Source organism: Amblyomma americanum, chromosome 4 (genome assembly GCF_052857255.1).
Source record: "Amblyomma americanum isolate KBUSLIRL-KWMA chromosome 4, ASM5285725v1, whole genome shotgun sequence".
Taxonomy (NCBI): domain Eukaryota; kingdom Metazoa; phylum Arthropoda; class Arachnida; order Ixodida; family Ixodidae; genus Amblyomma; species Amblyomma americanum.
This window is the reverse complement of record NC_135500.1, coordinates 93,443,913-93,503,812: the sequence shown is the minus strand read 5'-3', so window position 1 is coordinate 93,503,812 and position 59,900 is coordinate 93,443,913. Positions and strand designations below refer to the sequence as shown.

Here is a 59,900-nt window from a genome sequence, read left to right as displayed (position 1 = left end):
AGCATCATTCCTTCTAAAATCCGCGTCTCCCTACCTCAGCGGGCGGCGCTCTATAGGTATACGCTGGACAAAATGTGGCGGTCGTGCCGGCGTTGCACCGACTGTCGCGGGACTTGTTGATGGTGGTAGAAGCATTTATTGCCACGCAATACAGAGGGGGACAAACCCCCTAACATGGCACGAGGCAACACTTAGGGGGCTGCCCTTACAGGGCAAAGGACAGCCCTTGGAGGGCTATCCACTTCAGGGCATCGGTAATTATCCGGCGCTGTTCAGCAGCTGTGGAGCTGGCCAGGAGAGTCTCTCAGTATGACTCCGCCGTGGTTTGGGATGGAGGGTGGGGGAAGGTAGGGCATGTGAGGAGGACGTGAAGAACGTCTCCCGGTTTCGCGCAGAGCTTACAAGAAGAAAGGAATTGATCGGGGTAGCGGGCATGACGGAGAATAGGGTAGGGAGCAGTTCGGGTCTGGAGTCGGCGCCAGTGGAGGCCTGGGTTAAGGTTAGGGAGGGAGCCGGTGGTGCGTAAATGCGCCGGGTATCTCGGTAGTAGGTAAGCATATCTTTGAACGTAAGCAGCCGCTCCTTGGATGGTGGAGGAGGTCAAACTCTCGCTTGGAAAGTGAAACCTCGGGCGAAGGACTGGACCTCTTCGTTACCCGGGAGGCCTGCGTGTGCGGGGGTCCAGATAAGGGTTACGGGGTGAGCGGGGTACCAGAAGCATAGAAGCCGAGCCGCGGTGCGGGATATCAGGCCTTTGGCGAAATTGCATAGGGCTGATTTTGAGTCGGAGAGAATTTTGGTGGCAGAGGTGGCGATGAGAGCGAGTGCAATGGCCGCTTCCTCTGCAATTTCCGATGAGTCTCTGGTGATGGATCCTGATACGATTAGTCGGGCCTGATTATAATCGACGGCGAGAACCATGCGGGAGCCCGACGAGTACGCTGCCGCGTTCACGTTACGCGACTGTGCCAAGTAAAGTTGCAGGTTCGCTTCGTCCAGCGTACGCGGGACGCAAACCTGTTGTCCGTTATGCTGATCTCTCTTATCGTACCGGTGATGTGTGTCGCAAGAGCTTTCCACTTATCTATATACGCTTCGACCAGCTCCTGAACTGCGGCTTAAATCGCAGTTTAAGAATTATACGCAGCGATAAATTTCACGAAGCACAGTTTAGGCTCCTTATTGCGGCGCTCGCTGCACCTTTCGCAGCATAAAGGTTCTGTATCAAGTAATTTCATTGTGACACCTCATGAGACTAATGTGAACGAACAAAAATACTCAATGAAAACAAAAATGAAAATTATTTTCCGAGGAAAGTAAATGGCGCATTAACTGTCTCACATATATCGATGGACACCAGAACCGCGCTGTAAGGGAAGGGATAAAGGAGGCAGTGAAAGTGGTGCCGTTGTGGAGGGTTCCGGAATAATTTTCACCAGCTGCGGATCTTTAACGTGCACTGACATCGCGCAGAACACGGGCGCCTTTTGCGCCGTTGTGGGGTTCGAACACGGGAACTCCGGATCAGTAGCCGAGCGCCTTAACCACTTAGCCACCGCGGCTTTTTTTGTCTTTATTGCCTGTTTCGACAGTTTACAACAGATCAAAAACATGTTCTGCGCTTCATTCTCAAACATCAAGAGCGAACATGCGTTTCACTCACGTTAGAAAATCAAAACTGTGTCAAAGAACAACTCTTCCATCAACTCGATAACTTATCTCCAAAACGTACCTCCTTGTGCACATCACGCAGTTTAAATATATTTTCTTTGAAGTAATCTCGGAGAGACCGTGCATCTTCATCGCAGTGTCGTACAGCCATCCTGTTTCGCTAAATGCTGTGCAGGCCACGAAGGAAAATTGCATCGTATTCATAAAGATCTGGCTCATCACGGCGGGTACTCGGTGACTGTATTTTTCGGAACTAGAACACCTGCTGAATTCCGTAGCCTCAGCCAGTACCTCCCATTTATTCCGTGGACTCGCCTCGTTGAATCCAGAATCTGACTCGCAGAAGCCGCCAAATGATCTGACATGTTTTCAGCTCATCCTTTGGTTCAGGACACTTCACGAAGAGTATGGGGGCGACCCATAAAGGGGGAAAGAAAACGAACGGAAACTCGACCGGGTGGCAAGAAAGGTTGCCTCTTGAATGCGCCCCTCGCAGTACGGACTGGGTGCGTCAGCATTCAGGATAGTAAAGAGCTATTTCTGGAGACGCACTATGCATTATGTTCGGAAAGAAAAACCAAACACGCGGATTTTCCGCTGCGTTACTTGCAGCAGACAGGAACAACGTGCGGATCTCAGAAGAATTCATTTTCGGTATTATCGACGTTTCATTCATAATAGTGTAGGCCCAGTTTTTGGCGAGCTAATCATTTGCGATTCGTGAAAATTCGTTTACATTAACTTTTAAATGAAGCTCTGAATAATGCTCTGCTCAGACGCAGAGGAGAGCAACACACACACACACACACACACACACACACACACACACACACACACACACACACACACACACACACACACACACACACACACACACACACACACACACACACACACACACACACACACACACACACACACACACACACACACACACACACACACACACACACACACACACACACGCACGCACGCACACACACACACACACACACACACACACACACACACACACACACACACACACACACACACACACACGCACGCACGCACGCACGCACGCACGCACGCGCGCGCGCACACACACACACACACACACACACACACACACACACACACACACACACACACACACACACACACACACACACACACACACACACACACACACACACACACACACACACACACACACACACACACACACACACACACACACACACACACACACACACACACACACACACAGCAACAATCAAATATGCCTGAGGAAGTGACCACTGCCTTAGTGGCACGGCTAGCAGTTGCTTCCGGTACATCTTTCGCGCCGCTTTATGCGCACAAGTCTGTTTTTGTGTCTGATGTGTAGTACGTGTTTGAGTAGCGAGCACACATGCAGAACTAATAAGCCGCTGTCTTAGAACTGCTTAAATTAAAGCTTTCTTCCTTTAAGTCCACATGTATGTTACACAGAACTAATGATGGATATAGGTGGGAAAACAGCGCGCAGAAAAACAAGGATGTTAAGTCATGCACCAACTGGCCCAAGCTTTATGACAGTATTTAAGGATGGATAGTTGGAAATGCGCTCGCTTAATCACGACACACGCATGGCTCTGCAGGCCTTGATCTTGCCCCAACACGCTCTTCTCCGAAGCGCTCGTTGTTGCCTAATTAGTAATATAGCATAGGCATGTTTCCTTTACTGCCGCAGAGGTACAACCAAGGCGTTCAACAAGCATCATTCCTCCCAGAATCCGCGTCTCCCTACCTCAGCGGGCTGCGCTCTATAGGTATACGCTGGAAAAAATGTGGCGGTCGTGCCGGCGTTGCACCGACTGTCGCGGGACTTGTTGATGGTGGTAGAAACATTTATTGCCACGCAATACAGAGGGGGACAAACCCCCTAACATGGCACGAGGCAACACTTAGGGGGCTGCCCTTACAGGGCAAAGGACAGCCCTTGGAGGGCTATCCACTTCAGGGCATCGGTAATTATCCGGCGCTGTTCAGCAGCTGTGGAGCTGGCCAGGAGAGTCTCTCAGTATGACTCCGCCGTGGTTTGGGATGGAGGGTGGGGGAAGGTAGGGCATGTGAGGAGGACGTGAAGAAAGTCTCCCGGTTTCGCGCAGAGCTTACAAGAAGAAAGGAATTGATCGGGGTAGCGGGCATGACGGAGAATAGGGTAGGGAGCAGTTCGGGTCTGGAGTCGGCGCCAGTGGAGGCCTGGGTTAAGGTTAGGGAGGGAGCCGGTGGTGCGTAAATGCGCCGGGAATCTCGGTAGTAGGTAAGAATATCTTTGAACGTAAGCAGCCGCTCCTTGGATGGTGGAGGAGGTCAAACTCCGGCTTGGAAAGTGAGACCTCGGGCGAAGGACTGGACCTCTTCGTTACCCGGGAGGCCTGCGTGTGCGGGGGTCCAGATAAGGGTTACGGGGTGGGCGGGGTGCCAGAAGCGTAGAAGCCGAGCCGCGGTGCGGGATATCAGGCCTTTGGCGAAATTGGATAGGGCTGATTTTGAGTCGGAGAGAATTTTGGTGGCAGAGGTGGCGATGAGAGCGAGTGCAATGGCCGCTTCCTCTGCAATTTCCGATGAGTCTCTGGTGATGCATCCTGATACGATTAGTCGGGCCTGATTATAATCGACGGCGAGAACCATGCGGGAGCCCGACGAGTACGCTGCCGCGTTCACGTAGGCTACCTCGGAACTGTTGCCGTAGCGCTTGTGCAGGGCTTTGGCGCGGGCAGCCCTGCGTTCTCCGTCGTGCTAGGGGTGCATGTTCCTAGGGATTGGAAGGATGATGAGATGGGAGCATAGGTGAGGAGGTAGGGGAACTCCCTCGGTGGGATGGGTGATCGGGGTGATGCCTAGCTGAAAGAGCAGAATGCGGCCTGCCGCGGTACCTGACAGGCGAGTCAGCTGTGCTGTTAGTGTGGCTTCTGCCAGCTCCTCAAACGTGTTGTGGGTACCGAGGTTGAGGAGCCGGGCAGTAGAGGTGCCGGGGGCTAGGCGGAGGGCGATCTTCGTGCAGCTCCTGAGGAGCGCGTTGATGCGGTTTCGCTCCTTCTTCTTTAGGGGGAGGTAGTGGAATGAGTACGCCGTGCGGCTTGTGATGTACGCTTGGGTGAGGCGGAGAGTGTTCCGCTCTCGCAGACCCGCGCGCCGTTCGCCACGCGCCGAATGAGATTTCTTGGCTTGGGTCTGGAGAGTGTGGATGGCGTTGCCATGCGCGCCGTGGGAGTGAAGGACGAGGCCCAGGATGCGAATCTTGGACACCAGGAGAATGGGGTTGTTCCATAGAGTGAGTGGGATGGGAGGGTTGGCGGGGTCGTGAACCTGGGGCGGTAGAAGAAGAGTTGGGATTTAGAAGGGGAGCAGGCTAGGCCGCACGCGCGATCGTATGCGACGATGATGCTGGGGGCCGACTGTAGGTTGTGTTCTATGACGGCATCACTACCTCGATTGGCCCAGACAGTGATGTCGTCAGCATAGATGCTGAAATCTATGTCGGGTATTTGGGCGAGTTGGTGGGGGAGTTGGAGAAGGGTTATGTTGAAGAGGATAGGAGGCAGTACAGTACCCTGAGGAGTTCCCCGGGCTCCCTCTGAGACACCGAACAGCCGGTGGTCGCCCGTGGTGAGTGTGGCTGTGCGTTCAGAGATGAAATCGCGGACGTAATTGTACATCCGCGGGCCTACGCCTAGGGCGTGGAGGCCTTCTAGGATGGCTGCGTGCTTAACGTCGAAAGCTTTTGTTAGGTCGACGCTGAGGATAGCCTAGGTGTCGCCCGCGGGGGAGTCAAGGATGTGGTGCTTGAGTTGTAGAAAGACGTCCTGGGTGGATAAGCCCGGGCGGAAATCAAACATGCACGAAGGCATAAGGTGGTAGGCGGTGAGTAGAGTGCGGGCTGCTCGAGAGGTGCGGAACGAGTCCCACTTCGTGATGGTAGCATCACGAGAGGGTCAACGTGTAGGCCTGCTTGTAGGAGAATGTCGCGGTACTTTCCATTTCCAAGGCCTTTAGTAGTGTGCCCAGACTTCCTACTTTTTGTAACTCCGTACCGCTAGCGCCATCTTATATCCGCCTGAGGAACGAGCGGTCTTGCCTGGAAACAGAGTTTCTTACTATTAACTAGAGGGGAAGCTGGCGGCACGGCGTCTTAGCCACCATGGGCGCTCGAAGCATCATGGGGCGATGAGCTACTTGGTGCGGGACATCGGTTTTTTCGGGAACACACAGAGTGGTGTTACTGAGATGTCTCATACCATATCCACGGCGCGCACCGCGCGCAGACGACTTCGGCGTAAACGTAGTGCGCAAAAGCCATAGTAGCGAAAACGGAACAGCATACGACGCCCATAAAAGATTTCTGTTTTTCGAAGTGCCATTGAAAGACCTCTCAATGTATCTAAGCGACAACATTTTTTAAAAAACACAACTCGTTTTAAAAGTGCGCCCGTTAAGCACGAAATATTCGATTTTGTGGTCTGCAATACTTGGCCAATAGGAGAGCAAGTATTGCAGAATACTTGCAAGCCATCGGTTATTTAGGGCAAATATTATTACATTTACATGATTTTCTGCTCGTTTGTTGCAATTTATGCTTTGTTGCAATTTATGCACAAGATTTTGAATGCTAGGACACTCTTGATCGTCGAACAACGTCTGTTTTGTAGCGTAAGCTACACTGGCTGAGGTCGAGCAGTTTCGCGTGGCTCCTGGAGAGCCGTGCTGCGCATGCGCGAGAAGCAGTGACGTCACACGGCGCACAAGCTGGCGCGCTGGAGCCGCCGCCGCCGCCGCGCGCGCCTCGCCGGTCTGCGCATTCTCTGGAAACCGCACCACGTGACAAACCACGTGACTGGTCACGTGACCAACCGCGTGACAAACCACGTGACCAGCCACGGCGCCGCGCCGCCGGCAGCTGCTCCGCATCACGTGACCGACCACGCGGCCAACCACGAAGAGCGTAGAGATGATTCTCAGGTGGTAGAAATGATTCCGGAGCCCTCCACTATGGAACCTCTTCCTTCCTTTCTTCTTTCACTCCCTGCTTTATCCCTTCCCTTACGGGCGCGGTTCGGGTGTCCACCAAGATATGTGATACAGTTACTGCGCCATTTTAATTCCTCAAAAACCAATTTTAATTTTTTTTTCATGCGGTAGAGCATCCGCCTCGAATTCGGGAGGTGTTGGGTTTGATCCCTAGCTTCACCCGGTTCCTATCGGTTTTCCAGTAAGTAGAAGATTTCCTGCGGCCTGGTGCTCGGCTCTCCTGCAGAGAAAGGCTTGGATAAAGGCCGATGGTCACCTCACTTTTCCTCGATGGAAAATCTATGCGCGAGGGACCGAAATCCGCCTTGTGCTGCGAAGCCCGTTGTGGCACCCCTTTTTCCCCCGAATAAATAGAAGGTGCACACTTAGCAAGTGGGTGGGTGGTCCAAAGAGTTGTACATGCATTTTCGAATACACGTGCATTCGAGAAGCGTGCAGGCAAAGCAACCCCTCCTGTGCACATATCTCGTAATAATAATAATAATAATAATAATAATAATAATAATAATAATAATAATAATAATAATAATAATAATAATAATAATAATAATAATAATAATAATTGGTTTTGGGGGAAAGGAAATGGCGCAGTATCTGTCTCATATACCGTTGGACACCTGAACCGCGCCGTAAGGGAAGGGTAAAGGAGGGAGTGAAAGAAGAAAGGAAGAGAGAGGTGCCGTAGTGGAGGGCTCCGGAATAATTTCGACCACCTGGGGATCTTTAACGTGCACTGACATCGCACAGCACACGGGCGCCTTAGCGTTTTTCCTCCATAAAAACGCAGCCGCCAAAATAGCTAAAATTCGTTGGGCCACTTTTCGAAATTGTAAAAACTGATATAGATATTCCTTACGATGAGTTACATGGCTCAGTAAATAAGGAGACTAATGTTATTAGTTAAAAAGATAACTATTCAATATCAGTTTACCAGCGCACCATTTAGCACGTTTGAGCTTTACTCTGATGCGCTACGCTGCGGATAATGCTGCGCCGAAAAAAGCGCCCTTCTAACTCAATACGCCCATGTTTTAAAATTGCTGAGCATCCTAGGTGAAATACCCGGTATTACACAGCCGCGAAAACCCAAACAGTCCAGTATTAAAACAAAAAATTCAGTGGAGTGGTTCTCAGGCTTCTTTAAATCCTCGTTTACAATTAGCCTTCTCTTCGGAGAGCAGTCGCAGAGATTGCATAACCTGTATTGTATTTCAACGAGAATAATTACAGAAATTTGGAAAGAAAACTTCTTCCTTTATCGAAAAGAGTTACACTGTGCCCTAAGTTTGCTGCTGCTTTCAACGAACCAACCTGAAGAATCCCAACAACAAATAGAAGAATGAGATTTTCTGGAGGCACAAGATTTGCATGAAAGATGGACAATAGTCGCGACGTAAAATGAATTTTTTTTTTCAGCAGGAACAAATAATTTCTAGTGTACAAGTTAAGCGTACATGTTCAATATGTGCTGGTACCTCTTGCGGCACCTCCAGTCTTTTCTGTCGTCCAGCAAGGCGGAAATTCTGTCGTCCGTGTGTGCGTATGGACACTATGCTGTGTCTAAGGCTTAGGTAGACAAGCGCAAGTCATAGAACTCATCTTTATACTAAGGGTCGGTAATGGCTGTACCTGCCAGCCTTCAATCTCAGGTTAAAAAAAAAGACCTTGCGTACCTTCCGACTGCGGTCCCTTAGTCTATTTAGTCTGGAGGCATTTACGTTATTATTTTCCGTCACTATATTTTAGAGCCTTTTGAATGTGACGCATGCTTTTCTTTGCCCGTGGTTTTCAGGTTCTCTGATGCTGTATTCTTGTTTTCTTTGTATTGAGTGATAAAGCGCTCCTGTTTCTCGCCTTTATTTTTCTTTCGTTTGCTTGCGCTTCAGCCTAATAATGAACGCACGCCAACTAGCCCATTTCACCCTCCTCGACCGTACAGCCCCAACGCGAAAGTAAGCCGTAAGAGCTATTTTATTAAACTTTTTTAATGCGTTATCATTAGAAGCCGCACCGTGGAGCTGAGTGCGCGGAATTGTACGGCGTGGCCTTGTGTGCACTTGCCACCACCTGTCACCTGCCACGGCTGGTACACAGAAGAGCCACCTGCCACCGTTGGCAGGTGACAAAATGGAGAGAGAAAAATCTCTCTGTCCATTAGTACGGAAGAGGAGAGAAAGGCCGGAAGCTAGCTGGCAAAGGAAGAACCCAGAGGGTTGCTACCGTGGACGCAGGGGGTTATGACGCGGGCGCAGAAATGCGCATGCGCAAGCTGGGGTATTTGAGACGAGAACAATCCGGCGGGTGGCTAACATGGAAGGCTGGGGGCCAATCAGCCAATACCAATCATCTTTGTATGATTAATGCGTTATGGCGGTAGCCTTAGACCATATTCCAAGAAGTACTAATGCTGACGCATTGTCTTCGCATAATGATAATTAAGCTCCCCCTATATTTTCCTGAACAACCACAGTACGGCACCACCAGCTTTCCGATACAAAATAACGCAGGCAGTTAATATATAACGCCAAAGCGCCACAATGCATATAACTCAAACACTGATCCTTTTGACTGAAAACTCAAACGCGAAACGATAGGCAGCAGACTAGAGGACACACAGTCATCACGTTGCTTCATTCATCTATTTAAATGCAGACTGGAAGAAATAGCTGGCTATGGAACAAAAAATAAGGAGTCAACCACATTCAGAGAACATAAATGCCAACATCACAATCGGTCAGAGAAGAAACAAAATACATTTCTACTGGTTCACAGCCTCCTTGCCTCTGGCTCATTTAATAAGGTAAAAAATTTTAAGATGTTAAACAACATAGAGACGAAAATTTTTATTCACAACTAATTCATGCATTGACGCGTGCAGCGCAGGAAACTAGAAGCTTTGTAGAATGACCTACTAGCCAAAAGAAGAACTAACCTCCCTGCTTTTCATCTTCCTCCTCCGCCTACTCCTCCTCCTGTCATATGAAGCGGTGCCAAATGCACAAAATTCTCCCCGCCGCACATCCAGTTCGATAAACACTTGGCTACTGAAACCTCTGCATTTTCACCACAACTAATTAAGGTGCAAAAGTATTGTCACATAGTATAATACAAAAGGTACAGTTAAAGATCCAGTTCACAAGTCGACCTGCTGCATGGGCTTCAAGTTTGGTGAAACCTGCGCAAAAAAAGAAAAAGAAGAGGCCAGTGCAGCAAACCTCAGCATAGGCTTTGCAAAACTGCCACAACTTTATAAATCTAGTGCTCTCCATTAAACAGACATTTACCTCAAACGGGCAGGCAGTGCTGCTGATAATGTCATCCACTGTGAGCCCATCTGCAATCTCAACCAGCGTGAGACCTTTCTTCTCGCACACCTCAAATACACACTGAAAAAGATTAACGCAATGCATCAATTGTGAGCCCTCAGCTACCGAATAGAACTGGCCATTTTTTCTCCCAAAGCTACAGCTGGAGAATTATAGAGAAAGCAGAAATTCTATTTGATATACTTAATTTAGCATCTCAACACAATGTATACCACTCCGATCCTAACACGTCATGGACATGTCAAAGGAAGCTCTCGAGCAGGAGAAGTTTCTGCTAGAAAGCATACTTCTTATAGAGAGAACCTCTTGACATGTCTACGACGTGCAGTAGCCTCTAGCAGAGATTTTCCTTTGGCAGCCGCTAGCTGGCTTATTGCAAATACCATTGGTTGATACCCTAGTCTGTTCCTTTGGTTACCATAAGCACACCAACCACGTGGGCTTGCATCAAACTGCCACCATAAGACGATGGCATGTGCGGCATACTTATACTGAGTATGCAACGGCTTAATCCCTGCACTGTCCCTCTTATTCAAGCTTCTGTGAGGTACAGGATGGAAGATAGCGTATGTCTTTCAGTTCCCAAGTGCTCATAAGATGTTGATGTCCTTCATATGCCAGTGTCCTTCAACGGAAATGTCTCTACTCCTTTAGCAACAGCTGCAATGCCCAGAACAAATGCTCAGGATTTTTTTTCGGTGATGTAAAAAAACCATAGGATCTCAGAATTATTTCAACAGCGGTTTTACGCGATAGCGTAACGCGTCCGTGTCGCAGGCAAGCTGGGGTTGGCGTCGTTTGTTCTGAGCGAAAAATCCGCAAAAAAATCCTCAGATAGGCAGCCTAGGTGGTGGGTGGGCCACCTAGGGCACGTGCTATCGTGAAGTTATCACAACCCACCGACCAGATTTGGACCAAACTACCTATCGTGGCAGGTTGGTCACCAGAGGTTTAACGATTTGTCGTGAGGGGTTGCCCGGGAGGAGCACCCTGTGTCACGCAAGCCCCATCGATGGCAGCACCTGCCATCGCAGGGAAGTGGCGCATCGCTTAACTGCTGCACCACTGCTCCAGTAATTGTACGGGGTCTCCCAGGGATCTATGAATGTAAAGTCGAGAAGGACCAATACCACATATATGAGCACTAACTCATCAATGCTGTCGCGTCCTACCCTTAAGTGTCCCCTCTAGATTTTCTTTCCTCACTGTAATTCGGATTTTCATTTATCTCCAATGCATATCAGGAAACACTGGGCCTCTAGAGGAGAGCGTTGAACTCGGTAGCACCAGGGAATCACTAGCACGAGGTCGGCAGAGGTGGATTCAGAAAGGGGGCCGCCGTTATTGTTCCTTCTTTCAACAAAATTTGCAAGCAAAAACACGATGTAGGCCTCTTCCTTTTATGATGGAATGCCTCACCCACACTCTTCACATACATGAATCATTTTCCTGTAATTTCTGTTTCGATTTTAGAGATGCTGTTTGCTTGTCAAGCACATGGCTCTAAAGTCCACAGCAAGCAGTCCTGAAAAAACATCTCAACAGGCACCTTTTCAGTGATAATGAGGTCGACGCAGCGTTCTCCAGTCAGAGGAAATGTGCACTCCTTCATGATCTTGGGCTTGCCATCCTTGGCCACATGCTCCATTGTGACCACAATTCTAGTCCCAGCTGCTTTGCTTGACACTAGGTCCATTGCACCTCCCATGCCCTTCACCATTTTACCCTGCAGTGGGCAAACGTTCAGAGCAATATACATGCAAGTGAACAAAATGGTAGGGAACTCACATCAAGAAACCGCACTGAGTTACATATTCTTTTATAGCACAGATGGGAACTTTTAGTAGTTGACTTCCTAAGCAGGTACCTAACCTAACTGACAGCAGCATTTTATTATGAAAGAGGTAGTACCATAAATATATGAGACTACAAGTATACAAATGAAAACACATTTACATCGCTCTGAACCTCAAGCTACTGCAGGTGTTTTACAGCACGAAAAGAAATGAAGTTATTTAAAATCCTAACAGCTGTTGCAGGGATAAATGTGATCATATTTTACATCTCACGCAAAGGTGGATGCTACCCATACATTCTGGCAATGTGGAAGCCGAATGTGCCTCATTGTCCGGCGTGAGCAGAAAAATGCGTTTGAGTCAACTTAAAATGAACTCAGAATTATACCGTTCTTATATTCTTATAGATACAAGAGAATGAGCTTGATAATATTATGAAGAAATTGCACGGTGAGGTAGCAGAAAACATTCCAAAATTTGTTTCGAAAGACATTCCGCAATCAACGTGGGTGTGGGCAAAATTATAAATCTCACACAGTTAAATTTCTTCCAAAACAAATTCTACACACAAGAAAATAATGCGATGAGCCTTACCCAGCAGCATGATTAACACAAAAAAGCAGCTCACCGGTATCATCCAGTTCGCAAGGTCACCATATTGCGATACTTCCATCGCACCAAGCATTGTAAGGTCAATGTGACCTCTAAAATTAGAAAAAGAAGTGCGAACAGAAAATGCTTATTTGTCATCAATGCGACGCCCTTTAAGAACCTTTAACTGAAGTGCGCACGGTACGATTGCTGCACTCTATTTCTCAAGAAATTAAGTACAACGTCAAAAGCATTGTACAGTCGAGCCCACTTATAACGAACCTGACGGTAACGCGATTTGGATATTTTATATCCGATGTTCGTATTTAGAGGACTTTCTGTATAGCAACCAAAAATATTAGGTCCATCAAAAGTAGCAATTATTTCTTAAAATACTGCATTACGCGCTTCTACTTGTTCAAAGCAGACCCTACCGCGGCTCTCTGTAGGCTCCGTGGGGGGTCATGTTCTCCTCGCTGAGGCTTTGCTGCCAACATTCATCTTTAGGCACGGGACATAACTAATCACGGTTGAAGCGTCCACAGCAGCTGGTGGTAGGTCGGCCACAGTAATTAGTAATCAGTAATCAGATGCCGCAGTCGTGACCTAGTGGTCTGGGCGTCCGCTTTGGCTGCGGGAGGTGGTTGGTTCGAAACCCACCGCCGGACACCCACCGGTAAAAATGGGTACAGGCCACCCCCGGCCCGGCGCCCGGCTTCTTCAGGGGTGTGTGCTTGGAGGAGGCTCCGCAAACCCCGCTGCGCCCTTTCGGGGGCAAACCCAGTTTCGAAAACACTCAGCCGCAAAGGTGGTTCGTGTTTCACTTCCAAGTGGAGAGTTCGACTCAAAGCTCGTACGCTCTAACCAGCGTCAAGTTCAACACTAAGGTCCTTCGTCGGAAGCGGACAGCCGGAAAAACCGGGCTTGCCCTGGACCGCAGTGATACTTTGAATCGCTTCTGACGAAGGACCTTAGTGTTTAACTTGGCGCTGGTTAGAGCGTACGAGCTTTGAGTCAAACTCTTCACTTGGGAGTGAAACACGAACCACCTTAGCAGGCTTAGTGTGCTCGCACTTCGCGTACAGAGGCTTCGTCAGGGCACGTGGCTCTGTGATGTTGTGGTCCGCAGGAACGAGGAAATAGCTTGCCAGCTAGGTATCAACGATGCGTTGCTGCAAATAAACATGCGTCGGATCACGTGTGTTTCCGAGACCTTCATCTATCGTTCTATAGGCCCATGCAGCGGCGAAAGTGGCGCAGAACTCATAGCACAGACTGTATCAGCTGCACTCTCCGCTGTGTAACGCTGTGTGCTCGTGGTAGAGCTGAAATGATGATGCCGACGTCACGCTACGCAATCACGTGACCAGCATGGTCAGCAACTTATTCAAACTAATGAATTCGCTGCTGTTAGTTCATCCACGACCATGAGCAGGAACTTCACTTTCAACGATTTACCTGCTTCGTGCCCAGTCGCGCTTCTACTTAGGACGCTTTGCCCAGCCGGCGGACACGCAGGCAAGGATGACCCTCGTCAGCCATCGACGTCCGCTTGGCCGTTGGTTAATTACTCTTTCAATGGCGCCTTTTGATTGCATTTTTTGTTCGACTCGCTTTTTCCGGGGTACTGTCGCGAGGACTGAGAGACGCTTTTCAATCTCCGTGCTTGATGGAAGCGCCACCTCTACAAATTCGTGAAGAGTTTACTGTACCTGCTCGTTCGCTATAACCGAGTGGTGTGGCCAGAGTTGTTCGTTGTGTCTGAGACGAATTTCTGTTGCCCTAATGTATATTTTGACGGTAGTACCGCTCTCATCCGTAGTAAGCCAGCGTTCGTTATATCTTCGGTCCTTATAAGTAGGCTTGACTGTATATGCAAATGAGACATGCATTAAATACTACCACACGCCTCATGGCTTACTAATCAAGTGAGAAAGCTTAAAGAAAAGGGGGCGAGGTCGGTCGATGTTGACGTGACCCTGGCGTGATGCTCTTGCTCAGTGCCATGACAGAAGCAATGAGCCTAAAAATAAAATTGGGTAGTTTTCTTCCAAGCTGCAAATGCCAATTACAGTTAAAATACTTTTGTATACGTCATTTCTCAACAAGCCACTCTCACAACGCCCATGGATAAAACCAAAAATGGATGCAAATATCATGTGACCCTCAAAGAGAGTTGAGATTTCCTTCACTTACAATATACCGCAGTGAATCCCCGTCCCATGTTCAGTTGAGTACTTATACCAAACTGTATCACGGCTTTCATGTTTTTGATTGACACCAATTTTGAGTCTATTACGTCTAAACCTATGCGGTAAAGGGAGAACAGTAGAAATACTAAACTAAACCACCTATTTTGAATATGAAAGGACTAGATGCTTCCTCGAGACAAGAAAGCAAGATGGCATGAGAAGGCGGTATGTGTCGACAACAAAACACCAGAGAAGAGAAATATACCTAGAACTAAGTGCAAGGTCTCTTTAATTTTAACAAGAAAAGCAGAGAGGAAATTTTTTTGGTCCTTATATGAGTGTTTCCCGGCCAAGTGCAAAAGTTACGAGAGTGGTAATATATCGCATTACATTTGTGGATGCACAAGCAAGAAGGCGCACTTCCTTTACCCTCGAATCATTGCAAACGACTCGTCACTGCCAAAGCAAGACGCCCCAGGTAGTGCAGTGACTGTTTCCTTCCCAGCATTTATCAGGTCAGCATCCACCTCTTCTTCTGTGGGATATGGACCCTAAATAAACAACATTATGGTAATATTTTACACAATGAACTTTATTAACATAGTGAGTGGAAAGTTTGGCATAAAAATCTTTGAAAACAAAAATTATGTTAATTATTACTGCATTTATGCCATGTGCTCGTACCACTATGAGAATAGTTCAGATATCAGTACATGAATACAGAAAATTAACGCCATGGTGGAGGAACTCAAAATGACATCAACACTGCAGCGTACAAAAAACTTCACGTGTCAAGCAATATACCTATCTCTAATATGTTCAAACTGCCCTAAAACAGTTGACAAGAGTAATGTAATTTTAATGTCGCAAGAGTGGACTGGCCATGCCTAACGCGTTCGATCTGCACGCGGTAGCCATTTCATCCCCGAGAAGTGACGCACTCGATAGGGCGAGAGCTTTCACCCATGGAAAACTGCCGAGAGCCCGTCAACAGTGAGGATCCCAGCTTGCTAGGCAGGTGCTCAAGCAACTAGGAAGCTTGAGAACTGCTTCGTGCGTAAATGGCACTCCAATGGTGCATCAGCGATCACTAAGGCCTACATTGATCTTTATGCTTCACGGCAGCCTAAGCGAGCCAATCGTGACAAAAACCACATAATGGCTACGATTGTGCATGGCGAATATTTGTTTGTTAGCTGTGGTGTGACAATCGAGGAAGCAGCTGGATGTCGGGCCGGAGCACGCTTGTACCAAAGTTGGGAATCGAACCAACCGCCTCCTGCAGCCGAGGCGCACACCCAAGTCACTATAGGCCACCAGTTGCTTCCAAAACTTTTTCCCTCTTCCCTCTTCCTCCTCTCTCATAAAAGTGGAGACGGAGATTTCACTTTGTGGAGGAAAATCGCTAAGGCGCCCGTGTGCTGTGCGATGTCAGTGCACGTTAAAGATCCCCAGGTGGTCGAAATTATTCTGGAGCCCTCCACTACGGCACCTCTTCTTCCTTTCTTCTTTCACTCCCTCCTTTATCTCTTCCTTGACGGCGCGGTTCAGGTGTCCAACGATATATGAGACAGATACTGCGCCATTTCCTTTCCCCCCAAAACCAATTATTATTATAATTATTTCACTTTGCAACTGCAGTCTGGGTGCTTTATAGCATGTTATATATTAACGCAGTTCTTGTGTTGACTCTGTGGTTACGCCAAGCGCTGGTATGCAGATTCAGTGTCTGTGTTATTGGCAGCTAATCATCGCAGGGGCTGGGAAAAACGCGATGTGGAGAAACCAACCAACTTAACGATTAGAGAGGGCGGCCAATAAATTTGTGCAGGGTTTGGAGCAGGTTAAAGAGCACTATGCGCTCAGAAAGCAACTATAAGACTACCGATGACACGTTGACGAAATTATGCGTAATTTTAATAGATGGTTTAAAGGTAAACTATGTCCCCACAGAGTAAACTGAGTGTAATCGAGGATTTACAGAAGCTTTTTCATTACAAACATAAAAAGCCAGAGATTGTAAGAACTCTACATTATCAAGTCCACATGGCGTAGGTAGCTAGTTCCTGCTTACAATTTTTTTTTACAAGCTGAAAGCAAGAAACAGCGCACTAGCTTCATGTGAACTCTTGCGATATACATGAATGCTTTTCTGCATGGTTGTGACAAATCAGTAGCATGAAAAACTTAGAATGCATAGTATAAAATGTGGTGAAGGAAGTAAACTTCAGTGACAAATGCGCAGTTTAAACAAAAATGAAATACTCACCACACCCAGCATTCCATTTTCACAGTGTAGCACGACGTGGACTCCCTCGGGAATGTAGTTGCTTGCAAGCACAGGAATGCCAATGCCAAGGTTGACTTGGTGAGATTGAAGCTAAGGGCTTGCATCACCAAACACGGCTATATAGAAGTGGCATGATGTGATGAATTACTGAAAACTGAGCCACAAAACTTAGCATGATAATTGAAGCGAAATGCATGTAACCAGACTGTCAGCTGAGATCTATGTTGAAAGCAGGGGACCCAATACATAAAAACCGTGGCTTGAGAATAAGGCGGTAAAAGGATACCATACATGCCGTCTCTGAATTCCATTGCTGCCCTTCGAATGATGCGGCTTCTCACATCGTCTTTTCCGCCAGCATCCTGTGATTTTTGTCTGAGCTTCCTTTTCTATAAAGTGACGTGAACAACGTGGGTAGCACTCAGCATACAGAAAAGGGCGCAGAGCTCACAATAAGCATTTGAGAGAGCTGCTTCATGACAAATCACTGCCATAAGTGGATAACCTGGAGAGTTAAAGATGCCATTTTATAATGTAATCTGGCAAAAGGTGTCTCAGCTAGTAAAGTACAGATTTTGCTCTCTTCTGCTTCTACATGCGCATTTTTTGCGTGTTCGGATTTTTCATGGTGTCATAACTCGCATAACAGTACTCACTGGTGGCACAAGTTAGCCGTATTGTAGTGTTCACACAAATATTATAGCTATAAATGAAAGCCAAAGCAAAATGGGGATATGGTTTCTGGGCGTCAACAGTACTATCGTTTCTTGAACTGCGCTCTGAAACTTATTGCCACACTCATGATGTCAGCTGACCACTCAAAGCTAGAACCAAGAAATGAGTTTGTAAGAAATACTTCAATTCTCTTTTGAAAGCTTTTGCCTTGGTAGATAGCATCCACATATATACTTGGAATGTGGATTTGATCTGGAGGCAAGGCACCAATCTCGCATACTTCTTCAACCTGGTGGAAAGAAAACGAGGCAGAAGCTGAGGCATGTTTTCTCAATCCCACCTATATACTGCGAAGAAACGCCATCGATACCGGGTACCAGATGTGGAAAGCACGACTTAAGCTCTTTGAAATGGAACAAAAGAAACAATGAAAGAAAGAGACTCACCTCTGCTATAGTGTAGTTTGCTGCCTTGCACATGACCGGATTAAAATTTGACGCCGTTTTTCTAAAAGAAAAGAACACGAAAGGTGCTCAGCCAGCATCTTGACAGGTGGAAAAACTTTTGAATGCTGCTAAAGTATTGTGAAATCTATGCAAGCCGCTCTGTCCTAATACCTTCGAACAATTCTGTGATAGTTAGGGTTCATTCATATGCACAAAAGTGCATTTATTTATTGGCCATTAATACCGGACATATGTAATAGCAATTTTTTAGCAATACAAATAATTGCATGCAAAACTAAGAATTCGTTTTAAAGCGAAAGCATTACTAGTCCTATTATGAGAAAAGCCGGTGGCGTGTGTTTTCGTATGCTCTCTCAGATGGTGTAGAAAATCCCAGCGATGGCAAGAAAAATAGGGTGACGTCATCAAGCGGTCGTAGGACGCACACAGGGAGCCCATCACCACCAGTTCAGGGAATCATATGCATGTGGTTCCTGTATATATACTCCCCAGTGGCCGACCTCAGTGTGGCGCCAGTTTTCCAGGCAACATTCGTGCCAAAACTCTGACGCAACCGTTTGTTTTACAGCGCTTCGGGTGGTGTCATATGATCTATAGTTACATGTAGCTCACATGTGCTAGTCAAGCTGGCGGCTAGCTTGCGACAGGAATTCGAACCAACGACATATGCAGCTTAAATTTCATGCCTTCCCAGATTCTTTACCTGTTCCCTTAAGACAGGTTGAGGGTTACACCGAGATGTGATTCCAGAAAAAGTAAGAGCGCTAACATATGCAACCACAGAACGAGAGACATGCGACAACGAGAGCGCTTGTGTCTAGTGTTACTCTCTCGTTCTGTGGTTGCGTCTGTTAGCACTGTTAATTTGTAGAGAAATGGGATCAACCAACTCGCCCAGAAAGAAATTTTAACCGAGATGGGAGGCAGTTACTGCGCCATTTCATTTCCTGAAAAAACAGTTCTCGTAACAAATTGCGGTGCAACTGTTCGTATTACAGCGTTCCGGGGGTGTCATAAGCGCGCGCGATGCGTTTTTCTGGGGCCGGGGTGGGTGTGAATGCACTCAGAGACAGTAATGCTTTCGCATTCCCACAAGTAGGCAGTCTTAAGTATATCTGCCTTTTTTACCCTCTCACTTTTGGCTGCAAGGAAGAAAGTTTGAGATTTTTTATGTATGGAGCTAAGAAGTAGCAGCCGTAGCTGGACCGCACGTCCCTGCAAGACACGCCAAGCGGGTTCCATTACAGGGAATACATAACCAACCTAGATCACATAATCATAAATGGCGAGAACTTAAAGGTCAGAATTCTCAAAAGAGAGACTACAGGCCTAGATTTTATGCAATCGGCAAGGATGGCCAATCGTGTTCTTTTAGTTACAGCAAACTACACCCTAGAAAACGGAGTATACTGTCAACACGTGACTAGGCCGACAAAACTTTTACATACAGCTATTGCTACAAAAAAAAAACAAACACTGCATATTTTATGAATACAATAGAAACTCTCTATGGTTCTGAAAATTTGTTAAGTACAAATCAGTGCATTAACAAAAAATGGAGGGTTGCTTACCTAAAGACAAGGTTACCAGCTTTGTCTGCCTTCCACGCTTTAATAAGTGCAAAATCCCCCGTGATGGCATGTTCCATGATGCAGTTCGTGCCATTAAATACCTGATGCTGAAAAGCGCAGCGCAAATGATTTTGTTACTATTTAGAAGCGTTGCAGTCATCGCGTCAAAATTGTTTTTCTTTTCGGTGCTCATTGCAACGTCTGCAACTTTCTGTGACATTCGTCAAGGAGGTTCTGTAACATGCATCAAGGACGCCAGTATGGAGCTGGTGCGTTACTGGCTTGCAGTAACACGCGGTCAACAACTGTGTTTACCTTGGTCACATCTTGACATCACAATGAACCCGATGCTTGGTGCAGACAACACTGTTTGAAAGAGTTACATAAATAATCATTCATTGCATAAGGTTGAGGTCTGCGGTTGGGGGCTCAGCACTTAGTGATTAAAGGAAAGAAAGTAAGACTTGTAAATTTGGTTTTAGGGCCCTTTTGATGTATGAATGATCAAGAGAGTGTGTGCTAGCTCTCTCACTCCGTTCATTCACCATTCGTAGCAGTCAACAGGCAAGGTGGTAAGCAATACTTCGCACCACATTAGGACACCAGAATTCTAATGCAAGCTCCCCTGCCCTCGCTCTGTATTATTTGAGTATTCTGCGCATCCACCAGCACACACTCATGCTTAAAATTATGCTTAAATTACTACCATCAGGATGACAGAGGTTATAGCGTCAGAGTACCACCAGATTTGCCCGAAAATTAAGTTTCAAATTGGTTGCATTCACCACGCGAGAAAGGAAAACCTGATCTCATAATCTGCTTTGTAGTGCCACTGCAGTTTGGATCGTGGTGGGCGGACGGTCTCACCTGCCTGGGTTCGCTTTTGATGGCCACATTGCCAGCTGAGTCATATTTGATTGGTGCACCACCCCAGTGGATGAGCGTGCCATAAGCAGTGGGTGTGAAGAAGGCCGGTATGCCGGCTCCGCCAGCTCGAAGCCTCTCAGCCAGAGTACCCTGATGGATTAAAAAAATGTATTGCATGCCTATGTATGGTTAAGCTCGTGCTGTGCAGCGCCGAATGTAAAAAATATATCAGCAAACGAAACATGTCTACTTTCTGGGGCCCGCCTAAGGTAAGGTATGTATCTGCACTAATTGTCTAACCACGTCTGACATAAAGGCTGCAGAAAGACATGCACGAGTTAAGACGATGGCGCTTGCCTGTCGTCTTCACTCGCCTCTGTCTTTCTGCGCCCTCCTACGGCTCTGCAGAGAGGGCTGCGCTAAACGGGCGTGCGTTTTCGGCATCGCTAGGGTATGAGCGACTGCGCCCAGGTACAGTGCTACTGCTCATGCCAGCTATGTTCAAGTTCTTAGCCGGAACTGTGGTGAGCATGCGCAAGGTCTTAGCGGCGACTGTGAAAAATCCGAGTGAGGAGCCAAGCGACAAAGTACAGTGCGGGAGCGATGTCCGTGGACATCATGGTTCCGGTGACCCGTACCACCCTCTAAGACATCCATGCCTATGGCGTAGTTTCTCTGTAGGCCCTGCAGCGATGGTTCACAGGTGGCGTAGAAATGGTACTTGTCGAAAGTAATCGCTACGCCTGCCGACCAGTTATTTGCACCGTCTTCCGCTGAGTGTAGCCTCACATTATGTTAGATCTGCATAGCGTCACAGACCATTGTGAGAGCCGCACTGAGACCTCTTGTGTTGTTAAGTGCGCGTGCTGTCGTTCCGCCTGCGTTCCTGCTCAGCGCAAAGAGCAAAGGTCAGCACTGTGTCTGTGCAGTTGCGGGCTAGCCTCGTGTGTTATACCTGCCTCCTAGATTTTCTGATCGCATTGATGCAGGCAGGGGCTTATTATTGTTCATTTTTTAGGTAGCCCGAACCTAACAAATGTAGCTTGACGCGCTCCGCCGCAAGTCCGACTTTGTGCTCAGTGGTAGCGCATCACTGTTGTCTTGTGTTTGTCGGAGCTAAGGCGAGGAAGAACCAGCTCCGACAGCGTTGAGGTTCGAACTGTTTATTTTGCGCTGCTTCCGCTGCGGCGGCCTAGCCCAACTTCCTCTTTCTTGTCCGGCGCCGCGTGCCCTGGCCTGCGAGCCGATTGAGGCGCGAGGGGAGCTACAGGGCTCCCCCGTAGAGCGAAGCCACAGGATTCGCCCAGCGGATGTGCCTGGTGGAAGCTGAGCACAGTGGTGGCGCAGTCGAAGTGAGAGCGAGTGTAGGGCCGACGGGCAGAGGGGTGGCAATGTAGGCTGGTTTGAGGCGGTCAGCAGCCACGAGGTTTTCACAGCCGTTGACGTCTAACGTGAAGGTCTTCTGCGCGCAATGGAGAACGCGGAGCGGTCCATCGTAGGCCGGCGTGAGGGGTGGACGGATGTGGTCACGGCGGATGAAGACATGGGTGCAGGAGGTCAGATCCTGGCTGACGAACGCGGAGTGAAGGTGACGGGCTGCAGGGGTGGCAGGAGTAATGTGGCGAAATGTGTTGCGTAGGTCTCGGATGTAGGTGGAAGCGTCATGAATTAACGGAGGGGAGGAAGGAGAGAAGAATTCCCCAGGGAGACGCAGGGCAACGCCGTCGACTAGCTCAGCAGAAGAGCTGCCGAGGTCAGCCTTTAGTGCCGAGCGCATGCCCAAGAGGACGAGGGGAAGGTGGTCGGACCAGCGTTGTCTTGGCTGATAAGTGGCAAGGGCAGCCCTCAGTTGTCGATGCAGCCGTTCCACCATACCATTGGCCGAAGGATGGTAGGCGGTCGTATGGATGTGGCGAACGCCCAGAAAATTTGAAAGAGCAGTATATAGGGCCGATTGAAACTGGCGGCCGCGGTCGGTGTTGACGACAGACGGGCAGCCGAAACGAGAGACCCAGCCGGCCATGAAGGCCGAAGCAACGGTTTCGGCTGTAGTGTTAGCTATTTGCAGTGCCTCGGGCTAGCGGGCGAAACGGTCCACACATATGAGCAGATAAGAGGCCCCACCTCATAACGGGAGTTGTCAAACAATGTCTATGTGAACGTGGGAAACCCGTGAGTCAGGAGGCCGAAAAAGAGAGGCAGGCGTGACGGTATGAAGTTTAACTTTGACACGCTGGCAGTGAAGGCATGTTCGTGCCCAATGGCGGACGTCGGCATTGATGTTTGGCCAAAAGAAACGAGATGTGATCAGGTTCTGCGTAACACGAATACCAGGGTGGCTCAGGCGGTGCAGTTTTTCAAAAATGGTGCGACGGAAAGCCAAAGGTACGTAGGGGCGCGAGATGCCAGTGGATGTCTCGCACGTAATGAACTGGGAGAAAACTGGCAGTGGACAGTCGGCGAAGGACAGGGACGTGGATGAGGAGTGAAGAAGTTGCAGCTCTGGATCAATGCGCTGTGCAGCCGCTAGCTCTTCCATGTCCACTGGTGATTCGGACGCCATGGCACTAACACGGGAAAGCGCATCAAGAGCAGCATTCTTCGGGCCATGAACGTGATGGAGATCCACTGTAAACTCGGAGATAAAACACAGTTGGCGGATCTCGTGTGCAGTGTAGGTGCCGTGGTTCTTTTGGAAGGTAAACGTCAAGGGCTTGTGGTCCGTTATTAGGTGAAAGTCCCGGCCCTCCAGGAAGTGGCGAAAGTGCTTGTTGGCGAGTTACACAGCGAGCAATTCTCGACCGAAGGTGCTGTATTTATTCTCAGGTGGCTTCAGCTTTTGGGAGAAAAAACCTAGGGGCTGCCAACTAGAGACGTACTGCTCGAGTACTGCGCCGACGGCAATGCTCGCGGCGTCGGTTACGAGGCGCAGTGGGGCATCAGGAACTGGATGTATGAGCAAAGTGGCGTCTGAGAGCGCCTTCTTGGCAGCAGCGTCCTCAGTCCACACAAGTGGCGCAGCAGAATCTTTTTCGTAGCCAAAAGATCAGTCAGAGGCTTCAGGAAAGAGGCACACTTCGGGAGAAAGCCGCGATGAAAGTTCAGGAGGCCCAAGAATTTTCTGAGCTTTTTGAGTGACGTGGGGGCGGGAAAATTTTGAATGGCTTTGACTTTGCGGTCGAGAGGCAGAATGCCCTGTGGAGTGACAAGGTGGCCGAGGAACTCTATTGTAACTACGCCAAAGAGGCACTTGTTCGGGTTGATGACGAGAATCCAGTTGGTGGAAGAGGGCGCGCAGATGAGCTTCATGCTCAGTGCCGGATGAACTTGCTACCAGGAGATCATCGATGCAAGCGAACACGAAGCCGAAGCCTCGCGTAACCTCGTTTATAGGTCGATGAGAAGTCGGTGCGGCGTTGTGCAAGACAGAAGGCATCCGCACATACTCAAGAGGCCGAACGGTGTGGTAATGGCCGTCTAAGGAATATCAGCGGGCTCCACAGGAATTTTATGATAAGCCCTCACTAAGTCAGTTTTAGAGAAGATCGTGCACCCATCCAGATTTGATGTGAGGTCCTGTATGTGAGGAAGTGGATGGCGGTCTGGTAAAGTGTGAGCGTTGAGGGAGCGGTAATCTCCACATAGACTCCAGTCGCCCGAATCCTTCTTTGCCACCATGTGAAGTGGCGATGCCCAGTTGCTGGAGGAAGGGCGTACTATGCCGAGTTACAGCATGTGTTCGAACTCACGGCGAGCGATAGCGAGGCGTTCTCCCGACAAAGAGTGTGGGCGAGCAAACACCGGAGGTCCCGAAGTCACGATGTGGTGAGTGATCGAGTGCTTCACCGGTGACTCTCTGTTATGCGGCATTGTGAGGTTGGGAAAACCAGCCAGAACTTTCGCGAAACAGGGACGAGAGCGCGAAGCCCCGTTGCGCAGTGGTGGAGAGTACGCCGTTGACTAAGAGGTGCGAGCTGAGGTCTATGAGGCGATGAGCTTGCATGTCGACGGCTAGGTTAAAGAAACTGAGGAAGTCCGCGCCGAGAACAGCTTGGGAGACGTCAGCGATAATGAAGAAGCAGCGAAACGTGCGGCGCAATCCGAGGTTTAGCGTCAGGGACCGTGGCCGTACGTACGAATGGGGGAGTTGTTGATCGCTTGGAGCGGGGAGGTCTGTATGAGTGTGGAGGCAACAGGTGCATTTGGAGCTGATTTTGCCAAAAAGTCTGCTGATTCATTTCGTAAAATACCACATTGGCCTGATATCCAAACAAAGCGCACCTCTTTCACCCATCCAGTAATCAGAAACTTTAGTGAGCGTCTCAAAAAAGCGTTTCATGTGAATTCCAGCGCCAACAAAACAGAGAGACAATCTGAGAGGAATATCAGCTGAGAAACAGTTGTGGGAATTTTCAAAGGGGCCAGCCCAAGAGCCATAAACTCTGCTCGAAATACAGTTGTGTAATCCGGGACTCTAAGTGAAAAGCTCCACCAGAGAGACCCTGAAATAAATACCAACCGTTGCCTTCTGGCCGGCCCCAGACGCATCTGTACCAATCACAGTACGGTGCGGGAAATGGGCAAGGTGAACAAAGAGGAGTCCAGTTAATGCTCTTGCAGGCAGATGCTTCGCATTAGGCGGGAAAATATAATCAAAAGCAATACCCTCAGGGGACATTGCCCAGCCATCTCTGAATACAAAATTGAGATCCACATCAATGTTCGATAAAAGGTTCTGAGTAAAAACAACTTGAGGGAGGCGGAACCTTGCCCCATGAGGAGTGAGAAAGAGGGCTGGGTGTGAGACAAAATAGGTTTAGCCACATCAGGAGCCGGTTAAAATGCCCGCAAAAAAGTCCTGACAGTTAAAAGCTGAAAACGTGAGTTAAGATCGGGAATACGACCCTCTATGTACAGAACTGCGGAGGAAACTGAATGAGGGAGACCTAGGCAGAGGCGCAGTCCGCGTCTTTCTAACAGCAGCAACGGATGAAGCTTATATTTAGGGGAGCCAGAAAAGAGTTTGCAGTCAAATTCCAAAATGGGTCTGACATAGGCTTTGTAAAGAATTACAAGCGTGTCCGGGTGCATGCCGAATTTTCTATTACTTATTCGTAGTAGCCTACCTAGTGCACGCTCAGCTTTCTCAACATTAGTCTTGATGTGGGGCCGCCAATTCATACTGGCATTAGAAATAACGCCTAGATACTTCAAAGATTCCACCGGAGGTATGCTGTCCGAGCGATAGTGTAGCGATATATATATAAAGGCATGTTGGGTTTAAAAACTAGCACACTGCTTTTGTGCAAAATTAATACCAAATTTATTGTATCCAGCCAAACCTCCAGCGCATTAAGGTAATCCTGGAGAGAACGATATAGGGCTTGAATTTCTGTTGCGGAAGCAAAGAAGGCTATGTCATCTGCATAAACATATACTGTAACGTCAGGGTGTACTTTAACGTCGTACATCAGTAGATTGAATAGAATTGACGAAAGTACAGAATCTTGTGACACGCCTCTGGTCTGGGCATAGGTGTCTGAGATGAAGGAACAGTCAGAGCAAAGAACTGCCATCCTGTTAAAAATTCGCGAATCTATGCATAAATGTAGAATGGCGGGTGTAGTAATGCAAATTTAGAGAGAATGATCGAATATTCAACACTGTCGTACGCTTTAGCAATGTCAAGCGTAACAAATGCTGATACTTCGTTCTTGCGCATAGCAAGACGGACTCTGCTCTCTAAATCGACATGGGCAGACCATATGGAGCATCCGTGGCGAAGGCCAATCTGGGCAGAACTCAATGCGTTGACTTCTGAAACCATCGCTGGCAGGCGGCTGTGCACAATTTTTTCTATGAGCTTTACCAAATTAGATGTTACAGATATCGGCCGAATGCTATCAATATGGAAGCCTTTCTTTGTATCTTTTAAGAGCAATATTATTTTCGCCACCGCCTAGGAGTGCGGCAACCATGCAGTTTCCAATGATGTATTGACCAGATCGAGGAGGTCCTGAGTGAAGTCTAGAGCTACGATTTTCAACATACCGACCATGACACCATTCCAACCAGGAGCTGAGGATTGCATTAAAGAAACTCTAGTTAGTAGCTCTGGCTTGTCAACCGCAATATAGTCGAGCAGCGGTCGGGGGCAAACGGAGGGAATCTACGCTGCTCCTGAAAGCATGATGCAAGCCCTTGTGCGATTCGATCTAACTCATCTTTCGCCTCATGTGGAGAGAGCACAAGCGCGCTGGTTAACTGGATGGCTGAGGAGTTCACGTTCCGTTCCATAAAACGATACAGAGCCTTACTATTTTTCGGGTTTGACAAATATGTGTTCAAATTTTGATTGTAGTCATTCTTTGCCTTTGATATAGTTTGTTTAAACGAGGCCGAGAAAAATTTGTAGTTGATCCAATTTGCCGGGCACTGATTATGCGAAAGGGTCCTCCACGCTGCTTTCTTGTGACGGAAAGCTGTCTCACACGCGTCATTCCAAGATAGGAATGGTGATTTATTGCAAATAGCAGAACGCACAGTGAAATGGGAGCTCTCCGTAGCCTTCAAAACTGAAGAAAACACTCGCTGAGCCCTGTCGGTTCTACATGAACAAGGATCAGATGTAAGGGAGGCGCGCAAAGATTATTTGTAGGCTGCAAGATTAACTAATTTCCGGGCAGAAGCACGATTCGGAGGGGGCTCACCAATACAGTAAATGTAATTGGCAGGTGGTCACTATATGTGCCGCAGTCAATTGTGGACCATGCCCTTATACCTACTGCACTTGCTGCCAAGGACCGATCGAGAACTGAGCGCGAGTGTCTGCGGATGAAGGTTTTGGCTCGAGGATTGCAGCAACGCACATCATTTGCTGACATGCATGCGCATAACATATGTCCATGTGAAGCAGTATAGGAACCCAAGACGACGTGACGTGAGTTGAAGTCCCCTGCAATGATTACCCTGCTAGAATTTGCAAGTAAGCTGTCTAGGTGGTCTGATCTGCATACTTCAGTTGGAAAACAGACGTTAGCAACTGTGAGAGTAGAGCAGTGCGGCAAAGTGAGATCTATAGCTAGAAACTCGCAATCAGAATCCATTACTTTTTTAGTTGTTAGTGCCCGGGGACACAAATTTGACGAAATCAGGGTCACCAAACCGCCGTCACTACCTTTTATGCGGTCCGCTCGGAAAACAGGAAATTTGTTTAAAGAAAAAGATGTTAAAGGGGAGACCCAAGTTTCTTGCAAGAGCAAAATATCTGGGTTATGAGAAGATAGAAGAATCTTTAAATCAAGAAGAGAAGATGCAATAGAGCGGCAATTCCATTGAAACTCCTTTACACCCGCCATGATGCCTATTCGAGAATAGAGGCTGAAACAGCCTCTTGTATTATATCTGACTTGGAAGACACTCTAGAAGGCCCTTTCTTTGTCTTGACCTGGGGAACGGAGGACTTAGAAGGAGAGGTTGAAGCACGACGCTTCTGCGTAGGACAAGCCATTTCTACATCATTAGTGCAAACAGTGTTGCGAGAAAGAATTACAGGGGCGCTGTCGGGAGGCGGAACGTGAGACGGCACCTTGGGTAATGACGTGGCAATGAAACTTTGGGCACAGGCTTGCTGTGATGTTGATGCTGGTGGAACTACAGGCTCAGGTTGAGGAACAGCCTAATTTGCAACATCAGAAAAAGCCTGCGTGAAGCTGATGAGCATGCGCTCGACCACAACTGAGAGTGCTTTTTCGACGGTTGACACTATTGAGGCAGGCAATGTGGCCTCGAGGCCAGGAGTAGAGGAACGCACTAGGCTGGCGTAAGAAGGTTTTTTTTTTTTGCGGTTAAGGAGTGCATAAGTGTCTGCTCGCGAGCAGCGATTCTGCTCAATTAATTTTAATAATCTTTGCTCCTGTGACCGACTTTCACAAGTGGCATCATCGGCGCTGTGACTGTTACTGCATAGACAACAGATTGGATATTCAGCGGTGCAGCTGTCGGAAGAGTAGCCTTCGCCACACACCCGGCATCTGGTCGCCGACTTACAGGCTCTACCACTATGTCCAAATCTCCAACAGTTGGTGCATTGCAGGGGTCGAGGATAAAGCGGGTCCACGCGGTAGACAATTGGCCCTATTTTCAACTCTGAGGGGCATGTGCGACCAGCAAAAATTGTTATGACTGACTCTGTTGCAACACGCACTCCAGCCATCTCTCGACAGCAGCGGTATACAGAAATAATTCCCCCCCCCCCCCCCCCCGGCATCCTGGAACTCCTCCAAAGTTTCTTGAATGAAAGATGACGGCTCCACTCCACGTACAATGCCCTTAGTGCACGCAAGCTGCTCACGAATGAAGGCTTTAACCGGCAGAGAAGCGAAGGCATTACACCGGAGTAGATCCGACACACACTCAATGTTTGCCGACTTACAAACAATGCCACGCCTCCCGAAAGATCGCACTTCAAAGATGTCGGGATAGTGACTGGTTAGACTTTTCAGTTGTTTCTGTATTGTTTTCGGATTCTATCTTTTACCGGTACAGGCGCCACGGGAATTTAATCGCCACCATTATTTGCGCTGCTTGCGCTGCGGCGGCCTAGCCCAACTTCCTCTTTCTTGTCCGGCGCCGCGTGCCATGGCCGGCGAGCCGATTGAGGCGCGAGGGGCGCTACATGTACATTGACACTTTGTTGTTATTTCCGTCAGGATTGTCACTGTTGTCGTTTATGTTATGCCCGGAAGAAACCGTCGCCTTAGCTGCTGCATGGAGTTTGTTACTTTTCGGTGGAGACCATGGCTTGAGATTTCCTCAGTTTACACTAATGACAGTTTAAAGCACGGGCGTACGCAAATGCTTCATATTTATCAGAGTGAAATAAAAACTTAAAGGGACACTTCAGCTCCACCTAAAGGAAGTTATTTCATGGCGCTTTCAATGGTGTGCAGCACCCTCTGCGTATCACTTCGCAGACACTATACTTTCTTTCAGCATAACGTCAATGTTAATCTACCCGTCCGAGTACATTGCGACAGCACTGGAGATCCCTCCCGCGTAAGTAGTCCTTTTCTGTCGCCCATGTTCTGCCTACATTCTCATATATGCACAACTGGACATTCCCCACTTTACACTCATAGCTCGCAGGGAGACCACGGTGGGAAGGCTGTGATGACGTCACTAGGTCACGTGACATCGTTGGAACGTGGATCAACTACTTTTCTTGACACGCCGACGCCGGATTTGCTACTAAACCGGGCCCTTAATGCTATCGTGTTAAAATCACCCTTGTAAAATTGTGAAACGAAAAATGTCTGCAATTCTTAAAGTTATCAAAAGCAGCTAGCTTACCTGTGGTACGAATTCGAGCTCGAGCTCACCCGACAAGTACTGCCTCTGAAACTCTGCATTTTCACCAACATATGAGGAGATCATCCGTTTGACCTATTCAAGAGGGCAGAAAATAATAACCATATGCGTGCAGTTCAACTTCATATCTTAGTTTCTATGCATACCCAAGCGCACTAAGAAAAAAAGCCTTAAGAAAATGTAAAAGGCCTGGTTCAGGTCATTTGCACGCAGTAAGCGGCAAATAAAGTCAGAAAAGCTGCATGTGAGTACTGAAATAAAAACCTGATGTTAGAAGCAAAATAATGGTAAACCAACACTCAAACTCAAAATCTACGCCCAAGCTTGCATAAAGACTTGTGGATGCAAGAATGTTTCCCTACTAACCACTACATGCACCGCTTTTCCAAGGTAACCAGGCCACTAGGTTTGATTCTCGGTCGTATACTGAAGTCCTTACAACACCCCTTAAAAACAGATGATGTTGAAAGTTGAGAAAAAAATGGTTCTCCTTGCCTTACGCTGAGAAGGAGCTTAAAAGGTGCCATAATGCCCAGCTAGACAGCCAAGAAATGAAACCCTTTGATTGGCCACTTTTGGAAAGCTGGGACGGCCAACATAAACTTTATTGTTTGTATGAATATTCTCCTTCACTGCCAGAAATTTCAGTAAAGACAAGAGGGCACTAATGACAGTTTATTGTATATAAACAAGAAATTTGTACTTAATATTGGCAAGAAATCGGAAATATGATTTAAACAGCGGTATGCAGTATACGAAAGCGAGTAGATAAAAGGAAAATTGGCAGATGTACGTAATTGTAATTCTAACTGCTGCGTCATTGGCATGAACGGGGGGGAGCACTGAGAAATTTCAAAGTCTAAACTCGAGGCTCAGTTTGCATGCTGAAATATATTGTTGTCGTATGTTTAATGCGTCCTGTCAACCCTGCTTTTGAGCCGCCACGGTGGCTTAGTAGTTATGGCACTCGGCTGCTGGCCCGAAAGACGCGGGTTCGATCCCGGTCGCGGCGGCCGAATTTTGATGGAGGCGAAATTCTAGAGACCCGTGTGCTGTGCGATGTCAGTGCACGTTAACGAGCCCCAGGTGGTCGAAATTTTCTGAGTCCTTAACTATGGCGTCTCTCATAGCCTGAGTCGCTTTAGGACGTTAAAACCACATAAACCAAACCAAACCTTGCTTTGGAACTATATAAGACTGCTTGAAAGTAATCACTCACTCTCAATGCAAAGTAAAAGAGGCGGCGACTTTCTATATCACGCAATGCTGTGATCTGAAATTATTTTTCTGTCTTTTTAGTTGTCAAATATAAAGAACTTACTTTTGCACTGAGACTGACCGAAATTAATGACGCACTCTAAGTGGTTGCGGAACACAGTCGAGAGCATATGACTGGCTGCTTGCGAAGGTCAATGCAATGTTGTCCGAGGCAAGCCGCTGGCTATAAATATTACACTTGAACTTCCAAGCCAATTTGCAGCGGACTGTGAATTCACATGGAGCTAAAATCACTTTCTTCGTAGATACCTCGATGAAATTCACATTCATTGTTTTTTTAACATCTACAGATAATATAGCCGCCGCGGTGGCTCAGCGGTTATGGCGCTCGGCTGCTGCCCCGAAATACGCGGGTTTGATCCCTGCCGCGGCGGTCGAATTTCGAGGGAGGAAAAATTGTAGAGGCCCGCGTACTGTGCGATGTCAGTGCGCGTTAAAGAACGTCAGGTTGTCTAAACTTCCGGAGCCCTTCACTACGGCGTCTCTCATAGCCTGAGTCGCTTTGGGACGTTCAACCCTCACAAACCAAACCAAACAGATAATAAAATTCCAGGCTTGGCTGATAGTGCGATGCTGCTCACTTTGAAAAGCGATACAGTACATATGAACTGAAGAAACCTGCTAAAAATACATGATTATTTCACAAAGAAATATTCTTAATAAATTTCAGAATTCAAACAGAGGCTGAGGAAGAGCCTCAAAGAAATATACAAAGCTTGGAAAACAAGTCTTTCATACCTGCCGTGTGTTAAGGAGTATTCCGATTCCGAAGCCATCCACACCAGCATTGTTACTGACTACAACAAGATCCTTGACATTCGTCTTGGATAGTGCAATAATCAGGTTTTCAGGGATCCCACAAAGACCGAACCCTGAAAGGAAACTGTGCCACTGTAATGTTTCACTATTACTCCGCAAAATATGCAGCTTGAATTAAAGCCTCAGACTGGCCAATCAGTCCAGCTTTCTTGAACATCTCTTTTAACTGTGAGGCAGCTGTGGAATATTGTGAGATATCGTTATAAGCATAATGATGTGAATGTTCTAATCTTCTGATGCGTAGTAAGACCTTCTTCTAAAGTTTGCAAAACCAATGGGGCGCGTTTTTGTGAATAAATAGGAGAAAACTACTATCGTCCCGAGGAGGAATTGAGGATGTAAAGATGGTTTTGGTGCAGTCTAAGGCTATGCGAAAAAAAGTGCGTCCATTAACAACGCCTCATTGAAAAAAATGCGCTTGTACAAAATTTCTGGGCACAAGAAAGCATATTAAGTCATGTAGAATATAGTCCCTCTGAATAGGCCATTTCATTAATTTTGTTCTAGCACTCATGCACATTTTGTGGATCCCTTAGAATAACCGATGACTCTGGAAACGTCACTTCATTATTCATAACTCTAAACCTGCAAGATCTTAAGATTTTAAGTGAATCTCGAAGCTTCGTTGGATGCTGGATTTGCATCTGACATTTATGAGCAGTACGCTTGTTATGTGCAAAGCCAAGAATTATACGAGGTACATGCACTACTTTCAAGTTTTCTTCTACTAAGAATCTTTAGCGTTTCCGATGTTGTAGCCTTGTGATAAAATATATATTTTTCATTTCACTTGTCTGCGCGAGGAAGCACACGTACCTAGGACCATTCTTTTCTGTTTTTTTTTAAAACTCAAGAGGTAGATATCATGCGCAACCTTTACGGTTCAACTTCGAATACAGATTTATTTAATCATCAAATGCCATAATTCGGGTTAACTTGTACCATTTCTTACCTACTGAATGTAATTCGTTATTAACGTTTTTTTTACTGTAAAACTGGAAATGTTTTATTTTTTTTTTACTCACAATTATCCTAAAGATTGGCTTGCTACGGCCAAATCTGCTTCATAAAGGAGATGTTTCTTTTCTGACTAATAACAGTTGTTTCGTCTCTCACGTTACTATCCCCGTGGTCAAAACATCCGCGTCTGTACTAGACCTCCCTGCCTTTGCCCACAGTAAGCCTTTGATTCATCATTGCAGTTTCCTTTTGAAACATATCAGAGCCTTGGAGGACGAGGTCTTTAGTTGTTAGCACTCACAATCATGTTGTTGAGATGACAGGACAGCACCAGTGTTCTCGCCTCGTGCTTCTAAAGCGTTACTTTAACCGATCCTTAGTTAACGGCACACCAGGAATAAGAAGCTTAAAGGACTTTTGAAATCATCAACTGTCACGGGAAGCACATTTCTCAACCAAGTACAGAGCATCCGCTAGTTCCTGTGCGGGGCGTTCTTCTTGGTGCGCTGTCAGATTGCATCCTCCTGAAAGCTCATCGTTAGATGAAAGTCGAGTTTAACCCGATTTTTAATAACTCTTTAGAAGTGCAGGATAGAGTTCAAAGCGTGATTTACCCAGAAAAAAAGGTTCCTACGCATACAGCGCTGCCCAATTGAACGATTACAGTCGTAATTGGCGCTGCTCGCTAGTCCTAATAAAAAAAAAATTTAGTTTTATTATAGAGGTTGCCCGTAGCGGCGTTTTACTGACCTCCAATGAGCAGTTTTGATCCACTTTTTATTTGTTTAATGGCGTCCTCAGCTGAGTTAAATACCTGGACATTCCGGTTTGCCGTCGCATTTATACTCCTCTGTTCACGAGAGACACAAAAGACTCAATGACGCACACGATACTACACAGAAAAAACTACAACCAAACCAGCACTCTAGAAGTGCGCAGATTGGTCTGTCAATCAACAAAGACAACTCCTGCGGTGGGCTTGCACACAGCATTTAATTTGTTCTGAACACAAAGTCAAAGAACAACCGGCACTGTCTGTGCCACGCTTATGTTAAAGTTTATAAAACGCGTTATTTTTCTGGTTCTTTACCGGTATTTACCTGTATGTATGTCATGGCTAAAAGGATGCACCTCACCTCACGTGTAAGTATTACTCACACCACGCAGGCTGTGAAGTCCGTAAACAATATCTACCCCGGTTAGCTTTTGAACCCTTCTTAGCTAAGGGGAATGCATACTCATACTCCTTGACGGCGTCGGTGGAATCCAAGCCAAGAGAGTAATCTATTTATTTATTTGCTCAAAATACCTTACAAGCCCGCAGGGCAATGCGCAAAGGGGGCCTCAAATTTTGTAACAGAATAAGCAGAACAGAATAAAATAAAACAGAACATAGCAAAAATATTCGAACACATGAAAAAAGAAGAGTAATAGACCAAACGACAGGAAACTAACAAATAAAATAAAAACTACAATAAACTGAAATGTACGTATCTCTTGTTATCAGTGCGTAATCGAAGAAGTCTTGACAGAGTATAATTCCTGATATGTTGAGCAAAATGCTACAGAGAGATATGAAAAAAGAAAATGAAAAGCATAAAAGAAAAATTTAGGTTCTAAACGTGTATCCAAATTTTCACTTAAAGGCTACAGAAAGCAAGGAAGATATTAAAAAAGATATGACCGAAGGCATCTTAGGCGAAGGCTTCAGCAAAGCATGTCGTGAGTTGGGGATAAAATGCATCTGGAGGAGACAGAAAAGCGATGCTATGGCGTGAATCATTCCATAATCTGATGGCTGGGGGAAGTGCCGATGAATTGAAATCTGACGTGTCAGCTTAGATCAGTGTGAAGCGGAGATGATTGGGAAATCTTTTAGACGTGCTTAATGGAACATCGAGGTGAAGCGAACATGATCTATTGAGGTCAACATACTTGTGAAATAGTGTTAAGAGAGCAATGTCACGGCGCGTAGCTAAAGACTGCAGTGAAAGATTAGTTTTGATCACAGTGACGCTTGAATAGCAGTTATAGTTTCTGCAAAAGAATCCTAGAGCCCTGTTTTGGACCGGTTTTAGCATGGTGACCATGTTGTTATTATAGGGAGACGAAATGTGGGAGGCAAACTCAAGTTATGGTCGAACAAAAGTTAAGTCGTTTAGGAGTATTAGCAGCGGAAGTTTTGAGATTACGGCGTAGGTGCCCTAAAGACTGACTTGACGGCGCATATGGATGAAATAAGGAAGGACCATGAGAGATCTGAAGAAACGTTCACCCCGTGTTAATCATTAGCATCCACATTTGATTAATCATAACTAAGTAACGGGAATTAGCGCAGCAAACTGTCTTCATCTACAACCGTGTTAACAACCGCGCACTTCCATCATCCGACGGCGGGATGTTTAACGCGATAGCGTTAAGGGTCCCGTGTTTCAGAAAAGCCGGTGTCATCGTCGGCGTAGGCGGCGTTGGCCGTGAGCGAAAAATCCCAAAAGCATTATTAAATAAAACCGAGTATGAAACTGGTCGAGTTGGGGAATCGAGCCAAGGCCACTGGAGTGCGATACGAGCACGCTAACCACTCCGCCACACCAGCTGGATGGTTTAGAATGAACAAAGGTGCGTTTAGTGAATACGGTGTTGTTTTTTTCCTTCCATTACGGCGCGGTCCGGGTGTACACCGAGAAATGTGAGCCAGGCGTCATTTCCTTTCCTTAAAAGCAATTGTTCATTTCATTTTCCTTCCCATACGCCCCGGTTCGGGTATCAACCGAGATATGAGAGACAGGCGTCCTTTCCTTAAATTGCCCAACGGGCCACGCGTCGCTCCGAACGGGCGATGGCTTTCCGTGGACCCCTTGGCAACGCCGCAACACGCTGTCGCGTCTCACTCTTAAAGACGAAGCTTAAGTCCTCCAAATTTTTTCCTCATCTGAGTAGAGCGCCCGCGGATTTGCATTCGTTGTCGTCAGCTTGAATATTTTATACGATGGCGTTAAGGCTCCTCTTAAGGCTCTGTGAACGTATAGTAGAGAATCACTAATTCCTCTGATATAGGCACTAGCCATGAACGCTGTCGTGTCATACCCTTAAGGCGGAGCTTAAGTGTCTCCTCCAATTTTGTTACGTAAATTGAAGCTTAACCAACTCCGTGGGATGTGCAGTAATAGTCTCGAGTAGATATGCAACCATCAGCCTCATAGACGATTTCAAAGGCGCCAGGTAAGCGCTCAACAGCGACCTCATTTTTAAAACGAAATCAGCGCAGGAAAAAAAGCTTGAAGTGAAAGCGAAAACTCATGCCACGCCTACAAGCCTGGAAAAATTTGCGGCATTCATTCAAATCCCACGCGAAAAGTGCACAACAAAAATACCTGAAAACCATTGAAGGCGCTTTGAGTTTCCGCAAAGGCTAGAGGTGGTTTCAGGCTATCCATCTTCTGTGGCATTTGTACAGCGATGGACTGTGTGACGGCGCGTCCACGGGCCGCCTTGTGATCGAGTGACGACCCTGTTCAGAACTTGGCTTATTATAGCGAGCGCTGTAATTTCTCTGGGTCGAGGGATCGCCGAGCTGTCGGGGAGGAAAAGGCCAATCCATTCATGCTCTCGTGTTTTTATCTGTGAACCGGTGCGCATCGCCAGTTGAAGGGCGTCTGGAAACAGGCCAATGTCGTTATGCGGCCAGCGCTGTACGAGCAGTTGTGTTCCAACGGGCATTACACGCACGGAAATTGCGCTGTGCAAGGGAAAAACTTTTCTCGGAAAGGCTTAGCGATTGTTATTTTTAATCAATCTACTAGCATAAATCTGATGCGCGACAGGATCTCGCTTGTATTCTACTCTGCGTCAACTTGAAAATTTTACTTTGTTCACGCCAAACTAAGTGACAGCCACATTTACTCATATTTGAATAGGTGAAACGTACAGGTGCCGCCTTCCGAATGCTTCATCAGGAGCGGATGTTTAGAACAAAACGGGACGTATTAGAACGCAGAAGATTATCGACCAACCAAGGTAGGCATTGATCAAACCGAATGATGTGGTCGAACGCCGCGCTCGCTCTGTGCAAGAGTGGTGTGCACTTGGACAGACTTTGAAGGAAGGAAGGAAGGAAGGAAGGAAGGAAGGCCTCAGACGTTGCTGGCACATACCCACTACGGGGGAGTGGCCAATACACAGGCGGTTAATTGACAGACTTTGCTAGCGCATCTGGCCCACGTCTACGTTTCGTCTTCTTTTCACCACAGCAGACGATGACATCTAAACTATATCCATACCGTTATAGATCAACGAACGCATCCCATTGGCTCCATGCAACCTCAAATTTGCGTGGAGGGCTGTTTAAAAAGCGTGTGTCAATTAAGATATTCTGCAATTTTTTTAAATAGGCTTTTTAAGTTCGAAGAGCGCATTTTTCGGCATAGCATTGCCCGTGGTGTAATACATGAAAATAGATCTATGGCTTGATACCTAGCAGGCTGGTTAACTAATATCGAATAAACTTTTTAACTATTACCGTGAGGCTTCCTAATTACCGACAGGCGTGTAATGCACCGTAACTAATATCCATATTAATTTATAGGTTTTTGAACACGTGGTTACCCTTGGTGATGTGGCCCAACAGATTTTGTTATTTCGGCGGGTTACGTGCAATAGGAAGGTTGCTTTGCCTGTAAGATTATCCAATCGAAGATTAAGCAAAATTTGTTGCGCCACAGTGCTGAGGGTAACCGGTTTGGTTGAAAATTGAAAATTGGTTTTTTGGAAAAGGAAATGGGGCAGTATCTGCCTCACATATCCGCGGACACCTGAACCGCGCCCTAAGGGAAGGGATAAAAGATGGAGTGAAGGAAAAAAGGAAGAAAGAGGTGCCGTAGTGGAAAGCTCGGAATAATTTCGACCGCCTGGGGATCTTTAGAGTGCACTGACATCGCACATCACACGGGCGCCTTATCGTTTCGTCTCCACTGAAACGCAGCCTCCGCGGTGGGGTTCGAACCTGGGTACTCCGGAACAGTAGCCGAGCGCCCTAACCACTGAGCCACCGCGGCGGGTGTAAAATCTGGTTTCACCCAATTTTTAGAAGAAACGGCTTACCAGTGCACAAAGCTAAAGAGACAGCAATCAAAATGTTGCGCATTTCGAGTTTATTTCAGAAGGAGCTGTCAGCAGATGATTTGAAATCTTTTTTACCCTTTTTGCTAATAATGAGGGCTAATGTTATGATAATTGTGAATAGTAAGGTCTATGAGCGAGAGGTCAAATCATGGATGCTGAGCGGACGTCGTAATGGCTTCAATGTATCAAGCGTCACCCTAACGGCGTCCTGCTTCAAAGATGTTTCACGCAACTTCTCACCCCAAGGATTAAAAACGTGGTGCACCGCAACTTGGTGCAATCAACGACATAATGTTTCCCGTCGTGTGGCGCTCCTCAGAATAGTTTTAGATCTCCGCCTGAATAGTTAATTAGCGAGGTTCAAATATACAAAAAATATAATATTCTCTTTATGGTGCAGAGCGTTTCGTTAGGTTGTAGAGGGGGTCCAAAACAGCCTATACATTTTTTTTGGCAACGTACCTCATATCTCTCTTTTTTTCCAGAATTTAGAGAAGTGCTCGAAATATATATAGAAAAAAGAAACCATGTGACTTCACTCTCGCGCTACCGTGTTGCAGCGTCCCCAAACTTGTTTTGAATGAACGAAGCGTGAGCGGTCACCGTGCCGCAATGAGCGGCCGACGCCGCTGTCAGCGTAGTCTGAATGTACGTCTGTACATTGACCCAGAACATGGGAAGCGTGGGCCTTCGTTTACAATATCTGATAAGCAGGCCGCCGACAGCCAATTCATACGTAACTTTTTGAGCCATCACCGACAAAAAAAAAATCAAGCAGTGACGCCGCGTAGTTCAAGGCAGCCTCCGTTTCGTTATTTGTTGATTTGCGGAGCCCGTCGCCCTGAGCGGCGGCCGCTCACTTAGGAACGTTCAGTGCACGTGTTTCCTTCTTTCTAAACAAGCTTAAGAGCGCTGCGATATATTAGCGCGTGAGTTCAGTCACGTGGTGTGCTTTCTTGTCTAGCGGGCTTTTTTAAATGCCGGAAAAGAGGACCACGCAGAAGGTATACGTTGGCAGAAAGAAATTTGATCGGTTGTTTCTGAACTTCGACTTAACGCAACGCACTTAACACTGAAGTAGAACTTTAAAGAAATTGCATAATTCATCTTAGTTAAATAATCTAGCGGTTGATGAACAAATGTATTCGGATCACCGCTTGACAGCAAACCATATGTGGTTGGCTTCACCCAGCTCGCGATTTTCGAATTTTCAAATTTCTTGGTTATAGATCCCCAGGTGGTCAAAATTATTCCGGAGCCCTCCACTATGGCACCTCTTTCTTCCTTAGTTCTTTCACTCTCTCCTTTATCCCTTTCCTTACGGCTCGATTCAGGTCTCCAACGATATATGAGACAGATACTGCGCCATTTCCTTTCCCCCAGAAAACCCACTATTATTATTAAATTTCTTGGTTCAGGTTACGCGAAAGACACTGCTTATTACCGTTCAGCATTACTACAAATAGATAATACATAAGATAATCAGCCCACGTGGCTTTATTATGCGTCATAGCATATAATTTATTCATGTTTTCTTCATGGACAGAACTGTATATCAGGGATATGGATTAACATGCAGGAACGATCCAGAACTAAAGACACTTCCAAAAGCAGTAAGCGTTTGCGACGAATTCTACGTAAGATTTTTTGAAAACCGGCGCATGATCCAAACATTATGGCAGTAAAGCACCGAAACGACGGTTTTCTGCGTTTCAAAATCTCCTAGAATATAGAAAAGCAAGCACGAAGGCTGAAAATATTATCAAGCTATCCCCTATCCATGTCTGGCTTGTGCATTGCTTGTGGCACTTAAAAGTGGCAATGTGCCGCTGCTAAAAACAATACATACGATTGTACACACCTGAATAGCTGTGCCGGAGGTAATAAACTAATTTTACAGGAAATGTGATGACTAATACGTAGCTGCACGATGGCTGAAACCATCTATATAGAGAATGATAAAAATACGACTTGTAGCAAAACTAAGTTGCATAGATTACAGCTGTCTCGCGTTCCAGCCATGGCCGCTAAGGCGCATAGGAAAAAATGGTTTTAAAGTATGGAGAATGCTGTTTTCACTGTTTCACTCTTAATGGACACGATCGAGATTACGAGCACGGATATTTGATGCACTTGACAAAAAAAAAAAAACCCGAACACGCCAGAAGACTTGTACCCCGGTCACACTGGCACTTTCAGTCTGTGGAGTCGAGAGTTTTTGAGATTCTCAGTCGGTATCGAAATTCAAAACAGTTGTGCCGCTGCTACGCAGCAAACACTACCACTCTTGAGAGTTTCGTTTTCATGGAGGCAAAACGCTAAGGCGCCCGCGTGCTGTGCGATGTCAGTGCACGTTAAAGATCCCCATGTGGTCGAAATTATTCCGGAGCCCTCCACTACGGCACCTCCTTCTTCCTTTCTTCTTTCACTCCCTCCTTTATTCCTTCCCTTACGGCGCGTTTCAAGTGTCAACGATATATGAGACAGATACTGCGGTATATCCTTTCCCCCAAAACCAATTATTATTATTATTATTATTATTGAGAGTTTTTATAATCTCACAGCAAGGTGTTGCGGCGCCACCGTCGCCACGAATAAATTTTCAGGCATGCTAGCAATGGCTAGCAAACGCCCTACTAGTTTAACCTGAAAATGTTAAAAACAAAATGTTTATTCGTACAGTAATATTAATCACTCTTGAAATGAACTTTGTTGTTTTGGACAAGTTGTAGTAGCATTCGTGCACTTTTGATGAAGCTGATGTTCGTTGTTTTTGTATTGCTGGCAACAATGGTATAATACTTGCTGCAGTGTTTGTTAGCTTGGCCTTCCTATCTTTTTTTTGTAAACTATTTTGTGTATTTTAAAGTGTCATGTTTTCCAGAGATGATACTGCAGTGATTTTATTCCCCAGCGTGTTGCTGTGTGCGCTCCGCGTCCGAGAGTGCGCGCAGCCCCTGCTGGAAGGCCCTCGAGAGTTAATAATAATAATAATAATAATAATAATAATAATAATAATAATAATAATAATAATAATAATAATAATAATAATAATAATAATAATAATAATAATAATAATAATAATAATAATAATAATAATAATAATAATAATTATTATTATTATAATAATAATAATAATAATAATAATAATTGGTTTTTGGGGAAAGGAAGTGGCGCTGTATCTGTCTCATATATCCTTGGACACCTGAACCGCGCCGTAAGGGAAGGGATAAAGGAGGGAGTGAAAGAAGAAAGGAAGGAGGTGCCTAGTGGAGGGCTCCGGAATAATTTCGATCACCTGAGGATCTTTAACTTGCACTGACATCACACAGCACACGGGCGCCTAAGCGTTTTGCTTCCATAAAAACGCAGGCGCCGCGGTCGGGTTTGAACCCGGGAACTCCGGATTAGCAGCTGAGCGCCCTAACCACTGAGCCACCGCGGCGATGTTCTGTTCACTCCATAGAGTATTGACTTGGAGGCCATCGGATCTGCCCGTGTAGCAGCGCTCGACTGATCTTTCAGTGTATACGCCGTCTGTTCTAGGGCCTTGAAATGACCGTGTGACAGACCTATAACACAGACCGACGCGCACGACGAAAACAGCCGCGAACACTTCAAAGCGCTATCACGAGCACGGGTGAGTGAGGCCACATATGCTCGCTCGAACTACTGACATAACATCACAAACGAGAACTGCGCACATGTTCCGAACGATGAATTTGCCGGCAGTGAGTTATATTCAAAGCTCACAAAATTAAACTCCCTACTATCAGATCTTTACGTCAATTAAACAAAGACCAATCGAGAAAAGTTAATTGTCACTTTGCGGGCGGCGCACGGTCAACACAGTCAGCCAGTGACGTCGACTGTCGGAGCGTTGGGGTACGTTGCCGGATGAGATGAGGATTGCGACGGCTAGGCACTGGGTCCTACCAGACACTCGACACATATGCCTTTAACGGCTAGATCTCGCGATGACCTTTTCTGTTCCTTGCGGAATACCACGCCCTATTGCATGCGTAATCCATAGATTACATTTAAACGTTGCCTTTACGTACAAATACTTGCACTGAATAGGACAAGCGGACTCCCCGGACTTTACCACATGTGGCGTGCAAGAGACATATACACGTCAAAGACTTCTGCTTGCATCTGGTTTGAGGTCTATGGACACAAGGCTCATCTCGGAAGATTTGATCCTCGGCGCTTGGCCAGATAGTTTGAAAACTGTACAGGCCATACACGGACACGGACCTTGCCTCGCGTTTGTGATGTCAGAAAGTGTGCATTTTTAAGGTATTTTTCATCTGCCTCCTCCCATAATGGTCACCCCCCATCGTGACCCTCTTTTTTTCTCCTCTTCACGTTCCCCAGTGCAGGGTAGCAGGCCAGATATGTTTCTGGCCAACCTCTCTGCCTCTCAAGTCAATAAACCCTCTCTCTCTTGCCGGATGATACGTCATCAACATTTAATGCGGCAGGCATAGGATTGCCCCGAGTGAAGGTCGCTGTTAATGCTTTGGACTACGGTACGATGCAGCAGTTCATAAGGCTGCGGCAACAGTTGATAGTCTGTGGAAACTTTTCCCAGAAGTGTGGCTTTTCGTAGGCGTCGTATAACCCCCCCCCCCCCCCCCCCGCCCCCAAATTGAACTTCATTGTTGCCGTTGCAGTCGTCTGTAGTAAAAAATTCCAAACAACCGCTGCGCGACATTGGCCTACACATGGGCGGTGGTTTCGTGATGCTCAAAGAATTTGGAGTAGAATATTTGAAAACAGAAGACGAAGTTATTAAAGTAACGAATTTGTTTGTATAAGATTAATTAGTAAAACAGGCGGGGAAGAAAGACGGACGTTCCGGAAATAGGAAGGTTTTAATGGAAACCATTCATAATCATCAGCCCCAAGAGAAACGGGAATGAGGCAAACTTTTCACGGGAACCCGTCTCTATTCTCAAAGAATGTTTTCTATACTTCGGTGCACATTCATGTTATCATGTCAAAGGATGAAAGACCGAAGGGAAAACCAACAGGGAATTCGTTGGCTTTGAGGGAAGGAAATGGCGCAGTAAACTGTCTCACTTATCTCAGTGGACACCAGAACCGCGCCGTAAGGGAAAGGTTAAAGGAGGGAGTGAAAGAAAAAAAGAAGAGATGCCGTAGTAGAGGTCTCCGGAATAGTTTCGACCACCTGGGGATCTTTAGCGTGCACTGACATCGCGCAGCACACGGACGCCTTTTGCGCTTCGCCTCCACCGAAACCCTGCCGCCGTGGTCGGTTTCAAACCCGACAGCTCTGGCTCATTAGCCGAACGCCGTAAACAGTGAGCCACCGCAGCGGGTCACGCCAGGGCCGAGTAGTTGAAAAAATGGCTGTGGTTTAGCCCTGTTTAAACCTGAAGTGACGCGATAGGTGCAACTGGCCTAGTGGAATTCGCTCAGTCGAATTGCAAAGTCAGTCTTTCGCCGCTGCGTTTCACTGGGCGTTCCTTCATCTTCAACCCTGGACGTGAATTGACTCTCTCCCTCTTCTTCTTCTCTTAAACATACATGTTTGCTCATATTTTATGTATTTTTCTATGTATACACATCCCGCAATCTCCTAAACCCCAGTGTTGCGCAGTGCAGTTTGTTCCCTCATTTTTTGTGCATCCATACAATTCTATCAGCACTGAGCTGAACTTTTTCGCTTGGCTTGTGTGAATATTCATTCGTATGTATTTTTAGTTAGCAGTTCTGGATATGAGAGCAAGAAAAGATTTGTACTCTTGATGTATGTCATGCTGCCATGCTCTAAAAGGCAGTGAACCCAGCCAGACCTATGTAGAGGCTTTTTGTCTACTTTTCTTAGCAGCCGTGATGTTGGAGAAAAGATTTTATCTTAATTAATTTGAAAGTGTTAATTCACCTACCGCTATTACCCGCTCAGAGCAAACTTGTTTGCTTTCGCCTTTTTTCATAAAATATATTAGCATAGCGCAACTTGGCGTTCTCGTTGGATCAAACCGCAACCATACGCTGAATTTCGCCAGCGGCGAAAGGTGAACATTCAGAATTTGTTTGTTTGTTTGTTTGTTTGTTATAGCAGATGGGTTTTGATTGTATTGTAATTTTGGTTTTGGTCTGTTAATAAACTTTCCTTTGTGTAACTTCGCCATCTACTTGGATTCATTCGTTCTGCAGACTGGCAAAGGTTGAAATATTCTATCTGTGTCACTATTAAGTGTAACTGGCACTACGAATTTGAAGCTACATTACGAAAGTGCGAATTATATAAAACAGTTTTAACTCACAGTATGCTTTTCGCTACTCCCGTTTTTCTTGTACATTGTATTCAGTTTTAGCTACACATCTGCCGCTTTCCAGAAAACCACCTTCACCCCATCGCGTAGCCCATTGAAGCAGTTTTGAATGCTTTTTTGTAGAGTTTGCGTTCTATATTTTGTATTTTGAATCCTTTCCGTTGGTCTTGCCCCTGGCCTCAGGAATGTACAATTGCACCCTGTGGGTATAAAAAACGCACAAAAAAGAAATAAATAGATTGATACAAAATAAATAAATAAATGAAATTTTAAGTGCGACTTAACCTAATTCTTGTGCTTTTTGGCCAGGCATTTTTACTAAAAATACTGAACGCATGTGCGGTAACTTCTGAACCTTGAGTATATTCTGTTATAATTATAGTAGTAGAAAAGCAGTTGTCCTAGTTATGCTAAACAAGTGGCACTGATAAAAAGTCTGCAAAATATATGGGGTGAAACCAGAAGGAGTGAGAAAGACTAGCCATATAAAAGGAAGTAAATATCAACGCAAGCTTTTTCTTGACACTGTGAGGCGTCAGTCGCAACTTCAGAACGAGATTGTAAAGTCGTCTAGTAATATGGAAATAAACTTGAGTATACGGAAGGGCATGAGTTTTGCGCGGCTAGGAAAGATGGCACCAAAGGCAACTTGAGTATAGCCTAAATCAATTATGAAAGGTATATTCCGCACCGTGGTATAATACAGAATTAGAGACAAACTTTGAAAGGCCTAAGCAGAGGAATAACGCTTTTCGCTCTGAGATGTAGAGGTTGTTCGTTTATATGCAGGCTCTTTAAACAACGAAGCACAGCCGAACATTAGGATCGGGCAGACGTACATTGAGTAAATCGTAAAATTTACACCCGATAAATCGTAAGATTTATCGAATGTACGCTTGCTGACTTTTCAAACAGAAACAGTTGTTGCTCAGCCTGAATAGCATACGGACCACCCGAACGCCATTAGCTTTTCGCAATGACATAGTCTTCAAGGGGGCGCGAGGCTTCATATGTAACAAAAGGATTAAACTCATAACTAAAGAGCGTGTAAAACGCGGTTTCATCCGACTCTCGCACCTTGATCAAGGTTCATAAAAACTGGGTTAGACCGAATCCCTACCCCAAAATGCGCCTTCCAGAGACCATGGTTTACCCGCGTAAAAAGCTGTAGTGACCGCATGGTAGCGAGCGCATGTCTTGAGCTTATTCCAGAGGACTGTTTTCAGCCGTATGTAGATAATTTTAAGCATCCTTTAGTATTCGTTCAAAACGGCGTGCCTTAAACCGAGGACAAATTTGAAAAGTACGTTTTAGAAGCGAGAGTCCAGAGCACCGATAGTGATCAGTCGTCTTATTGGTATAATTGTTTCCAGCGCTGCACACGTTGATCACGTTGTTCTCCACGACTACTACGCGCTTCAAATGACCGTTGTGACATCGAGTGTTATAATACATAAACAGGGAGGTGTAGCATGAATGCGGAATGACTCTGCATGCGGGTGGTTATGTACGCGACCGAAAAAACAGTCATAGAGAAGAGAATAATATTCATCTGGTGTAGACATTTTTCATGCTACCTACCAAATATAGTGCATTAAAATAGTAGTCACAACATAGAGTGCTTTATGTCCAGCAAGTAAACAAGTGCAATTAGTCAGGTCATTTTCTTTTCTTTTCTCCTGGTTTTCTTTTGCTGTCCGCACGTGCGCAGTGTTTTTGAGTTCATGCACTATATACAATTTCTGGCTGTGTCAGCCGTCGGCGGTTCTCAGTACTGATGTATCTAAAGCAAAAATAACGAGAATTGGAATTTTTTTCAGAGCAGAGATAGTTAGATAAAGCACGAATAAGAGAACGTTTTGCTGAATAACATAACTTGCTGCTGAAATTAATCTAATAAAAAACAGCCCCAGCTTTCTGCCTCTCGAAATTTGAACCCCAGTCCTCTTCACGAAAATGAAGGGCCATACTTATAAGAAAACCTTTCGTTTTCGTGTTTTAGTTTTTCGGGTGTAATAATCGGGCGATACTTGTGTTTAAATTTGAGTAGAAATTAGGTTATTCAGCTAAACGTTTGATAATTTAATGTTTTTTTTTACTAGGTTTTGCAGTAAAGACAACGTATTCAAGCACTCGGTTTGTCCTGGACATAAAAGTGTGTATTGTTTGCTCAAAAATCCATAAAATGTCGAAATGACCGGCTGAAATAAAAACAAGTTTCATGAAATAAATATTTATTTTTCTTTCACTGATTACTACTGGCTATTAGGTTGTAGTCTAGTCTCCTTCGTAGCACTTCAGCGTCCGTGCAAGACCTGTCTGCGTTTGTCTTTTCAGAGCGAAAACAACCATTCTATATCACAGCGGCCATTTTGAACGCACGATCAGAGCCTCACAGGTCTATGCAGGTCTCTTTCTTCAGATGTACTGTGTAGGTTTTTCTATTTCCAATGTAGTGCTTGAACTTTTCTTTCGGGCTTGTTTCTTAGCTGAGTAGTGCAGCGCTTATGGCACTTCTTAAGCTCGAAGTTTGTATAAGTTAAGAAGAGCCGTTGTCCTCAGCATAATATAAGGTAACCAGCCGTAAAGCCAGATACCGAGGCTTGCTTCTCAGCCATTTAGTGTGGCCTTTAAGGCTACTATAAACAGCGGAGAAGGAAACCTCGTTGCCTAGTTATTTGTGGTACGTCCTAAAACCTGGTCACATGTTAGGGCGCTCGGCTACTGAGCCGGAGTTATAATAATAATTGGTTTTTGGGGAAAGGAAATGGCGCTGTATCTGTCTCATATATCGGCGGACACCTGAACCGCGCCGTAAGGGAAGGGATAAAGGCAGGAGTGAAAGAAGAAAGAGGTGCCGTAGTGGAGGACTCCGGAATAATTTCGACCACCTGGGGATCTTTACGTGCACTGACATCGCACAGCACACTGGCGCCTTAGCGTTTTGCCTCCATAAAAACGCAGCCGCCACGGTCGGGTTCGAACAAGGGAACTCCGGATCAGTAGCCGAGCGCTAACCAGGCTACTGATCCGGAGTTCCCGGGTTCGAACCCGACCGCGGCGGCTGCGTTTTGATGGATGCAAAAGCCGGAGTTCCTCGGTTCGATACCGGCCGCGTAGGCCGCGTTTCTATGGAGGCGAGACGCTAAGACGCCCGTGTGCTGTGCGATGCAAGTGCACATTAAACAACCCCCGGTGGTCGAAATTACTCTGGAGCCCCCCACTGCGGCACCGCTTTCTTCCTTTCTTCTTTCACTCCCTCCTTTACCTCTTTCCTTGCGGCGCGGTTCAGGTGTCCGTCAAGATGTGAGACCATTACTGCGCTAAAACCAATTTTCAATTGGGTTGATGCCATAAGTACATTTCTACGGTGCATTTTCATAAAGGTCATGCTTCTTTAAAGGGGTTGAGACATCAAATTTTTAGGCTTTAGTAAGCTTGCTGTGGGCTTCCTCTGTATGTGAGGTCACCCACGGCGAAGTATTGGACGCAACAAGCGCTTAAATATATATTTTAATTGAGCTCCAAAGAGTCTCTAAGTGCTCTTTCTCACGATGGAGGCCCATCGCTAGCGCTAAAGGTGGTGACGTAGAGCCCTGGGAACGATATCAGAATAGCAGTGACATCACAACACAGTAACGTGACGTACTATGAACGGCGACGCGCGACATCGGCGAGGCGCTCCTCCGGAGACTCAGTTGTCAGTGTGCTGATCGGCATATATGCCGTTGCTGACACATCAGCCAGCACCTCATATCGGCGGCCGAGCGAAAACTTCACGTCGATGAGACGATGACTGTCTTGTTTTCACCTTCGCCCGTAATACGAATAATAGAAACGAGCGAATACATTTCATATTGTCACCCTTCGGCTAACCTGTAATACGAATAGGCCTAGCCTACATATGGTCATCGAGAGTATAGTTTTGACAGCAGTGACCTTAAATCGAGAATTGTTTACATCATAGGACGCAAATACACCAAGCGGGAAGCGCCGCTGCTAGGCGGTGTGACCCAGTCTTTTGGCCAATGCTGCAGGCGCCCGCGGTGGCAGCTACAGTCGTGAGCGTCGCTTGAGGGCAACAAGTTAAGCCACTTTGTTTATCTAAAATGGGTGCCGAACATACCTCTAAATAAACCAATTTCGATTCAAGTACTGGACACATCGTAAAAAAGCAAAAAAGCAGTTGCAACAAGTCAGAAACGCCAGTCCTACGCGTTGTCAACAACCTGGCTATGAAGCAATCCCCAGGCAGGCGCTCGCATTCTCCGGCAATTCTTGCAGAGTTATTGCACTGCACGAACAAGTAAAGCCGCGACCGGCGCAAAAAAAGATGAGCTTGCTTAACTTATGTGGAACGCAGCTTGCAACTCATGCCGAACTAACGCGCAATTGGTGCCTGTATACAGATGGAGATATGTAAAAAAAAGTAGCGCCGAGATGCAGTGGTCGTCATGAGCGCATCCCTGGAGGAGTTACGTACCCACACGCGGTTAATTTTGAACCATGTACAATTGTCTGGAAGCATTCATTTAGTGAATACATGGACTGTTTGCTAAACTATCAGCAGATATCGTAATCAGCAGCCACGGGACCCTGAGCAGTCTCGCTGCGCGGGCGACGCGAAGTGAAGACAGAGACCGGTACAGTCGGTAGGAAAAGTGAGGCATCGTGTCGCTGTAATGTGACCACGGTCAGCTACGGGCCACCGGCACAGACGTCCGCCGAGCATCGGCGTCGGCGTGGCAAAGCTAATAGAACGGAGAAACCGTGTTCGCATACGCGGTATAGCGACTGAGTTCGGCCGAAGCGAGCCGCTTGGTTTCAGGGCTCGGTGTCGTTCTTCGCTCGCTTGGCTTTTATTAGCGCATTGCAGTGCCGACCAAGTTTGTCGGACTATGATTTCGAAAGGCGTTGCTATGCACAGCATGTGTACGTGAGCAGAAGACGTTATTATTATTATTAGCAGACGACGCAGCAATACGTGCGTCCCAACTTTTTTTGCCCATGTGACCAGGGTTGCTGCTATTCCCTAATTGTGAAGTCGCTGCACACCCCGGCGCTCAGAAACCGAAACCGAAATCGCTCAGTATAAATAATGCAACAATAAATTATTCACCGCATTTATATGAACTGCGCAGCGTGTATCACGTGTCCTGGTGCAATGCGCAACGTTTGAAACAAAGAACACGCCAACCAAAATTTTGATGTCGCCACCCCTTTAAGAAGGTTTCATCTTTGGAAATCCGCTACCTGTTAGAATCCTTCAGGTAATATGAAAAAAAAATGGTTTAATTTTTATGCTCTCTGCTGGTGAAACCGTATCATAAAAAACGGTCATTTTTATGGTTAACATGATTTCCAGCGAAACATTATTTGATAGGCAGAGAAAAAAAAGTTTGAAACATGCAGTCAATGTCCGTAGCACGGTTTCATGCAGCCTATACAACGAATCCATCGTTGGGACGCATCAACGCAGACAGACACAGCTGTGTGTTCCGTGTTCCATGTGTCTGTCTACGTCTATACAGTGAGCATACCCTGATAATTTGAAAAGTGGCTATTATGTAATATAAAGGCTTAACGAACTTCTTTCTCGACAAAATTCTAGAAACGTAACAGAAATCGGTCCAGATAAAAGAACCATGAAGGGAACGAACTGCACTTTAGTGGACTCCAACTGCAGGTTTAAATACACTTTTGAGCACGAGAGTTTTAAGAAACAGTGAGGCTAACAGAAATTATGAATAAAATAAATATTGCGTGACTGGAATTTGCCCCGGCAGTGCAGCCAACACCTAGATCAGCTTCACTGGCCACTGATCGAGAGCTCTATGATATCGCCGCAGCTGATCACGATCACGATAAATATCCCTCTAGAGAAAAGTGTACAACAGCTGTATCTTACCGGTACTCACCTACGTAGCAGAAACGTGTAGGCTAACGAAAAGTGCTCAGCTTAACTCAAGGATAACACAGCGAATCATGAAAAGAAAAATGATATGTGTAACATTAAGAGACCGGAAGCGGGCAGAGTGGGTGAGGGAACAAACGCGGGTTAGTTACATCCTAGTCTAAATCAAGAGGAGGAAATGGGCTTGGGCAAGGCATGCAATGCGAAGACAAGATAAACGCTGGTCCTTAAGGGTAAAGGAGTAGATTACAAGAGAAGGAAAGAGTAGCAGGGGGTGGCAGAATGTTAGGTTGGCGGATGAGATTAGGAAGTTTGCAGGCATAGGGTGGGCGCAGCTGGCAAAGGACAGGGTTAATTGGAGAGACATCGGAGAGGCCTTCGCCCTGCAGTGAGTGTAGTGAGGCTGACGATGAGGCTAACTCAGTATTAACGCTAGCTGATGCCAAGAGTGATTCGGGCAGAAATAGTTTACATTCCTGTCGCACACCTCACACACCTTGATCGACACATTTTAAAAGCCACCAGTATAAAAAAAATCGACAAAGGAACCAAAACGTCCCGTAACCTCTCAGTATCATTGATTTTTTCGTCTCTAATAATCGATGTGTTTAGAGACCAGCCCTTATATAAATGAAGAACAAATGTGGCAGGAAAGTGCTGAAGTAAAAGCAAAACGACCTTCAGATCTGTTTCGCGAGAGCCAGGTGTACTCATATATTCAGTCAATGCCAGTGTTTCAACTTTTTACGTTTTGTTCAACCAGGGACGCGAGATGCAATTGTTCTGCCGCTTTTTGAGGCATCACTTTTTCTGCATTCCATGAAAGTCGACGTCACAGAAACTACCAGCTTATCTTGTGGCTATGAATAGCTGAAGGCAATAAATTGCTTTTTAACAGAGTATTTAACTCCACAAAAATCCGTTGTTCGGCTAGCAGTCATGAAATCCGCCCAGAAGCACCGGCCACTAAGAAAGGTGCTAGCATCAAGGACAAAGATGTAAGGTGCCACTATGCCAGAAAGGATCACAGAGTATGGATATGAGTGCTGTGTTAGGAAAGCCACAAAAGAAAGGTTACCTCAGTAAGGTCAAGTGCACATGCCATACAATCAAGGATGCACCCTGCTGATTCATTCCTCACGCAAGAAAGGCATAATTTTAAAAGAGGTGCAGCTTTTCTACTAACCAACAACAAGTCGGTTATCAGTAAAGATTTTTGCATTAATTAGTGCACGCAAGTTAACTAAAAGAAAGGTATGCACTGTCTAATCGACACGGCACCAAGGTGCGTCATTTCTGATGGCATATAATGCTCTTTCATAGTAATACTTGAAGCTTATCGACAAGTGAAGTAAGTTGACGTGTGGTTGCATGCTAAGAGCGTCTCCTTTGGAAAGGAGTGTTAGCCAAGTGCTACCAGGCTGAGAAATTGCACGAATATAATCTAAGAACTCGAATTTTTCCAAATACGAACTTCATTAAAACACGAGATTTTAATTAAAAAACTCTGCTCTTAGGTGACCCTTGCTTTCTGAGCGAAAGGTCTGCTTCACGACCGAAACTACAAAAGCCGATTGGTCACTGAAGTCTTGACCTTGACCTTGAAAAATAAATAAAATAAATTTTCGTCAACAGAATTCTAACCGGCGGCGGAGCCAACAGCCAGATTAGCTTCACTGGCCACTGCTCGAGAGCACTATGCTATCGCCGAAGCTTTTGTTGTTGTTGTTGTTTGCCTTACACAATGGCACATATCCACAAGGGGGATTGGCCATAACCAGGCGGTGACTACTTGCATTGCAAATTGCATGCGGCAAACATAGGATGACGTAAAAAATTTGGGGTACTCAGTTTACGTGATCACAATAAACTGCAACACACTCTCGCGCTGTGCATTGCACATCGTCGTCTTCATCAGTTCCCATCTGCGGCACGAACAGATCTGATCACCTTAACCTAGTTCAAACGTCTAATATCGTTTACGGGGTTCTCGGACGGATGCACTATTCTCCATGGAAGAACTTGATGCTGCGCTGGCTTGTTGTAGAAGGTCATCATCACCAGGGCCCGATGGTGTGACGTACTCCGCACTTGCCAACCTTGGCAAAGAAGCTCGACGGGCTCTTTTGGACACTTATAACAACTCATGGACTGCTGGCATAGTTCCTCATGATTGGAAGACCAGTCGCCTGGTTCCACTTCTTAAGCCGGGAAAATCACCGCTCGACCTTTCATCATACCATCCAATTACACTCGCCAGTTGCGTCGGCAAAGTCATGGAAAGAATGCTGCTCACACGCGTGGAATGGTACTTGGAGCGATATCAGATTTATCCAACCTTCATGTCTGGGTTCCGACGGGCCGCTCTTCTATCGACCACGTCGTTGACCTTGTAACGTCGGTGCACCACAACAAAAGTTTGAAAAGATTGACCGTGGCATTGTTTATGGATATCAAGGGCGCGTACGAGAACGTAACGCATCAGGCCATTTTGGACGCAATGGAAGCTGCTGAGATCGGAGGCCGCACGTTCAGCTGGATACGCAGCTATTTATCAGAGAGGTCGTTTCTTGTCCTGACTGCGGACGGACCAACGTCCTTACACCGAAATTCGCGCGGAGTCCCTCAGGGTGGAGTGCTGAGCCCAGTTCTCCTCAACCTTGCTCTCATCGGCCTGGTCGACGTATTGCCACAATCTGCTCAGATCTCGGTATATGCAGACGACATCTGTATTTGGGCATCAGGGGTGACCCGTCCTCAAGTTCGTGCAAGACTTCAAAAGGTGGCATCGATATTGACATCTTATCTTCGCTTGCAGGGCCTGAACATTTCTACCGAAAAGTGTTCACTTGTGGCGTTCACACGCAGAATAATGTCACGCTACACCATTCGCATTAATGGTGAAGCCATTCCCTATGAGAGAAGCCACAGATTCCTTGGTGTTGTCATCGACGGGAACCTCTCGTGGAGTCCACATGTCTACGACATGAGAAAGAGACTAATTGCGATTGTCCACGTCCTCTCCTTCCTCGGGGGAAAGTCCTGGGGCGCATCAGTGTGCTCAATGCTGCAACTGTACCGTTCCCTATTTCTGGGCTACATGCGGTACAGTCTTCCGATATTCAGTTCCATTAGAAAGACAAATATCAAGACTCTTCAAAGTGTGCATGCGCAAGCTCTCCGTATCTGCCTTGGACTGCCTAAATGTGCATCAACAGCAGCAATTGTTCTTGTTGCCCGGGAACATCCTGTTACTACATACATTGCTGTTGACACCATGAGAACACATATTCGGCACCTCACACGGGTTCCCTGCCATCACCTCGCAACACTGCCAATAATTAGGCCGCGTACTGCATTCGCCAAAGTCGTTGAACCTCATCTCGCATATCTTCCATCGGAGTTTACCCCTGCGTCAATACCGTGCTCACCCTTATGGTGTCTTCATTAACCTCGGGTTCACCTCTATATTCCTGGAATTACGAAGAAAGCTGGTGTATGACTACCTGCTCTCAAACAACTGACATTGAATCACCTGCATTGTTACCACAGTCACCGCATACATGTTTACACAGATGGATCAGTTCACTCGACCAGTTCTGCGGGGTCGGTGGTGATACCGGCCAGATCCATCTTCATGAAAGTGAAGACGACCTATCCAACACCTTCAACTGGTGCGGAACTCGCAGCCTTACGGGCTGCGGTAGAGTTCATCAGTCAGGAACCTCCACATGACTGGACGGTTTTCACCGACTCTAAAGCAACCCTTCAAGCCCTGCAAGCTGCGCTACGCCGCGGGTCGCAGGAACAACTTGTTGCTGAGATCCGTCTACTGTACCACGGCACCGTTTCCAAAGGTCATGACATCATTTTTCAATGGCTGCCAGGACACTGTGATATTAACGGTAATCACCAGGCCGATGCGGCTGTGCGTTCGGCTGACAACGACGGGCTTCCAGTGAGGATCCCAATCTCAAGACCTGACGCAGCGTGTGGGCTTCGCCCTTTGGCGCTGGAGCTCACACTTTTAGCGTGGAACACGGGAGAGTTTTTCAACCTCCGCCTCAAGGCACTGGACCCTGGACTGCGCCTTCGTCTTCCACGTAACTTAGCACGTCGCGACGAAACATTGTTATGCCGTTTATGGATCGGCTTTGCTTTTACCAACCACTATGCTTTCCGGATGAGGATGGCCGACAGTCCTGTCTGTGAAAGCTGCGGTTGTGAGGAGACCATCGCTCATCTTCTCTGTGAATGCCCTGCATTTGCGAGTGCAAGGCATATACTGTGTTGTGCCCTGGACCGCCTCGATCCTCGCCCATTAACAAAGCAAAAGATCCTCGGTCCGTGGCCACAGCAGTCGACTGCCCTCAAGGCATACAAGGCACTCTTTGCCTACTTGTGGGCGACTGGATTGAGTGACAAACTGTGACAGCGTTGTACGTGTGTGTCTGTGTGTTATGCCTTTTCCCCTTCTCTATTCCTCCTTTTAGCCCCCTAATCCCTCTTCCCCAGAGCAGGGTAGCCAACCGGAACCCCTTTCTGGTTAACATCCCTGTCTTTCCCTCCTCCTCTTTATCTATGTATCTATCTATCTAATATCGTCGCCAGAAGTGGCGACGACCCAGCAAAGCAAAACTATGAGCCAATCAGACTAAACACATGCTTTCGCTAGTCTACCCGGTTTAAATGCGTTAAGACTCTGTCCTATTTTTATACACCGGATATTCGAACTTTTTTTGCTGACACCTAGGAACTGGAACGGTTGCGTTACTTTTATTATCCCTGAACCCGAGCACCTCAGAGATGCTGATAATGTTGGCATCTTAATCTAGACGGTCACGGCAAGAATTTATCAAAATATGTTCGGCTGCTGACTCGAAAGATGCAGGTTCGATCCCGGCCATGGCGGTCGCTTTTCGATGGAGGCGAGATGTTAGTAGCTTGTGCATTGTGCGATGTACGTGCACGTAAAAGAATCCCAGATGATGTAAAGTATCCAAAGTTCTCCACTACGGCGCCCCTCATATATCCTGGGTCGCTGTAGAACGTTAATCCCCGTAAACCAAACCAAAACGTGTTCAAATGCCTCTTCAGCCTTAGCATGCTCTTTTTATGAACGAGAAGCTTTGTGCATTACCCCTTTTATAACTCATCATTCTGATGCTCACTGACCTTGCTTCAAACATTAGGGCACTGATTCTCGATTAGCATACAACGTTTCCTTTCGGATTTCTTTTCTTTTTCGTTCTATACTCGTCCGTAGTTAATTTGTTTCTCATTGCATTTATCGTTTATGAAAAGAAACTAGCGGCGCCTGACACTGCACAGAGAAACACCTGACCTCGTCACACTAAAAGCGAAGCGAAACCCACATTGCAGCCACCACCACACATGCACTGTACATGTCCTGGCAGTTTAATCTATCAAGTTTCCCATCCGGACGCCAGAGATTTGATCGTGCCACTCGAAATATTTTAGAGTGCTGTTGTGACAGGCATCAGAAGAGGCGGATTCGAGTTACACTAGAACGTTCATTTGTTTTCGCTTAATTCTCTTTTGCAAAGCTCGAAGGACGCTGAACGTAATTATTTTAGGCTAGGACAAAAGAAAGCAAAGAAAAAAAACAAAAATAAATGGCCTATTTCATACCGCAATCATAAGGTTGAGGATAAAAAAGAGAAATGCGCAGTACTTACAAATGAATTCGTGTTTGTCAAAAACAGTGTTCTGCTCCGATTGAGAACGATCGCAATTGGTTCAGCCTGTTTTTCATCCACAACAGAGAGGTGCTTGTTCGGCCTGTTTTACTATGGTGCAATGGCCACACTGAGGCTCACTCTAAGTGAATTTAGGCACTGAAAAGTGCAACAGAGCCCAGGACAACGAAAATGTGCCTTGTATGGATCAACAAACAGGCTTCTGGAGCAAACAAAAAATGGAAAGGAACTACCGACAAATTTTTTCATGTGAGCAGCAATTTCATCTAATTGCTATTTTTACTACGAACAGCGACACGAGAGAAGAAAAATAGCCCACAGCCGAGTACTCGTGGGCATGTTTCTTCTATATTTGCTTTGCGCATGGAATTTGACATACTAAAACGTGCCTATTTAATATCGGCTTCAAGTGCATGCTGAACGAATTTTGTCATACGTAAAAGTACAAGGTAACAATGCAACTGATCACAAAAGAAACATTTGAGGCTTTATTAAGGGGTCATTAATATATCAGCTAACGGGCTCTTTCTCGTGAAAGAAACGCGGCCTCTTATGTAGCCATGTACACCTAATTTAGATTTGACACCCTTAAAGTGAACAAGGGGGGGAGGGAGAAAACCTCGTGATGCTTGCCAACGTTGAGACACGGGGACTTGTCTAGGCAAGCACTTATCTGCTTGCTTTACCGTGGCCTTTAAAGTGAAAAGAACAATTTTAGAGTGAAACTGCTTTAACTGCATTTACTGATTTCCATTCGTACGGATACTATATGAGAACCAAATGAACAAGTGGCATACGTTTTCAACCCATAAGTTTAAATAAAACTGCTCCCATTCCTTTAGTGTACTTGTCGTTCTTTCTTGACGGCAGTTCAAGCAGAATGAAGGCTGACCAGTACAGCCTTCGTAAAAAATATGCAGTCCAATGGGTCTGCGTCTAAGACCTGTAGTGGGGCTCTTGAAGCACTTGTGGAATGTCTTTGCTTTTTGAAGAGTGAGACGAGACTCATGACATTTCGAATTCTTATGATGTGAAGCGAGCCACACGGAAGAATTCGAGGGGACACTTTCTTGACCTAAAATGCTGTGAGAAGAAAGTCTTTTCCGCGCAACTTTGGGCGTCTCTTTGAATAAAGAATGAATGAATGGAAAACTTTATTGTTAAGCAGGATTCTCGCGGCGTAGGCGGGTTCCTCATTCTAGGGCCCCAGTGGCCTTTGCAGTCTTGCGAGCCCTGTCGATCAGCTTAAGCTGTTCTTCAGGCGTCGAGCAGGAGAGCGCAGCCTCCGACTGGGCTCCGGTGTGTGTGTGTGTTGAAGACTAGGCATTGTTGGTAAAGGCACCCGGCTCGGATTACAGCTGCGAGACATCTGGCGCGGGTGTCGCGCGCTCGCCGGTGGTGCCACCTCGGCGCATGCGTAGGGAGGTGGGAAGGCGAGCGCAGGTTGCGCCACCTTTAGAGCATGCGCAGTGGTACCAATGGAGTACAGTATGCCGAGAGTGATGACGTCATGCTGTGACTATGACTAATGACTATGCTAATGACTATGACTATGCTTTGACTAATTACAATAACTAATGACTATGACTAATGACTTTGGTTGTGACTAATGACTCTGACCAATGACTTTTTAGTCATAAGGGGTTAAAGAGCCTGACATCGGATGGACAGGTGTCATGGCCGCGAGTATGAGCCATTAATGGCTTTCGCCTTAATAGCCCAAAAGCGAATGTAGTAGGATATATAATTTTGACGTAGTCTTAATTTGCGAGATCCAGCTGATGATCTCTGTGCCACACAGTTGCACATTCATAAGGAAATTTGGAAGAAAATTTATTATTTATTCATTTGTCGAATACCTGCATTGCCTTCGTGGCTTACAGCAGGGGGTGTAAACACGAAACGCTTGTAGGTACAACGAACAGGATACACACCAAAAAGCATACACATAGACATAGGAAAATCAAGCACCCAGGGTGTGGTAAAATGCTTGTTTGATGAGAGAAAAACGATTTCAAGCGATAGCTCATTCCACTCGCGAATTGTTCGCACAAAAATGAATGCTGTTAACGCTTAACGCTTTTAATGTCTTGCCCCTGAGAAGGGGAGCTAGGCATCCCGCTGTGCTGAAAATATTCAAACAGTGTTCAGTATGAAATGCCACTTAGAAAGAACTTCTGAACTATTGGCTGGTGCTTATTACAGCACACAATGCAACTTGCCCATGCACATGACATGCGTTCCGTTCGTCCGCGGCAAAGTACGCTGCACTCTGCGGCTGGGACTTTCTTCTATCAGATTCAATATGAGCCCTGCCATCCTCTGCCCATGAATCAGAAAAGGAAGTTAATGCTCGTTTATTAGGACTACATATACAGTAGTTTTCACAAATATACGGTCCACTACTCCGGCAGTAGGAGCGGACCGCGGAGTTTCTACCTACTTCGGTTGCTCGCTGTGAAGGTGCACCTAGTGACGACTAACTTCTTCCTTAATGTCGCGTGGTCACGTGAAGCATTTGACAAATTTCATACCCGGTGTTCTGTTTCGCCGCAGACGCTCGCTTCGAAGGAGGGGGGGGGGGCGATGGAGGGAAGGGGCTTGAAGCTTGCCCGTCTTTACACATGCCGTGGGCGGCACAGGGCCTCATCGAAGCGCACCAAGAAATGCGTCAGGCAAATGTGCTGTCGGTCTTACCCACTCTCTAGGCGCGCTATAGCAGGAAGTCTAAAACCGCTTAGCGTCAAGCCACTATTCTGTGAAGTGCTCCAGACCTGTTTTTCATTTTGAAAGCCGCTTTGTATCTGTGGTTGCGGACAAAGCGAGGTTTATACTTTTTGCGTTAGATCGGTTTGGCGGGCTAATTGGTCAAGCATCCTGTATCGTACAACGCGAACACAGACAAGCACAAGAGACGCGTAAAGAGATGAACACAGCCCTGACTATCAACTTAAGGTTTATTTCCGTGTCACTAAGTATAAACACATAGAAGACACCGGTATGGAGAGGACACAACGCACATAAAAAAAGAAGAAAAATCCGACAACCGCAACATAAACACTCAGGAAATCAACAGAGATTATCAGTCGCCAAGAATGGACAGCTCTTTTTGCAACTGTGCTAACGCAGGAGTGCTGACGCATGCATTCCCCTGCTTCAATATCTTGTCTGCCTCTATTATTTCTCTTGCAGTTCTGTCCCGGTTTTTTTGCGATCACCTTTTTTTCACGATACAGCACGCACTGTTTTTTCTTCTCTTTTGCCCGTTCAAAGTTCCGGCAATAAATTCAGGGTTGTCCATAAAGAACTTTCGAAACTTTATAGCAGTGTTATTTCAGCGTTTCATTTATACATAAAGCTTCTAGGCCTTGGCCTGTACTTTACTCCCGCACATGTTTGCTGGGCCTTCGGACCTCGAGGTAATAAGCCTCTCTTCCCGAATAGATCATGCCATTCCAAGCAAATAAAAAGCGCTGGCACAGAGTCTGGCTTAGAAAGCTCGCTAACAAAATGTTGCTGTCACGGACTGCACTCCAGCTTTGTACAGCAGGTAGAAAGGCTGCTTTCTGCTGGTTATCCACTTGAGCTTCTCACATTAGTGGCCGAGACGGCCCTAAAGAAGAGCATGTCAAGCTCAGGCACACGCGATGTCCTGTAATCAGACAACTGTCGCAAACATGTCGCTATGATTCCATACCTGCACAGAATTTTAAAATCCATGAAAAAAAAATCTAGGAAAAAATAGGTGCCGATGTTGAGTTTTCTGCGCCTGATCGTCTTGCTGGTTTCTGCTTTCTGCTGATCTGTGAATGAAGAAAAGGGCAAGGTGGCTAAGTGTACAGCGAAGCACCAGCAGCGCGTCGTCTCTTGTGATAAGGGCATTATTTGTAAGATTCCTCTATCCTGCGGTGTG

General features: G+C 46.4%; 1 protein-coding gene across 1 annotated transcript; it reads right to left on the bottom strand.

Annotated features, from left to right (window-relative positions):
- Positions 1–7,356: 7,356 nt before the first annotated feature.
- LOC144128122 (succinyl-CoA:3-ketoacid coenzyme A transferase 1, mitochondrial-like) lies at positions 7,357–36,495 on the bottom strand. The gene is made up of 15 exons (XM_077661208.1): positions 36,302–36,495; positions 33,678–33,777; positions 31,887–32,020; positions 29,853–29,945; positions 20,502–20,651; positions 19,635–19,741; positions 18,043–18,103; positions 17,778–17,885; positions 17,208–17,310; positions 16,901–16,995; positions 15,061–15,182; positions 12,477–12,552; positions 11,602–11,778; positions 10,011–10,112; positions 7,357–9,901 (listed from the first exon to the last, which is right to left on the bottom strand). The coding sequence occupies exons 1-15, from the start codon at positions 36,374–36,376 to the stop codon at positions 9,860–9,862; spliced, it is 1,545 nt and encodes a 514-aa protein (XP_077517334.1). The 5' UTR covers positions 36,377–36,495; the 3' UTR covers positions 7,357–9,859.
- Between the last annotated feature and the right edge of the window lie 23,405 nt (positions 36,496–59,900).

Coding starts and splice junctions, on each gene's coding strand:
- LOC144128122 (XM_077661208.1), bottom strand. CDS start 36,376: ATGCCACAGAAGATGGATAGCCTGAAACCACCTCTAGCCTTTGCGGAA. Junction 17,886..18,042: donor CAAACTACACTATAGCAGAG/GTGAGTCTCTTT, acceptor TCTTTCCACCAG/GTTGAAGAAGTATGCGAGAT. Junction 15,183..16,900: donor AAAATGGAATGCTGGGTGTG/GTGAGTATTTCA, acceptor TTGTTTATTTAG/GGTCCATATCCCACAGAAGA.